We start from the raw sequence: 72,089 nt of genomic DNA, 5'->3' as shown, positions 1-72,089 counted from the left end.
GATCCAGAACAATCATTGGGAATGGAGACACTGGGTTGAATATATTTACAGTACTGGATTGTATTGATGTGAATGATGTAATTCTGGCTGGGGGGGGAGGGTGGAAGGCACTGAAACCTTTGATAGACGTCTGCCACTAGTGGGGTTTAAAACATCCAGATTTTTAGGGCATTACTACCTTTGGGTAGTGTTTTTTTGGGGGGGCGGGATAATTAAATTTTTTTCTATATACATTTTCTTTTAAAAAAAATATTTAGATGAGGGAGAGTGGTTTTCATTTATTAGAAGGGGAGCAATATTTTGTAGTAAGTGATTATATTGTTAGTTTGTAAATATGTCTAATTTTAAATTTGCAAATTTTAATGTTCAGGGGTTAAATAATCTGATTAAGTGAAAGTGAGTTTTGGCTTATATCAAGAAAATAAAATAGATATTGTCATTTTACAACAAAGACATTTGACTGAAAAAGAACATTTGAAATTGAAGAGGGATTGGGTTGGACATGTGTTTTGTCTTCATTTAATTCTAAGGCAAGGGGTGTAGCAATTCTAATTCATAAAAATTTGTCTTTTGAGTTGAAAACTATGGAAGGGAATGCTGGAAGAGTATTAAAGGTGAAATGTAAAATTTTTACTGAATTTTGGACTTTACTTAATATTCATGCACCTAATGTGGATGATGAGTGTTTTATTCCAGATGCTTTTTTAATATTAAACCGCTAATGAAAATATTTTAGTTGGGGGAGATTTTAATAGGGTCTTAGATCCTTTGTTGGACAGATGCCCAAAAAGTATAAAGAAATCAAAGATGGTGATACAAATTGGAGCCTTGATGAAGGATTTAAATTTGGTGGATATTTGGAGAAGGGTTAATCCTACAGAAAAGGATAAATCTTTTTATTCATCTCAACTTGATTCATGATCCAGAATAGATTTTTTTTTAGTATTGGCACATTTACAAGGAAGGGTATCACCGGCAGAATATAAAAGCAGGGTTATATCAGATCACTCTATTATTTTTTTATGTAAGTTCAGCAGTGGTACTTTCATCTTATAGATGGAAATTTAACACAGTGTTCTTGAAATACCAGAGTTTGTTATTTTTGTTAAAACACAGATTACATTTTTTTGTTTGAAAATGCTAATTCAGAAAAAAATCATTTTGGGTTATGGGATGCATTAAAAGCTTATTTAAGAGGGCAGATTATTAGTTATACCACTAAAGTTAAGAAACAGTATATAGCTGAAAGTTTTGAATTTGAAAAGCAAATTGATGACTTGGAGAAGGAATTTCAGAAGGAAGTGACAGCAATTTTTTTTAAGTAGCTTTTCCTAAATTGAAATTGCATTATAATATGTTGCAGACTTATCAATTTGAATGTTTAATTAATTGATCTAAGCAGCATTATTATGAGTTGGGTGAAAGGGCACATAAAGTATTTGCATGGCAGTTAAAGAAGGAGCAGGTTTCACAGATTATTAATGCTGTAAAAAATAATTCAATGGTTACCTATAAACCAGAGGAAATTAATGATCAGTTTTATTCATTTTATTTAAAAAAATACTTCTGGGTGGGGGAGGGGGAAGCAGGATAGTAGTTCTATTGATTCTTATTTATCTAAGTTAATGTTATCACCATTAAAAGTGGAGGATGTTATGGATCTGGAAGCTCCATTTACAAGATTAGAGATTAAGGTGACTATGTTGGAAATGCCCAATGGGAAGTCACCAGGCAATGATGGGATTTCGGTGGAATTTTATAAAGCTTTTTATGAAGATTTATGTTTGGTGTTTGGGGAGGTATTACAGCAAATGACTGAACAGTATGAGTTACCAGAATCTTGCTCTAGTGCTTTAATTACAGTAATCCCAAAAAAAGATAGAGACCCATTGAAAGTGTCTTTGTATAGACCTATTACATTATTGAATATTTATTATAAAATAATAGCAAAAGTGTTGGCAAATCGACTTGCTAAGTATTTACCTAAATTGATGCATGTTGAACAAACAGGTTTTATTAAAAATACAAATGCTTCAGATAATATTCTTCAATTGATTCGTTTGATCAATGCATATTGACAGCAGCCCCACCAAGTGGTTGTGCTTGATGTGGAAAAAGCCTTTGATAGGGTCAAATGGGAATTTTTATTTAAAGTATTGAAGAAGTTTAAATTTGTCCCTTTTTTATTGGTTGGGTAAAAGCTTTATATACGAATCCAACTGCTAGGGTGATGACAATTGGTAAAGTTTCATCATTGTTTAAATTGATGCATTCAACTCAACAAGGTTGCCCATTGTCACCAGCTCTGTTTGCATTGACTATTGAACCATTAGCTCAAACAATAAGGCAGAATGAACAGATAAGAGGGATGAGAATTATGGATGATGAGTATAAGATTAATTTGTTTGCAGATGATGTTTTGATATATTTAACAAACCCAGAAAAATCATTGCCACATTTACGGGAATGTTTATTACAATATGGAACATTATCTGGATATAAAGTTGGCTGGGATAAGAGTGAAATTTTACCAGTCAAAGAAGGAGGTTATTCAGAGTATAAAAATATTATAAAATTGAAATGGTCAGATAAAATTAAATATTTAGGAATAATTGTAAATACTGAGTATCAATCTTTATACGTTAAATTATGTTCCATTATTTAAAAAAAGATTAAAGCAGATTTAATTAAGTTGATCTTCCATTAACTTTAATTGGTTGAGTTAATAGTATTAAGATGAATATTTTCCTCGTATTCAATATTTATTTCAATCAATACAGTGTTCTCTTTCAAAGAGTTTCTTTCAGGATTTAAATAAAGTTATGGGAGAATTTTTATGGAAAGGTAAACTACCATGGATAGCATTAAATAAACCTACTTGGAAGTATGAACTAGGTGGGCTTCAATTACCTCATTTTCAAAATTATTATGAAGCAGCCCAGTTGAAATTTATTAGTAGATTGATGGATTTGGACCAACCCACGAATTGGGCTAAAGTTGTGATGGCCTGTATTTCTGAAGTTGAGGTGTATCGATTTATATTTCGATGGATGTAAATTTGTTGAAGGAATATATGTCGATACTAAAACATTTATTAAAATTATGGATTAAAATAATAAGATTTTAGAATCAAAAGATAAATAGTCAATTTTAACTCCATTATATAATAATCAGCTTATTTATTTTCAATGTTTAATAGTCATTTAAAGATTTGTGATTTTAAGGGTATAAAAACATTATAGGATTGTTTTGTAGAAGGACAGTTTATTTCTTTCAATCAATTGAATGTGCATTTTGATATTGCTGAAAGTTCTTTAATTATTAATTATCAACTTCCATCTTTGGTGAAAAATATGTATAGTAGAGAAATTATTTTACCTGTATTAATGGTATTCGAGTCTTTGATTTCTTCTATACCAAAAATGGTTTATATTTATTTTATGTACCAAGTATTACAAGACAATATGGATAAACCAGAATGGGAGAAGTCTAAGGTTAAATGGGAAAATGATTTAGCTTCTGTTTTGCCTGAAGATTACTGGGCAGATACGTGTCATGATAGTGTTACTAAATTGATGAATGTGTGGTATGGAAAGGTTAATTATAATTTTCTACATCAGTTGTATTTAACACCAGAAGAATTGAAAAAATATGATTTTAGTAATTTGCATTCTTGTTTTAGATGTTGTGTTTGTACTGAAACTTTTTTACATGCTGTTTGGTCTTGTGTGCATGTACAATAATTCTGGGATGAAATTAAGTTAATTTTAGAAAAATTATATAATTTTAAGTTACCATTACATCCATCTATTTTTAATGGGTTTTATGATTCCTTTAAGGGGATTAGGGTTGGATAAATTTCAAATTGCATTTATATATTTAGCATTGTCTGTAGTTCAAAAATGTGTAGCAAATATGTGAAAAATAATATAGTGATTAATATACTGCAAAGCCATAATTAATTGAAAGCTCGTATTGTTATGGAAAAATTTACATGATAATTATTCTTTTTTTTAAATAAGTGGTTACCATATTTAGATATATTTTGATTTATTATTTACTTTTAGTTTCTGTTTATGTATTTTTAGCTCTCCTTAAGAGAGTTGGCTGATGGGTGGGGGGCGGGGGGTGGATTTTTTTTATATACATATATATAACATTTTCTTTATGGAATGTATTTTGTATTGCTATTAATTATTCCTCAAATAAATAAAGTTTTAAAAAAAGGAAATTAAATTGTACACACAATTGCATTAGAAAGCAATAGCCTTTGAAGGATCTGCATTTCCTTTGAATATAATGTGACCATACAGCAAAAGATCATAGTTCAGAATAGAACATACGATCGGTGTCGATTCTGCCTCTTACTCCTATGGTGAACATTATGCTTAAACTGCGTTTATGCAAAGAAATAAATGTATTTTAAATGCTCATCAAAATGTCTGACATTAATAACGATCCGTCGTCTCAATTAGTTTTCATGCGATGGAGTTTTATCCGTTACGGTATGTTTGACGTTGGATTAAAATGTAATATTTGTTTTTAAATAACGTAAGGAAAAAAATTATGCCAAAGATTATTATCGTGGAATCCACTACAGCATGTCCTTGTAGGCGAGAAAGTCGAAAAGAACTGGTAATATTTTAAAAAAATGAAAATATAACCTTGTTGAAGTATTTTTGTTTTGTGTTGGTCAACAAGTGTGGACGACTTCATAGAGCATTTCTGTTTATTTCACGGCTTCAACCATTTGCATAATTCACTAGACCATGTTGCAGGTCAATATCAAAACGCAAATAAAAGATAACGTTGTGTTCTTCCCGGTTTTGTGTAGTTTCTATTTATATTGTTATTCAACATTTCTAAATCTATTTAACTTTATTGAAGCTATTTACCCATCACTCCTCTCCCTTGAAGTTTGGCTCGAGTATAGCATGCACGGTTCTTGGCTGATTGTGAATCTGTGAAATTGACCTGAAATGGGCAACTTGGTAGTTAATCGAAAGAAAAATCAGAAAATCCCGATTTTACACGCCCTAAAGGAGCCGCTTGCATTTTCAGATGTATTTGGTATCCAGTGTTGGTGATTTAAATACCATAGAGAAGGTTGTAATCTGACTGTGCGTACCGACGATGCTCCACGTTCGAACACGTCTGCTTTTGTAAAGTTTTATGACTGTTAGATGTGTTTAGCAAGTTGCTGTCCAGTAGTTCTTGATGGACTTGGGCAGCTTGGGCAGTTTGATCCCGCAAGACATAGCTTTGAGATAAGGAAAATAGCCACTCTTTTCTTTAAAACCTCGCTAACTTGGCTCTCAAGATTTTGGGAAACAGTGAAATGGAAATTTATTGGTGTCACGTTAACTGTACTCTGCCAGCTGGTTACAGAGACGTTGACTTGTTTTAAAAAATGGTTAACATTTCCAAATTTGTTGATACAACAGTTCAGCGACGAGACGTAAAGCAACATTGTGATCCATCCCCGCGGCATTGAAACCGTATGGTGAAGTTAGTGGCTACTTCTTTTAACTATTGAAGGGGACATAGCAACATCAAAATAGTACGGAATAATTATAAGTTTAAAGAGTTTCTGTGCAGTCATTGACTGTGAGATATTTAATAATCTTCTGGTCACAGTTCTAATACATATTTATTGTTGTCATTTGATTTTTAATCGATCTCATGCAGTTAAAAAACTTTTCGAAACATTAGTCATTAATTTACTGTTCCATTTATTCGGTCTCGACAGCAAAATTGAACTGTCGAGTGACTTTGGTAGTTTCATGTTTTTGGGCTTCTATTTGATCGCAGTGACAAGGAACTGCCTGATCACTCCAGTTATAGTCATCGCAAACTTTTCGGTTGTAATTAAAATGTGGTATCTCTAGCATTTGCTACGCGGAAATTATATGTCCATATATATATATATATATATATATATATGTCCTTGGGGCAGAACTGGAACTAATAATGCCTTATGCGGTTTAGTATTATACTAAACCTCTGGGTATATTGTAACATAATTTATGTGTAAGCCCGTGGCAACATTTGAACTCTTCTATTCCTGTACATTTTAATCAGAGCTAAATATATAGGTTTAGAATTGCGTTATAATGACAAAATTAAATTGTTAAATTAAACCTCGCAGAATGATTAAATGGGGAAATTGATCAATAAGACATGGGAGATTGGAAGGGTAAAGACACAGATATACAAATAACTGTGTGTGAAAATTGATCATAATTTAAACAAAAGCAGATTTAAATATATGTTTCCGAAACAAAGCAGATGCATGCGACAATTAATAAGCCGACGATGCCTTGAGTCATGCAGTCAAAACAACTTACTTTTCATTGATACAATTTAACAAAGCATGTACTTAGATGGATATTACTCAATCACCAATAAAAATTGTTCAAATCATACTGAATAAAGAAAGACAGATCGATATTACCCCAGGTGGGTATATACAGTTTTTTTTTAAATGAAAGCAACAATTATTTAAGGAAATAATATTGCCTCAGGCTGGACCATTTCCTTCTGATCATGAAGGTTTAGCATATCCCTCGTCACGTCGCTGTTTGATTAATTAAAATTAATTTTGAAAGTTTGTCAAAATAGTCTACAATTCGTGGATTTTAATGGTCAGTTCGCAATCTGGTGTCTGTAAAAAATAGAATCGGCTACGTTTTAAAACGCTCGCGTGGACACATCCGAATGCGTCACGAGTGATGGGCTATATCGCTTTTACTCATGTGTTGAATGTAATTTATCAGAAACTAGCTTAATTTGTTTTTCTGTTCATCTGCCTGGTTTAAATGCACTCTTAAATATACCGCTCAGGAAAGGACATTAGGAGCTCGTTATTGTTAAAGATGCCGGGTATTTTAAACTTCACATAAACTTATAAGGTTGCACAGTGTGTCAATAGCTACGAGCAGATGACTTGATTTCTTATACATTGAAGTCGGAGATAATTTAATGTTCAATGTTGCAATCTCACCGCCTGCAGCGACCCCGAAAGTCATGACTTCGGTTGGAAATGTGGCTTACAAGACTTTGAAATACAACCTTGTCAATCTGGAAAATACAAAAATGCCGACTAATTTATCCTGATTGACGCATATATATTATGGTTCAGTTCTACGGGCATTTACTCTGTAAATAGAGTCATGATTTTATTTGTCCTTTTTCAGTCAAATCATGATATTATGCGAATTTTGCCGAAGTTAAAATTTTCTTCTGTTCATCTACTAACTTTAGTATTAGCATACATATTTGCTTGACACATAAGATAGAAAAATGCTTTGTCACCAGTTTGTTTAGAGTCGCCATTTTTGTATTATGTAAGCAGTGAAAGACTATTCGATTCGGAGATTTTTTTAAAAGTTTTGTATATTTAATTATAATATTTCCAGAATTTCATAGTTCTGACTGAGCCAGTATTTTAAGAAAGTGGGCTTTTTTTTTTCTTTTAAGGTGATTTTAAACACGTTCACAGCAATAGCCTGGCTGATAGACCGTTTTCATAATAAAAGGCATCTACAAATAGAAAACGTACCTTCCCATGCTCTGAATGACAAGAAAAATATCTAATTTTTCACAGATAAATTAGTTAATATTCTCACATGCTATGCACTTGATCAAGTCCAATTATTTTGGAAAATATACAAAATGCTGGAAAAGCTCAGCAGGTCACGCGGCGCCAATAGGAGGTAAAAAAAATAAACATACAACCAACGCCTATCTTGGAGAAGGGCTCAGCTTGAAACGTTGCTATATATTTTTACGTCTCATGGACGCTGCGACACCGATTTAATTCATCCAGCATATTAATGTACAGTATTTTCTATGATCACAGCGTTGGCAAACTTTTTTCCCAATTATTTTGAAACCCACTCTCGCTACAAGAAGGAATAAACATTCATGAACTGAATTTGAGTAATTATACTTAACTGATAAAGTGTTGACGATAATACAATTTTAACTTTGTTCTCTAGCTTTGATCAAATTGGTTGCAGATAAAACGAGCCACTCATTTCAAAAAATATGTAACATTCATCGAAATAATGTTAATGTGAAATTTTAAGCTAGTTTTATCCTAATTTACAGGCACGCAGGATCTGGTTGCGCAAGATTTTTTTTTTAATAAAACTTTTATTTTCATGTTTAAACAAGACAACATTCACGTTACTTAAATGCCAGGATTTTAATTACATTCTATGAAACAATCATTGGACTTTGCGGTCGCTAAGAGGAAAACATTCTCAAATCATTTTCTATGGTTTTCTATAAAACTTCTGAATGTATCATAGAAGCAAATCTATTTTTTTAAACTGAAGACAAAGGCTCTGGGAAAATGACGCCAGGTTACACTCAAATTGATGCATATTTTCAAATATAAATTCCAGGATGGTGAGATTACATTTTGTATTGATTTGGTCAATTATTTGGGTTTTTATTTCCTCGTGGCGTGTTATAACGTCGGCAAGCTTTTCGTTTAATAAACGTTTTAAGTATATTTAAATTGCTTTTATGCCAAGATTAAATGATGCAAATGAGAGTTTTTACAAATAAAGTTTGATAAAATTGTTTTGCAGTGCATATAAACAATTAGTCACATGACCTTTTCCATTTGGAGTAACATGTCATGCGGTTTGACATTTTACCAGTTGAATCCAACCGCGATTAGTTATTCCATTTCGCTTTCGTCATGGATGTGTAACAAAGTTAAACATTTTTATTTCACAGGAATGAATAACATTATGAAAGTGGCAATGTTATGTTAAATGGCCGAACAATTTCCCGCCAACAGTTCCTACTTGACTTTGAATATCACTCCTTTTTGAGCATTCAGCTGTGAATAGGGACGAACCTGATCTGGCAATTTCCATTCAGAAATTTTCTCCATCCTCAGGATCCAAATAACTTCATTTCTGGAATTCATTCTCCTGGAAAACACAGCCTTCAACATTGATAGAAAAAATTCACGAGGGAGAAGGTAGCTTTTAACAATTAATGCAAAAGCACATCAAAATTATGGAGAAACTTAGCCGGGCTTGCGTCCCTCCAACATTTAGGTGTGTTTTTACTGCAACCACAGCGTCTGCAGACTTTTGTGTTTCACTCTTAACAATTATTGCATATATTTAAACTATGTTACAATAATTCGATCGTTCGCTGGGTGTTCTGTGTGATTTAAGTACAAACTTCCGAACTCCTGGGCTTTAGTCCCTTTGGGGAATTATATGTGGCAACGTCGTTAATGTAATGAACTATAAAATATTAAATTCCAAACTAATTAAGTAATGGAATAACAATAGGCTATTTCCAAATTAATCCATTGATATTCAATGCGAATTTTTACCAAATTAAAATATGATGGGGGAATAAATAGAAAAAATATTGGCTTGTGGCGGGCGGTGCTGAAAACCCTCTCCACTATCTCTCTTGTGTGAAAACATAAATACGAGAGGGCATAAGAATTTCATTACCAACGCCAGGTTGTTAATTCATACTCAAACGTTCCAACCCACTAACGTAGCTAATTTCTTGAACCAATCAAACAACAAAAATTGTTTGGCACAATTATTGGGTTTAATTGTATTTTCAAATGATACCGGTTTAAGATAATAAACATAGAAATCCAACGATCGATTATGAGATCTGGTGTGGGAATTCGTCACACGAGATAAGATTAATTAACAAACAAAATAGTTCCTTTGAAAAATGTGTTTTTAATTTAAATCTTAATTTGCACTGTTACAGATTTTAATCTTTATATGTTTAAATGCAACAGTGTTCCTTTTTTAACGCTCAATTTCATCCCCCAAAGTATATAATCTGAGAGGCGGATTGATTTACGTTTTATTGTCGATTTGTTGGCCTCCTGAAAATTTTAACCAATCGTTTCGCAGATAGCCCACAAGATATTAGCAAACTCTACTTTTTTAGTTGAGAAGTTAAGAGAACAATGTCTAGTCTTATTATAATGAATCGAGGTGTATGATGTTTAACAATGTCGATGTCCAGTGCTCTTAGTAACCATTTTGTTGATTCCCTTATAAGTAATGATAAAGAAGGGTCAGCTCAAACAAAGTTAACTTCAGAAAAATATCTAGTCTCCAGACAGCCGGGGCTTAGCGAATATCCCAACTTTACCTCCTGTAATTTTCAGTCGAAATCTTCCGTGTTCTCCTCCTCCTGGATCCCAGTTTACCCTCAGCCCTCTGCCAATGTGCCCACTTTGTACCATCCATATTCCCAGTCTCATCCTATCCCGTCAGAAAGCAGGTATACGCGGTCGTGGTTGTATTTGAGTTCCAGAACCGTGGCTGAACCCGGAATAGTTTCCAGCGGTCTCGATTCATTGAAAATTGAGCCCCTCGCGGATCGCGACGGCCAATCCTTACCAGTAGCGCTCCAGAAATTGCATGGGGAATCCTTGGAGAGTGAAATCATGAGCTCTGGAAAAGCGCCATGCTATGAAGACAGCATAAATGAAGAGAAAGGAGACAAAGAGGCACCAGAACAAAGTAAGTTGAACTTAATTAATCCCAAAGAGGAAATAGTTCACGAAATTCGTATGGCAGCAATTAAATTCAGCTTGTTTCCAGTATAGTTACAAGCATTTATCTGATTTTTATGGCTCCTTATTTTATGCGCTTCAGTTCTGTTTTATGGGTTCTACAAGTAACACCTGCGAATCTTTATCGACGATCGTACCAGTTTATACTCCACCAGGGCAATAACGGCATAAATGTTTGACCATACATTTCCCCTTTGTTATTTTTCTTTCTTCTCGTATCATTTTTTTGAAGGAGAGAGAGAGAGAGAGAGAGAGAGTGAGAGAGAGAGTGTCAGAAAATTGTATTGCTGCCGCCGTTTTATTTTTACCCCCCAATTTATAAACCTGGTCACAGACAGCACAAATAAATATATTGAAGCCTTTAGTAGATGTTAAGAAATTTGTAATTTTGTAATACAATTTACTAAAGAAAAAAATATAGAGGTCTATGGCCAGAACACACGTACACATTCACCATTCTCAGGCCAATGAATGTTGTGGGAATATGTCCCACATGCATTGCATTGTGAGAAGTGCATTTATGAAAACAGTTCGCATTACAGTTCTTATTTTCGTCTGACTGCTTTTTCCTCCTCCCTTTCTAAATCCTCTTCAGACAATCCTTCAGCAAATTGGTTACACGCTCGCTCCACAAGGAAGAAACGATGTCCTTACAGCAAGTATCAGACCCTGGAGTTGGAGAAAGAATTTCTGTTCAGCATGTACCTCACCAGAGAACGGAGGCACGAAGTGGCGCGTCTTCTGAACCTGACAGAAAGACAAGTCAAAATCTGGTTTCAGAACAGAAGAATGAAGCTGAAAAGAGTCAACAAGAAGCACATCAAGGAATTCGAGTGACAAGCTGTTTCATGGAAACTTTAGCGCATAGCCCATTATTGGTCTCACTGCAATATATCTGCAAACCACTGTAGTTCAGAGAAAACCGCTAATAATAGCCGGAATGTAAACTTTTAACATCCATCAATTCGGCTATTTATTTCGAGCGTTTTAGTGCATTCATTCAGGGAATAGAGTCACGTGTAAACTATTTCATTACAGGATATTAAGAGATACAACTTCCTCTCGTTCTGAAACACTCCATAAGTCAGAGACAACAGCGAGCTTTTATTTTCACTGCCTTCTCTTGTCTAGATGGTTTTTAAAAAAAATGCCAGGGTTTTTTTTAATATAATTTATTGCAATTTCTGTGAACCTTGTGGTGATTGTGGCAGATCGCGCTCCAGAGCAACTTTCTGAGAAAAGGGTCTTTAACCCACCCCCCAAATGATTATTTTCATTGCAATATCTTCTGTTTGCAATGGTTTAACACGACTTACTATCAATTGCTTGCATAGAAGGTAAATGTTTATAATGCATTGTTCAACGCATCACATCGCGGTTGTTTGATTCGTGTTTTTCAGACCCCTCTTATCGCTTAGATTTGAGGGTATGCTTTCTCCTATGGAATTGGGGTTACTACTTAAACCGAATGATGACGGACTTTACGGATTCTATTTCTCTAGATTTTAGTTTGTGTGTCCGCGTGAGCCTGAGACTGTGGTTTAATATTCGTAACTAAGTTCCCAAATTGTAAATGAGCAATGATCACGTTTCGGCCCTCGTGCCCTTTGTTGTGTGTTGGTATATGGGCTAACTATTTCAACGTGTTTTTTTTTTAATAAGAGTTTAGAATTTATTAAGCACGAAAAATATGGTCGAGATAAAAAAATTTAACAATGTATAACACAGGATTTCATTACATGCCAGAAACAGAAATACTGCACGGGAATAATATGACAAAATTACGCGGATTATGATTATCTATCAAGATGCATGAACGAATATTAACGGATGGGTCGGTTTAAAGAAACAAAAAACCTCAGTAAAAATTAACATTCCAGGAGTCAACTTGTAAATATTTATCCGTTTCTTTATATCTCTGCCCGATGTGGAGCTGCAGTTTATACTCTGGTTTTTATAAATATTGTATTTAAAGTAATCGAGCCAAATATTTCATAGAAACATCCCAAATCTGGGTAGTCTTTACTTTTGGAACGGACAGCAGCTCCTCTTTTTCAAATCTTGCCTTGTTGCTGGTTCTAAACATAATTACGTCTCTGAGTCTGAACCAGGCCTTTTCAAATAGCCAGAGGCTAAAAATATTCACAAATATTAAATACATTTAGAAAATAAGTGAAACAGGGAATAACGGTTAATATTTGGAACGAAGAAACTAAAGCCAATTCCTAAAATCTCAACAGAACAAAATATTGATCCGATGACTCAGAGGTAAACAATTAGAGATAGCATCAGTGTCGGACACAAGGGTTTTCAGTAATTTTATTATTCAAGTCTTGATCTTTTCCAATATTTTTTTTTACACTGCAAAGGCGAAGCGGCACTACAATGGAACAGAGCAGAGAATGCATGCAGCTCCAAGTAAGGAGCAAAGAAAACACAAGACGAAGTGTTTCTCTGAATAACGTTAGATCAAAATATCTCAATTGTATGAAGGATCTTTAGTTGGAGTCCATACAGAAAGAAATATGGTTGAAAGTTTTTATCGTTGAAATGAAATGCAGAGTCTGAGTCCCCTTTCCATGTTTTATTCCCAGAGACAATGCAAAAATTCTCAATGAAGTATTTTTTCCAATTAATTAATTCGCTACTGAACAAAGTTCAAACTTACTTTACTTTATATATTTTAGTATCCAATTCAGACTATAGACCACGAAAAGTCATTAATTATTTCACGATGAATATTAAGCATCGAGGCCTTTGGAACAAAATTAAACGCTTGAGTGATTCAAATCTAAAATACCCGTTTTTATATGTAAAGCGTAGCATATGTTATAAGAGAATATACGTAATTTATTGGATTGAAAATATCATTCCGTAATATGGGTGCTGCCAACTGAACGATAATTCCAAACTTATTCCAAGATTATTTACTCTCTTTAAAGAAATTCAATCCACCTTTTTTATATATTTAACAGGTTTAGTGAATTAATATATAAAACCTTATTTCTCAATACATGCATATCCGATGATCTGAATGGCCTCTTATGCATACATTATGAACGCAAATATCATAGTATAGATATAGAATCGGTGGCATTGGAATGATGAAAAGAACAATTTGCTTTTAAAAATTGACCATATTTCTGGTAGCTGTTACATCCATACATTTAATTACATATCACAATATATAGTCGCCAACCAAAGTGTTTCAGAATTGTTACTTAATCGCTCTGTAAAATTTACCACGCGGATGTGCAGGCAAACATTCAATAAGGATATGCTAATAGATGCATTCAACGAAGAAAATAATACGAGCTTCTCAAAGGAAGTTTAAACAATAACATGTAAAAGTCTCCGAGAATGTAATATAGATTTGAATATGATGAAGGAAATGATTAATTCCATTATGTATTCAGGATGGGTGATATTTCTGTTTGATAATACGAGCAAAACCCTGCTGTTGATAACGAAACATCCTGTAATTAAACGGGAGGGAAGACGGTTCGCCTCCTTAAACCTTCAGAATGTTTCATTGGAAAGATCTTGGATGTGTCTAGAGCATATTGAAAATTGAATCTATGATATTCTGTTTTATAATACCTTCATATTAGGGAAAGTGGTTATGCGGCCGCTTGAAAAGGCGAGATAAAAATAATTACAGGAGCAGGCATGTCGTATATTACGACTAATATATCAGTTATTTCAATATTTTTTCTAACACGGGAGACACAGGCACATTAATACACAGAAATGCACGGTGGTGCTGAAAGAGGAGGAGTTGGGAAGTTGTCTGTCATTGTAGGAAACAGAGTGTGTGCTGCAATAAAATAATATGACCGCTGTAAACGTTTATAGGGTATAAATTTCTGAAATTTACGCCTGTAAAACAAACACAGCAAAGGAAACATTTTCAGAACCCATTAAATTAAACTCATAATTGGAGGTGGCAAGTGATAAAAATGTTGACATTATATCTCAAAGTAAAGATATAGGAATTTTATTTTAAAGGAAGATCCGGCTTTTAGACCCTAAAGCTAGCGACGCCCTCTTTTGTTCTACTTCCTAACCTTTTCAGGTTGGCAGGAATTACTGCAATAAAAAGCTACACAGATTCTAGCGAGACGTCTGGCGCAGAATCGTTAGATCTGTTTATAGCCTTCGCCCAAGATTATTCCAAAGTAAAATGCCCAATTCTTCACTCTTATGGATGGAGAGAATTCAGTTCTGAAATCGTTCTTTCTCTCTTCCCCCCCCCCTTTCCCCCCCCCCCCCCCCCTTGCTCTCCTTTACTGGTCTTTAGGAATTTATGTTGAGAGCAATGGGCTCCAATACTTTATACGGATATGGTTCGTTGGCATCGTCCACTTCTGTGCAAGATTATGGAACCGATTATGTTTCTTCGATGCGATTTGAAGCGAATGATTTCTTTACCTCGTGTTGCTTTTATTCCATGGCGCATATTTGCCAATGTTATTTCACAAGTCCAGAATAATTATCTCAGTCCTCAGTAGGTGGCAGCAATGTTCCACCAAACACAAATCATGGCGATTCGCCACGCGTTTGTCCAGTAATAAGGGATTTAGTAGCGTTTATGCACTTAATAAGTGTACATTTCGGAAAATATCACCTTTCTTTTCTGGCTCAGTCCCGTTGCGCAAAAACAAGAATAAAATGTCAGAAATGCACTTTTTAAAATGAGGCTCTAATCAGGTATTTGCCTTAATTGTGCCGACATGTTGCTTATGAAAGTAACATCCGTGGAATGCTTTATGCTTTTTTTTATTTTCAAATGCTTTAGCAAGTCTTGAGAAGTTAAAGAGTGATAAATACGGCTATTTTCGACAGGGAGAGCCAAAAGCGTAAGACAATAAATGAAATGAGATTCATTGTGGTGAAATCGTGAGACTTGAAACATTTGGGAAATTTATGAAACCTGAGGTTTTCGTAATATTGTTTGTACAACTAGACTGTGATCTTTACAGCCGCCTTTTATAAAACGATTCGTGCAAAGGAAAAATAACTTGCTTGAAGGGCACATTTTAAATGATAGTTTTAAATCATAGTTGGATGCTTACCTTCAAAAAGCACTTTCAGCCCTATTACGCGTATTAATTATTATTTGGGTGCCCGTCTTCAATTCAACAAGTCATATCCCTGAAAGATAGCTGCTTGGGAATCTCTTCCAGTTTCTGATTCATTCTTTCCAAGCCTAACAGATTTCTTTTTTATCTTTTACATGAAATAACAGGCTGACAATTTCAGTCTCATTTTGAGCAACCAGATTCATATTTTAGCCAAACTGCAGTCTTGTTTTGTTTATGACAAAAGGCATTGGGATCAATAGTTTGAAGTCGATTTTAGACAAAACAGGACTGACTACATCATCAGCACAGGGACCTTCTCCCAAGAGGAAGGAAAATTTTTACTCCTGCTGTGGCCGTTATTTACCCTTTTCTGACCCCATTTTATTCCTTTACCTGTTTTTGTCTTTGACATTTCCCAGGCTGTGTATATTGGTCACAGGCATCCGGTGGCCAATTTGAGCCAAAAAAAAATCGGAGAATGTTTTACGAAGGAGCCGAGTTGGATTCTTTTCCATTTTTATGGTTTTTTTCCGACAACCACAGGCAACTATTAATTCATATTTCGTATCATATGTTCGTTTTCTGCGTGCTCAAGGTGTGTGGTGTAAGTATCTGTGACCGAAAATTTATCTTTGCGCTTCTTTCTACCAGGTACATTAAGCATGCGATCTTGAATTTCAGATAAGCCCATTTCGAAGATGTTTTCTCTTTCGTATAATGATGAGCACATTCTGTAATTTCAGATTAAACTCCAGTATGATGTTAATCATCCACTAAATTATAAACATTTATCCCATTAGGAGGCACACGCGCACAGATACGCCATAAATTGAGTTTTATTTGGGATATTTCGTATAGTTGCATATCAGTAGAAAATTAAACGAAGCCTCAACACCCACCTACAATAGAAACTACTTGCTAAAAGTTCTGCAACAGAGTGGTGAGTGAATTTCAAACAATTTGTGTGTGGATTTAACTCCTGAATTGATTTGAAAATAATTTTCCTAAGTGTATGATAGGCACTAGAAACATCACGTGTACACGTTTGTGTGTGTGTGTGTGTGTGTGTGTGTGTGTGTGTGCGTGTGTGTGTGTGTGTGTGTGTGTGTGTGTGTGTGTGTGTGTGTGTGTGTGTGTGAGAGAGAGAGAGAGAGAGAGAGAGAGAGTGTATGTGTGTGCGCGGGCGAGAGCGCACTCGCACGCTTTTCTGCATGTGTGTGTCTTTTTATAAGCCAGAGTTTACAGATTCCCTTTTATTTCAAATTAGCGGCATTTCTACGTACGCAGCCAAACATACGTTGTGAAATTGTGATCACGTTCCGATATAGTAGAAGCATAAAACAATGTGCCTTGCTCATAGAGAGATTAACATTAAAACCACAAGAAATTGAGAAGTCCGTAATGGGTATCAGCAAGAGAATCGAGTTTAAAGCCAGGTAACTTTTGCACTAATTTCGCGGCTTTATTGATTACGATGATCGTCTATGATGCTTCAGTATTATATTTTTAACACTCATTTATCATTTCAAATTGAATAATTTGTTCCGTGACATTTACTAACATTTTACATAAGTTGTGACAAAAATGAACAAAATATAATGCACAAAAATAGTAAAAGGCATTAAATATTAAGTGGTCAATATGATGTTATTCAGAAAGTTGTACTGTAATTTTGCGGAGTGGGTGAAGTGCTGCTAAATTATTTTAATTTAAGCTAATGAAGCAGCTTGAATGGAAGCTATTTAATGATTGACGGTGCAATGCAATTTATTCATTTCTACAGTGATATAACTTTCCCTGAAAGTTAATTAAACCAAATTTTAAAGTAAATAATTTTTAAAATTGTGAATATGTCCAGAATCGAATCCCCTTATGAAATATTTCACCTTCTACATTTATTGAATACATTTGAACACCTTAATGGATCAATTGACCATATTCTATAGCTCATGAGATTACGTTAAAAAATATGATATCTAAAAATCCCATAGAGCAGCACACAATAACGTTTGGACGTGTTACTTTTCTGGCACCGGTATATACCGGTCATCGTCATTTGCAGTGCCCCCTATACAGACTAGAACTGAAACACTGGGAGGTTCTTTTAGAAAAATAATGTATTTAAATTTCGTCAAAAAAAGATAATCTGGCTAAAACCATTCGTGGGCAGATAATAGAGTGATCAGTCGAAATACATCAATAGATATAAAAAATATCATGGACATTGGATTGATGCAATGACATTAACAATTAAAAGTTTTATTTGCACCTTAAGTTCAAATAGCATCTAAACTGTGATGAGATCGAAAAGATTGTTGATTTAGGTCTGATTTACGTCTGCACATGGATCATTCGAATGTCAATGCATAATACGATGTTTGTAATGATTTAAATATATGGTTATATTTATTATGTTTTGCCAGTTCCGTGGATGTTTGATGAAACTTAGTGTTAACTTGTCCACAGAACAAAAGAATTGGGTTTGTTGTATTGGGAAACGATTCTGCATTGATCTACTGGCTCTTATGTTAATTAGAGTCTGGCAATAATTCCCAACCAATCATCACGAATACATCATAAAACTTAAAATTAACATAGGGTTCACCATATTTAATTAATAGTGCTTTTAGGGTTCAATATCAAATGATGGCTAAGAATATCCTTGTCATTAAGATTGTTTTCGTTTCCATCTCAGAAGCAAAGATTTCCGACTTTCCCCCTGCAAGTGTAGTCCCAGAAAACAGTTCAGAGAAGCAAGCAGAAATATATGCAAGGACGTGTGGACGAATATACATGGACTGTTATGGATCTATTTTACCTTAAGACCTTGTGTGTGTGTGTGTGTGTGTGTGTGTGTGTGTGTGTGTGTGTGTGTGTGTGTGTGTGTGTGTGTGTGTGTGTGTGTGTGTGTGAATTATCCCATTTTCCCTTGAGTTAACACTCTGTTTAAGAATGTTATATCAACTCGCCATAAATAATTCTGTTTTATACAGACCGACAGACAGAAGGGGACACACACACACACACACACACACACACACACACACACACACACATACATACTCATACACACACAGACACACACACACACACACACACACACACACACATACACACACACTGCGCTTTGTAGATCATTAAATTCTTAAATACTACAAAATTCCTTATTTAACATTAAATATATATATTTTTTTAAATCTCAAACAATCTGCAAATGCATGCTGGTGGACATGTCGCTACTCTGCAATAAATTGTTAGGACATATAGGAATTTGGTCCAAAATTGATGGTAATTAGATTTTTGGTTTGGTACTCTATTTCCATGCCTTGTTGATGTAACTCTGACTTTTAAAAGGGATGCATATTCTCATTAAATGGTTGGGAAATTAATGTTTGACTCTCCATCCTCTACTACACAACAGCAGAGATACTTCCCCTTATCAATCTTTTGGTGGCGTATGTATTTCATTTGTTGTAAAGCGGCTGAAATCCCGGTAATGAACATGTGGAATAAATTAATCCGCATATTTCCCCCCTCTCTACCTTTCTCTCATTCCCTCTCTCTCTCTCTCTCTCTCTCTCTCTCTCTCTCTCTCTCCATTCCCCTTTCACGCGGAGCAGTGTCCGTACGGAGTAAGCAAAGCCAATAGGACGTGGTTGAGCTAATAAATGCAAATTATCATGAAAAGAGACGCAAAATATGAAACAATTCATTTGAGCTGAAGTATATTACAAAAAACTGTTTATGAGTGAACCTCCACGAAGATGTAATACCGGATACTGTGTTTTGTCATCAATAAGATGAAGGCTTAATTTAAACATTGGCTTATTTGTTTGCCTGTTTAACAAACACTACGTTGCTTCCGTTTAGCAGGAAATAGCTAGTCCTTTCCAGATGAGCTCCTACTTTGTGAATTCGCTATTTTCTAAGTATAAAAGTGGGGAAACCCTGCGTCCCAATTACTATGACTATGGGTTCAGCCAGGAAATGAGCACTAGAGCCACGGTGGTGTATGGACCCGGCAGCGGGGGAAGCTTCCAACATCCCAGTCAGATCCAGGATTTTTAACACCACGGCGCAGCCACCCTCTTCACCTCCACTTATCAACAGAATCCACATGCGGTGACGTGTCACGGGGATCCCGGCAGTTTCTGCGGCTCAATGCCTTGCAAAGGCAGCCAATTTTCGCCGCCCAACAAGAGGCCGAGCTGGTCCAATAACTAGACTGCAAGTCGACGGCGAATAGCCTGGGAGAAGAAGCAGAGAATTCAGAACAGAGTTAATCTCCGACGCAGCTTTTCCCGTGGATGAAACCGCAAGGTAAGTCACGAGCAAGCAAGAACAAAGAGGGGGATAAAGGAAGAATAAGGGGTAACGTTTCTGACACACGAAATGTCTCTCTCTCTCTCTCTCTCTCTCTCTCTCTCTCTCTCTCTATGTCCTTCTGTCTCTCTGTCTCTCACTGTCTCATACACACACGCGCGCGCACGCACACACACACACACACACACACACACTAAAACCCATTAAGTTAATTTCCTGAGCTAATAAAGAAAAGGCCGTAGCTTTAGTGTTTTATGATTCTAAACCACCACTTGTAAATTACTTCATACTTTTTTAAGTATAGTATGTGCTGTTTGTATCCTTATTGCCATTTTATGGCTTATTTATTTTCAAGATGTTTCATAACGTTTAATGGTGTTTCAATCTTATTGTAATGACCCTGTATAACACTTACAGAAGCTGATCATCTTCCCTTCTTTCTCCCTCTCTTTTTCTCACTCCAATTCTCTTTTTTAATGTCTACTCCTATCTCTCTCTTCCTCTGTAACTCGGTAGCTGAAGGACGGCGCAGGGGCAGACAAACATACAGTCGCTATCAGACACTAGAACTTGAGAAAGAATTTTTGTTCATTCCTTATCTGACTCGCAAACGTCGGATCGAAGTGTCGCCTGCCCTGGGACTAACCGAGAGGCAGGTCAAAATTTGGTTCCAGAACAGAAGAATGAAATGGAAAAATGAAAATAACAAAGATAAGTTTCCCAGCAGTAAGTCTGAAATAGAGGAAAGTCCGAAGGAAAAGGACAAAGAAGACGAAGAAAACAATGAATTTAGCTAAACAATAATTTGACATAATAAGAAGGGACAACGATAAGATCATGTAGGCACATTTTAAGTAGTGCGGGTGTGAGAAGAAGAACAATTGTTACTGATTATTGTATGATACAAAACATTGTAAGGATATGTATGAAGGTGTGGGCTAAAAGAACCGTTTCAACTTTCTACAGACATATTAATGCCATTGTGTAATTCTAGCTATTTATGGTGAGTTCTTGAAAAGTATTTAATGTGAAGTTCATAGAACAATGTGTTAGTTTGTCTGTTGAAATACCATTGTAGTATATTTAAGTCGTGTGACTTAAATATCCCGACAACATGAAGCTGCCTATTGAAGCTTTAACTATTTAGATTGTGTTATTGTTTACGGCTTTGGTGTATTTATAAAATTGTTATCTTCAAGTTGGCATGTGCATAAGCAATATCTATTTTTTAAGTGAAGTGAATGGAAAATAATCCTTCGATTTTAATTGTGTAAAAATTTGTACAAGCGAATTGCATTTAATGGGGGAGGCGCGGCAGGGAGTTGTAGAACCGGTGATGCATTATTGTTATACACCAAATCGGACTATTGTTTGAAAATGAAAAGCGGCGAAAAGAGGAACAATAAACTTTACCAGCAAAAAAAAACAATTGTTTTGAAATGACTTGACTTTTTAACCTTTTAAAAAATGAATTTCTTTGAATGAGAGGTTTCACGAAATCTTAACTGTTTGAGCGCTGTGTCAGAGTAGACAAATAAACAGATGGGTGGATGGATAGTTGTTGAAAAGTGCACATTAAAATATCAACAATACGCTTGACTCGATTTGTTTTTGTGACTTTTTTATTACTGTCCTATTAATGTTTGTTTTCCTTCATCGTTTGCACCCACGATCCCTCTTTTTCTTCACTCTTCCCTCCCTCTCTCCTAAACCTTCCTTCTGTAGAAGCATAAGTTGCAGTTCACTCCGCAATATTTGTAGCTCATGTAGGGTGGGCACACTTTTTATTTGTTTGTGTATTTCTGATCATTCATAATTTTTCTCTTAGGAAATAGATCCCAGATCTCTCCTCTGACCAGGGATCAATATTGAGATATATATCGATTATAGGAACTTATGGCATGATTTAGAAGAACATCAACGAGCCAAAAATATGCTGTTTTGGCAAATGTTCTTTCCACTGTAATCTGATTCCAATCTGCAGAAAACTAATCGATTTTATTTAATTTCTATCTACATAATCGATTAGCCCAGCCTATAAACTAAACCCGGCTGCTCCCTGCTTTATGATTAAAGTTAGTTGCATTATTATTTGGATGCGGGAATTATTTTTAAATGAACCAAGGAACAATGGGTGACCCGATTCTCATTGGCCCGTCGTGTCACGTGCAACTATCACGTGCATCGAGAGGAAAAAGGGGTTCTTTTGGTGTAAATCTGGACTCAAATTCCGTAATATATCACCGTACCTCGTAAAACCGACACTGAAACGTCCCGGCCTACAAATCACCGGCCAAATTATGAGTTCATTGTATTATGCGAATGCTTTATTTTCGAAATATACAGCCGGAACTTCTGTTTTTCCAACGGGGGTATTTTCCGAACCAACTTCTTGCGCCTTTGCCTCAAACTCCCAGCGGTCGGGCTACGGCTCAGGGTCGGCTTCTTACGCAGCCTCTGTGCCGGCTCTGTACAGCACAGCCAACAGCCTTCACCATCAGAGTCCGACCATGTACACGTCTCCATACGGCCTCAACGTCAACTCCTTTAACATGCACTGCTCTTCATTCGATCGCAATATCTCAACAATGATGTGCGGCGCCGGGGAATCCTGCAAGCAGAGTTGCAGCAAGTCGGAGCAAAGAGAGGCAGATCCACAGTCGGAGAACTTCCGGATCTACCCTTGGATGAAGAGTTCAGGTATGTGAAAAGCACATAAAATGAAACCTCGTAGAAAGAAGAATCGTCAATTACTTTATTGCATGAGAGTGTTGTTTTCATTCATGACGTTAAATAGGGGTATAAAATTCAATGATATCCCCCCCCCCCCAAAAAAAAAGCAATTATGTCGCTGGTTTGATATAGTAAATCCTTGTTGAAAAAAGGTCGGTTATCTTAGATCAGAGTTAGGATGCTTCATATTTGGCCCCTTGTATACAAACGTATTTAAACATTAAACAATTTTGATCTCCTGCTGTTTGAACAATCTTTGTTCTTTCTGAATAAGAAAAAGACAACGAATGATTAATATCTCCCGAGACTCATATCGTTTTTTCTTTATTTTCCCTTAATTTAAATTAATTGCGATTCTGCCACGCTTCAACTTTTTTTTCGAGTTTACGAGTCATGCTGTTGGGTTTACAGTGTGCTGTTGAGTGCTGTGGATTTGGTTGAGGAGATGAGGGAATGTGGGAGTGGATAGGACGAGAAATACATCAGAGAAAGGAAGGGTGACAAGATAACAAAAAATTCCAATAACCAAATATATCCAGGTACAGAAGAAATACGTAATTGCAAAGAACAAGGATGATCGCACCTACCGAAAATACTGCACCAGTGCGTATGTGTGCATGTGCAACCTTTAAAGTGTGTGTGTATGTGTATGTGTCTGAAAAAGTGAGGGGGCGCGTGCACCTGTGTACGGGCGTGCGCTTATCTGTGTGTGTGTGTGTGATGTTTGGAAACGGCGAGAGTGGGACGAAGATAGGTGGGGGCTGTTGTTTCTTTCTTCGGGACCGTCCACACCTTCAATATTCAGGCAATCCCGGGCAGTTTCTGTATCTCATCCGCATTTATTTTCTCCCGCATATCCGTGAATAGCAAAGGGTTAATAATTTAGGTAAGTGCTACTTTCCAACAAAGTGTACCATAACGTAATGCTTTGCAGAAGCTTATCTAGCTACCGTCAGTTTCAGTTTACATAAAATTAATTCACTAAATCCAGAAAGCTCTGAGAATGTAGTACAATGACCATCCACAAATAGATTAAAGCCACCTAACCAAATAAATACTCATTCTTAATAGAAATTGAAAATTAAAGTCGACGCGTTTTATGAATACAGGACTGTCAGTGCAGACCTCTACTCAGTTAAACATTGTAAATGTTAAGAAGCAAGTCAGACATTCATGCATCAACACAATTGATTGAACTCTTAGTTTCCGATTGCAATTTGTTTGTACCGGCCAATTAGAAATTCGGGGTAAAATGTTGAAATTTGCAACAATTGTAGAGCACCGGATGAGTAAAGCTAATTTTTTAAGGGATGTGAATGATTTGTTAGTGATTTTGTTTCTCTCACTCTCTCTCTGTTTCGCTCTCTCTTTTCGATACATCTGCTCGCTGGTGTTCCCAGCGTCAGACAGGAAGCGGGGTCGCCAGACTTACACCCGGTATCAGACACTTGAGTTGGAGAAAGAGTTTCACTTCAACCGCTACCTCACCAGACGAAGACGCATCGAGATTGCACACGCTCTCTGCTTGACGGAAAGACAAATTAAGATCTGGTTTCAAAACAGGAGAATGAAATGGAAGAAAGAAAGTAAAGTCACCAGTCCAACTGATGCAAACGAGGGAAAACAAGAAGAATGAAGAAAAACATAAAATCTTAGGCCATAATCTATGACTTTTCAACAAATGGAGGAATTTGTCCGCATTTTTTAATACTGAAACAGAATACTACCTAAACCTGTAACTGTTTGACTTGTAGTTTGTATTGTACAGATAGAGGGAATAACCCGAGTCTATATTGTACAAGTTATATATATATAGTATGTGCATTAGTCTTTCTGAGGTGGTGAATTGACCGTTACTGTAATTAACATTAATATACATGTGTATTTAAAGGAAAATATATTGTCAGTGACTTTACTGTATCGATGTAATTTCTTTTTGGTATGTTTTCGGAAAGTTGTGTGTAGTCATAACCCGTGTACAGTTTATCAGTGTCTGTTTCGATAAACTCATGTTGTAGTTAAATATATAAAATCGTGTTCTAGTGAAAGTGTTGAGGGTTACCTCTATACATTCTTTTTTAATTTAAGAATGAACCATTTATATTTGTTGAGTTTACACGCTTTCCCATGAAGGATGTAAACTGTTCTGTGAAATAAAATTAGGATAAATTTTCGTTATAATGCTTCAAGGTTTGCATTTTACGTAACATTTGCACTTAGACCTGAAAATGATCAGAAATATTTGTCAGTTAAAATGTGGAAAGACGACATTAGTTTAGTTAAACCTGAATTTTGGGCACTACATTTCTGAAGCCAAATCTCCTTTTTAAACTGAAATAAGCAATTAACCACAACAGAAATACTGGTACATAGCGGAAGTGTTTGTGGAGGATGCAATTTTAAAGAAAGGTACAAAAAAGGGCTCATTGAAAATTGGGTCAGGGTTGGAATCATATATCAAAGTACATTTCTAACATTTCTCAAATAATGCATTTCATAAAATATATACAAATCTAATTTACGCATCTAACATTATCGTGTCCTCGGTAAAGGCGCTGTTACTAAAAACATTGTATTAAAAATACAATTGAATGAAAAAGTTGGCATTATTTTTGGGGCACAGAAACTATGACATTTTCTGAACATTAATTTTCCGCTTTGCTATCAATAAATGACTATTTGTTATTTAGATATGTTCATCTGGTTTCTGGGCACACTGCGTATAGTAAAATGAAAGGGCAAATCCACCCTTTTTGCCAGTTCAGGTCGATTCATCCTCGCTCTTGTCTTTTGTAAATTGGGATGCATAATTCCGCCAAATCGATCAAAGTAAATCTATTTCATTATACGAAAGGAACTGTGATTTGCCCTTAATATTAGTGCCTTTAATAAAAAAAGTAATTTATTTAATGTGAAAACTGGCGTTTAAGATATACCCAAGCAAATCCTATGCGCTAACCAGGTTCTTCAACTAACTTGGTTCGAAAACTCAAATAATAATTGCACAGTGTTTTTCTTTTACGCAAATTCCGCAAATAACGGAAACGCAGAAGGAAGAAGATGAAAACAGTTTGACTTTTCAAAAAATATTTTATGTCTGTAGCGTTCTTTTTTTTTTCCGCGGAGCCACAGCGGTTGAGGTTATACATAAACGATGACAGGATTAAGAGGCAATCCATTTAAACCATAACATTTTGAAATCAAACATTTAAGAAGAAACAATCTTGTTTTTTGTCATTCTGCTTCAGTTCAAAACATGGCGGCGAGGGGGCCGGTTGTTAGTAGTCATGAAGAAATGCAATAAATTCCTTGTTGTTTTATGAAAATTTACAACTTTGTGATAGAACTTTATGAGTGCATCGGTCCTTCGATTGGCCGTTGCCGGTCATGTGGATAGCAACCATGAACATGAACTTTTTATGATTTCCCATGTGAGTATATTGCAGTATTCTTTTGGCCACCGTACCTTGGGTCGGTTCTGTGTTCTCCTCAGGGCTTCTATCGGGTTTTTTTTTTTCAAATTTTGGTAGGTACTTTTGGAGCTGAAAACATACATATATGTATGCATACACGCATACATACACGTATATACACATACAAAGTAAATACGACTTTTTTGTTGCAATCTGCCACTTGCCTGCCGGTTAGAAATTTCAGCAATGGATGAAGTGGCGCAAATCTCACTGAAATGGATGATAACATTTTTCATAGGGGTTCGAATTCCGAATTCCCGTGTACATAACAAATCCATCAATCTCCACCAATCTGCGGGTACAGATTAACCGAAGACTATCAGTTTGGGACAATGCTGTGCGTGAGAGAGAAAAAAATCGCGCAGGTTCCAACGTGAGAAGGGAAAGATCGAAACAAAATCTAAGATGCTGCTGCAAAGGTAAGATAGATATTAGCACCTATTTTTACAATCGATTCCTTTAATAATCAGTGTGCAGAACATCAGCGGGGTTAAAAACATGGAGTAATTAGATATTTGTTGACGTGGGTTTCAGATCGTATTTGTTGCACTTTTTTTCTAATAAGACTATGTTTGGAGATTGTGGTGTGACACTGCTGTAGAAGTTTCTTTAATATAACTTGAAGACGTTTGGCTCGGGGACTGATTTGTTTTCTGCAAGCTTTTCTGTTTTAAATGTCCCGTCATCAATTATCCAATGTAAATTCTGCGCGTAGTCAAATCTCTAATTGTGTTCGGGACGAATTCTGTTACTTGGTAATGTTAAATGAGCTTTCGAGATTGTTGATTTTTTCTCATGGGTCGTTCGATGCGTAAGCAATTTTTATCTTTGGAGCATTGAGAATGGGCAGAATCGCCAAAATGACGCACAGACGTCATTGGTATAGTGATATTTTCTTCTTTTGTGCACGATGGTCGTCAATAATGCGTCGGTTTTGGAATTACAAATTCAGACCTTCACAATATGCGACAGGTTATTTTTGTTAGAGGCATTAAGGTTTCAGCTTACATCAATAGCGGAGGGTTGTAAGATGATATAATATAAGATGTCGTTTAGATCACTGTGGTTTAGATTGTTTAGCAAGCAAGAGCTCAAGCAGTTGTGCAATGATATTATATATCAAGCAGGTTTGTGGGGGGGGCGGGGTGTGTGCCATGGGAGTGGGGCGGAGAGAATGGATTTGTTGCTTTCTGCTGCCACCTTGCGTTCTAATGTTCTGGAAAAAGCAAACCATAAGAAGTAAAGTGAAGAGACTGCATTTTATCTGTACCATATGAAAAAAAAAATTATTTGCACATAGGCACCCCGAAGGTACACACACACCCACACACACACAGACACAGAGGCGCGCGTATACATACAAAAACAAAGATACACACATATGGCATATGACAGTGTACACATACACACACGTCACCTCACAAAAATAAAGGAGAAGCAATTAAAAACAACACAAAAGACAGCTTCAAGCTGTAAATATGTATTTTTATTATCAGTATTTGCTTTCAACGGCAAAAATAATATTTATGTTCCCATCAACGCAACATTTACACTGACAGAAATCGACGACTTATATTTGCAATGTGTCCTGTTACCCATTTTATTCAAACAGATAATCTAACTTCATAAAGGAAAGCTTTATCTTGCAATCTTTTTGCAGTGGTATCTCCAAAAACAAATGCTGAGTGTTGGCGTCTCTCAACCAACGTTCGGCAATATGATGGCATCCAAATCATATTAAATAAACATAATTGAAAATTCGGACGGTACCGAAAATTTTTATATCGAATTTTGACTTCTATCAGTAATTTTTAAACAGATATCTATGAAGCAAATTCCTTATTACAATCTAATAGCAGCAATTTGATAGCTTGTGCCAAATTTGCTGTTTTCTGGGCTGATATTGAATTGTGTTATGTTCAAGGACTGCTATTTAAAAAAGTAACCAGATCTACTGTAAACGAACTTCTGGCTTTAATGTTCCATCAATTGTTATTTTCACAACACTTTTCGGTCCTCGCACCTTGAAAGAAGGTACTAATTTCCTCATGTAGATATATTGAAATTGATAACAAAAAGTTAATTATGATTTTCAGTAGCTGAAAAAAGTTCTCAACTGAAAAGGGCACAAAATATGTGTTACCTTTGCATTAAAAATGGGCCTACATCAAAAGTTACAATTTAAATGATTTTTTTTAGAAGAGATATATTTCAATGAAAATTCAGTATTTGGAAATGTGCATTGAAGTAATTATCTCGTTTGTTCCTTCTCAGTTCTGCTTGTGTTAAGCTTGTTTGTTTAAATATATAAAATGAAATCGATATTATTCAGAGAGCAAGTTTACTACTAGCAATAATCGGCATGGCTTTCAACATGCAGTGTGGCCTAATCTTAACAAAATGAAACGATAAATACATTCAGTCTAAACTAATTTTACAATGAAACTGTCCGCTTTGGATATATTTATTCAGAAGGGAAACAAATATAGTAGCATTAGATAAAGACAACAGCATCAGATAGCATTTTATTTCAATCGGATTCTTTATGTACTAATATAATTTGATTAGCTGCAAAACGTGTGTACACTTCTCATCCCTGGTACTCTATTTTAAAACAATGGGATTGATATAGATTCTGGCTTTGATTTAAATCCAGACATCGTCATTTCAAGAGATGACATCTTGTTCGAAATCCTTTTGACAGAGAACTTTTATGGCGTGGTCTCGAAATTTGTATTCTCGCTCTGCTAAAACAGATTTGTTTCTAGAACAATAAATTGGATGAGGACCAGAGAGAAGCCTTCCTTTAATTTGTGCCACGTGCTCATCAGCCAGTTTATGATTCTTCAAAACAGATATTTGAAACCAGGCAGAGGTACGATACAGAAGAGCTCCTAAAAATCCCTAAACCCCATTAAAAACTCTCTAGTAATATCCAATAATTAAAACAAATAAACAACTATACCTTTAAAAATATTTATGTTTCAATATAAAGACGGAATGGCCAAATGTTATCGTTTTTTAGAGATCACGATCCCATAGATGAATGCATGTGTGTGCACCTTCAAAATAAAAACCGTATGGTGAATTACACTAGTCCAATACAAATGTACGCATGCACAGCTGCAATAACCGCAATTACAAAAATACACAGGACGAAATTCATAATTAAAATGCAAAAAATATTTTATTGGCACAAGAGGCATTTGAAGAGTGCGGTAGAACAGAATATCTAATGTAGAAATTAGAAGAGCTATCTGGCACTTCTCTTTCAATTACTGTATCCGTTTGGGGGCAAAGCACAGATCCAAAATCACCCAGTAGCTTTGAAGTATTGAACCTAAGTGAAAACATTTATCGTACATTCATCGTTAACTGGACGGAACGAGTCTCAAAAGGAGCACACTTCTGCGAAAAAAAAGTTAATATTTAAGAATAATTTTACCGGTAAATACTGTACAGTACATGTCGCCTTTGGGCGCAGAAACGTTGTTTTAGAAAGGCGACCGATGCTCAAACCTTTAGGGCCTCAACAGATCTTAATCTTATTTTTGTTTTGATGAGTAGCTTTGATTTGGAGCAAACGTTTATGAAGAAAGCGAGGTAACGGGTTGGATGTTATTCTGGGAAGTTTAAAGCATAAATGTTCATCTTCTTGAGAGCTAGTGATTGTGTTATGTTCTGCTCTTGATTCCATTTCGGGTATTTGGTTCGTTGGCTTTTCTCTTTGGAAGATTCTTCCGTTCGTTTTGTGGTTTCAATTAAATATTGGACGTTGATGTTTTCATTCTTTTTATCGTGTAGCTCAAAGTTAACCCCATCGCTGAATCACATTCTTACCCAGAGAACAAACTGCAACAAAAGCACAATACACCGCTATCAGGAACTTTTGATTGCAGAACACACATCCACCGATATACTGTACTCTATGCGAACATCGCTTTGCTAAATTACTGTGAATTGGAACTATTAATGGTAATAAAACACGTCGAATTAATCTCTAATAACACAATCAAAATGAACGCGGGGCAGTTTAAAAATCTGATTGTAAAAGAATAAAACAATAAAAACGAGTTAATGTGATTAGTGAATTATTATCTGTTTCTCCCAATACTGGAAGGGTTTTATTCTGCTTGTTTGTTTAGTCTGGGTGGACAGATTGTTTCGTTGTTTACACATGCGTGAAAATTAATGTTAATTGGATGCCGAACTTTGCGCATTCTTCTGCATTTTAATTTTTTTTCTTTACGGAGTAAATCGAAAGACGCTGTATTTCGGTTGATTCCCCCACCCCCTCCACGTCTCTGTTTGGGACTTTTCTCATCACATGTGCCGTTCTCTGCTAGCGTCTCTGATTCATGGATAAGTCCCTCATGGGTGCTATTTTCCTATCAAACAGTATTGCCATTGGTCAGTAGATGATCAGATGGTTATATTTCCTGCTGTCCTTTCTGGCACTTGGCCATCCCGAATCAAACCCATCTTGCTAACTGCTAATAGCACAGGCACTTGGACTAATACACAACAAATCATAACACAGCACAGCCAACAAATGAGTTCGTATTTTGTTAACTCCACTTTCCCGGTGACTCTAGCTAGTGGTCAGGAGTCTTTCCTCGGACAGATTCCGTTATATTCCTCCGGTTACGACCCTTTAAGACACTATCCGGCCACATATGGGGCTACAGACATGCAAGATAAAAGCTACCCATCACCCTCTTACTACCAACAAACCAACGGGCCATATGGGTGCAATCGGACATCCTGCGATTATGGTGTGCCCAGTTTTTATCGTGAAAAAGACCCTCCTTGCGGCGCCTCAGCCACCAGCTCCAAATACCACTCACTGGAAGACCCATCGCATTTCAACCCCGAACGACGCAAATCGGAGTGCACGCAAAACAGAATTTTATACGAAGAAGTGGATGATCAGAAGAATTCGCTCCCCGTATATCCCTGGATGCAAAGAATGAACTCTAGTGGTGGTAAGTCTGCATTTTAATACTTTTCAACGTACACATTGAATAAAGGCAGGAAGAACATGATTAAGAAATTGGTTCAATCACCCTTTTTGTTACAAGAGATATATTTTTTTTAACATGAAATGAGTACAAGACCGATATACATTTTACTGTCTCGGGTTTCACCTTAAATTATGAATTGACACTTCTCTGAATAATTAATTAAAATTCAACATCTGGTTCATAAGATTAATATATTTATGTGCACAAACATATTACTATATGAATATAAACATATGGAACATCAACCTCCAGTAAAGATGCCTCACAATCAGTTCCTTTTCCATCCTCTCTCCTTAAGTATTATAATGTCCATTTGCTAGGCCGATTGGTTAGAGCATCTTACTATAACAGAATGAAGCTGAGCAATTAATAAAAATCATTATTTTGTGATTCAGAACCAATGGTCGTCAACCAGCATGCTACTTTAAAACATAAAACATATAAACAATAATCCTGCAATGTCCATTGCTATCTGTGTTTAATTTGGCCACTTCTGTACAATTTCAATATTAAATGTAATATTAATACTCTTTCTCCCTCTCCCTCCCCCTCCCCTCTCTTTTTTCACATTCTTTCTGAAGCTTCAGCGTTTAATCCGAACGGACGGCGCGGGCGGCAAACCTACACTAGATATCAAACTCTGGAGCTCGAAAAGGAGTTCCACTTTAACCGCTACTTGACCAGGAGACGCCGAATAGAGATTGCACATGCCCTTTGCCTCACTGAACGGCAGATCAAAATCTGGTTCCAAAACCGGCGCATGAAATGGAAAAAGGAGAAAAATTTACTCAGCAACTCGCAACTAAGCGGAGAAGAAACAGAAGAAAAGTCCACAAAATGAAAACAACATTAAAAAATAGTTCGGAAGGGAACGCTATGCAGTTCTTTATTTTACAAAAGGAAAGAATAATAAATATTACGTTTACATTTTGTTTGCCATTGCGCAGTGGAAATGTACATTTCTGTATTTGTTGTAAAATGTATTATGAAGTTATGCATTCCTTTGATCTGTCCAGGCAGCCATTGATGTCAATATTTTAAAAGAAACACTAGGTGTAGCTCACGAATTCTATATCTCATTTGAGGTGTTGCAATATTGTGATTTTTGTTGTTGGTCTCAGATCTCTAGTTCATTTGGATGTATGTTGGTTTGTGCAACATCTTATTTGTGCACTATGAACACTATTGATTTATTTTATATTTGTATGCGTGCGTGTGAGGAATTGTGTGTGAGTGTGTATACAAATTACTCATTGAAGTGTAATATTGTATTTTGAATTGTTTTCGTAACCAAGCAAGGGAAATAAAATCAAATGTTTCAAGAATTCAGTAATTTTCGTAACCAAGCATGTGTAATTTTTTTTAATTGGAAAATGAAGATTTCTTGTCCGTAATTATTATAAAAGTTTTTCTTTAAAAAATCAGTGAGTGATCGTATTGCGCGTAAATGATATGATGGAGGTTAATTTTCAATATGGCTACTTATGGATTGACCGAATCTCGGTATATTTTATTCCCATAATCATCTCACTGCTCCTTAAAAAAAATCCAGACCGGGTCAAATAAACATTGATCAGCGATAGTTAACCAAATCTTCAGGGTTCACAATCACCGTTGATAGTTTATCAGAGAGAAAGAACGAAGGACATTGCTGGTTTTACCAACTAATATAATTGTTTCACCTGTTTTATTATTTATTAGTTGTTGCCTAATCATATGAAAACTCGGTAGCTGTTCTGGTAAATATATGTTCCAATTAAGGTGCTTTGTCTTAAGGCGCATTTTATAGTGTTTTGAGCACGCATGTCCTCAGGTTATAGCTATGCATGCTCGCAAAACTAAAACAAACCGAGTGTAGTGAACGTTTAAATCCTTCCATATGAAGCAAATGCCATATTGTCATAAAATGCCGACTACTGATTTTAGTTACCCCCAGGAAGTGAACGCCCTAGGGGGTCCTTACGTTGGACAGATCCGATTAAAAATCATATAAGGATACCAAGTTAATATGTTTAACAAAAAATAACATGGATCAGTGCCTTAAGAATAACAATGAATCCGACCCATCTTGCGTATAAATCAGATAATTCCATGCTAATTTCAAGGAAGCATATTAACTCCGAATGGAAAAGGAATGCAAAGTAGTTCAGAAGTGTATATTCTTCAGTTAATTACCTCAAATTAGAATACTAGAAATATAGAACTCATAGAACTTAAATGACTACACACATGGCACAAACTATAACTTCCCGATATTTTGCTCTTCCCTTTTCTTCAAAACATCTGGACAGTTCTAAAGTAGGATACATTATGCGCACACATTACTAAGATTCTAAACGAAATTCATCCTCGCAAACATATCGAAACTGTAATATGTGGCAAATAATAAAGCTGACGTCGATAGCATGGACCGCAAGTCAATTACTGCGTACATTTAACTGAGTAGTCAAGGCTAGCAAGTTAATTGTTTTTAAATGTATCTGGTCAAAACGAAATAAATTGCTCACTCCAAGTTCAACCATAAAGCGTGATTTCCAATTCAATCAGAAGATAATTAAATTGCCGTTCCACGCTTTGCATTTTTCATTTATTTTTAGCATTTTTGAGAAAACACATAGTCAAAAAATGATCATAACAGATAGCAAAACGTAACGCATTGCTGGAATTTATGGTTTTCTTCATGGGGAAATTTAATTTTTTTGTCGTTTGGTTATCAATGCATTGCCAATGTTAATAGATAAGCAATGACCTTAAATCGTGCATTTTGACGAAGCCCGGTAGGTGGAGCACTCTGCAAACATGGCCACCATTTGGAGCCTTGCATTATTTGTAACCATAGAGCATGAATTACCCCTTGAGGTCATCAGTGAGAATTTACGACTGGTCAACAAAAGCACGTGATTCCGACTCGCACCACCATATTTGGCCGTATACATGGAAGAGGACGAAGTACAGTCATTTCTATAATTCATTAATATATCAAAAATCGTGCAGGACTGCTTTCTAACGACTAACAAGCACAAATCAACCCCCCCCCCCCCCAAAAACAAAAAAAAAATGAGCTCTTACTTTGTAAATTCATTCTCCGGTCGCTATCAAAATGGCCCGGATTATCAGTTACTTATCTATGGGTCGAGCAGCTCCGAGAAAGGACCATACAGGGATTCAGGCACTATGCATTCAGGCACTTACGGCTACAACTTCAATGGTATGGACCTTAGCATCACACGTTCAGCTTCATCTAACCACTTTGGAGTGGTTAATACAGAAAACTCCAGAAGGTATCCTCCAGCTACAGAAGCCAGGTTCCGACAAGCAGCGAGCTGCACCCTCTCATCTCCAGAACCCCTTTCTTGTTCTGGCAAGGACAGTCACAGAACCAAGGGTTCCCCATCCGACCCGACTGCTTCCTCCAATTCAGCAAGTAATTTTACAGAAATGGACGAGGCCGGAGCATCCTCGGATGTTGAAGAAGGCAATCAAGCCAACAACAACAACCATCCCAGGGCACAGCAAGAACCAGCACAAGCAACAACACCAGAACAGCAGCCACAAATCTTTCCTTGGATGAGAAAGCTACACATTGCCCATGGTATACTTTCATTTTCTGTCTAGTACTCGAAATATTGCTCGGCAGTCAGGTAATTCAAGGCGACCTGTTATACAACCTGGATCACACAAAATTTAAACAACTGGATTTTTTATTATTATTGCTCTTCAGAAACTTAACTAAACTTCATCTGTAAATTGAATTGAAATTTACAATCCACAATTTTATATGTGCATGAAATATTACGCATTAGCCAATCATTAAAATTCAGTAATAATTAAAACACTATTTACTGTGGTTAAACTGTAATATTATGATATATAGAAATTGGTGCACATAAAGCTATGGCTTGTACTGCACGATCAGCAATAATAACAAAGAGAACTGTGTATTACCTTGAAAAATCATCGTTGTTGGAAACCATTTTTCACGAATCTATTTGCAATTTCTGACTTTTTAAAAATGTGTGCGCACGTGTGTTTGTACGTATGTTTTTTCGTGCGTATAAGGGAAAGGATGATAGAGCGAAAGAAAGGCGGGAAGACTGTCAGTCTGTGTCCTCTGTGTGTGTGTGTGTGTGTTGTAAATAGAACCACAGCTGCCAGGACACAGGTTACTCAGACAATGAAAAGGAAAATGATAACGGGAGACCATATATTTTTAATTTTGACATAGCATGTCCAGAGCTCCCGAGGATGGAAATACTGCAACATCCAAGATCTACTGTTTTTCTTTTCTTTTAAATGAATATTTTCGTGGATAGATAATTTGTCATGGATTTTTAAAAATGCGTATTTATTAACAGATGGTATGGGTGGACCCGACGGGAAAAGAGCCAGGACTGCTTATACTCGTTTTCAGACCTTGGAATTGGAAAAAGAGTTCCACTTCAACAGATATCTAACCCGACGCCGGAGGATAGAGATTGCTCAAGCTTTGTGCCTCTCTGAACGACAGATAAAGATTTGGTTCCAGAATCGGCGGATGAAATGGAAAAAGGACAACAAATTGAAAAGTATGACCATGACGGCCGGAGCAAGCGCTTTCCAAACCTAACGTGTAAAACATGAGAGACACTATGCACCAGTACTGTACAACCAGGCACCTCTCCTCCCACCCCACCCCCTCCCCCGTGATTTAAATGTTTTAAAAATGCTTAAAATTTTCTGAAATCCCGCTAACAAATAGGTTTTTTCCCCCCCCGATGTGTTGTTCTTTCACTATTAAGTGCTTGTTACTCTCTTATATATGTCCGTGTCAGTGCTCTGTTGAAAAGTAGAACTTTTTTTATGGATTGTAAATTATAACTTATTTATAATTGATACGTCTTCTTTACTACCCCACGTTTAAAACAAAATCTTTGCTTTTGCACTATTAACTTCAGACACATATACATCTACTTGTAAGTTCCTGCCCTTAATGCTGTCCGTGATTTTAAACAACGTCGGTGTGTGGAAATTCTTTGTAGAAAACTAATCATTGTTAATACACGTTGATAGATTATGAAATCAGTGATGATTGTGCAAGATTAGTGAGTTATAATGATTGTAAATGATGCAAAAAATGTTTATAAAGTTGCCTATACCTAGTCTGAGTGATAAATTGCATATTTTCTGTAGAGGTCAATTGCACCTATTTCTAGTTCCAACAGTATGTTGCCAATATGCTATTTGTATTCGTTTGTAGCTTAATTCAAAATAAAGTTAAACATTCTCATAACTATCCATGATCTCTATAGCGTAAAGTCTTCATAGTATGCAAGCTAACATCTTGTTGCTTAATCTCTAAAACATGGGTTATACCTATATTTGACCGAATATAATGACTTATGATGTGTTCCATTTCAATATTGCCCCAAGTCTTTTGCACTATCTTACCTATGTACATCATTATTTTTCGTCAATTAATATCTATCGTTGACATCACATTTTTATATTTTATGTTAATTTCATGAAATGATACCAGGACTTAACGCTACCTGAATGCATTTAAATCAGGAACTTTACTAACGGCTGTTATTTTGCACGTGCAATTCTTCTTTGCATGCTCTATTTTAAATGTGGCATTTATGAAACTTTTTTGGAGTTTACCTGTTTCTTTCTTAGTATGACAACCCTGTTTAAAGAGTGCAGAAGGACTTTTTTTTAAAATCGTTCTTGTAAAAATAAAGGCTCCGAAACTTGATTTCTAGGCCATCCATCCAGAGACTTAAACAATTACAAGATATACTGTAGTTTGTCAGTGCAAAATACTACACGCTTTTGATAATTTGGGTGCACAGGTAAACCTTAGTTATGTTAAACTCAACTTACCAAAAGAACGTCCAAGATCTTATAGATAGTAGATAAGTCAAACGGCAAATTTTAGGTCTATCTTGCAATGTACATGCTTCCCTTTTGAATATACAAAACTGCATATGCAAGAAGTCGGTATGACTTTAGGATGTCAAATGAATTGGGTATTTATCTCAAAGTTAGATCGTAAAAATCGCCCGTACCGCAGGCAGATACCCCTACTGGCTCTCAAAAGTCACGTGGGGTCGTTAAAGTTAGTTTTATGGTTCTGGGAAGTTGACAAGGTACAATATATTTCACATTCTGTATAATGTTAGTGACGCTGAACTTTATCTGGCTGGGTTTGCAGCCTACACGCGTATAACGTGACGAGTCTTCCAGAGGAATCGAACGGGTCTGCTTTACCAGGCCAACAAGGATTAAAATCTTTTTCTGACTGCAGTGCAGCTTCAAGTAAGTTATGTTGAACACTGTTCGCATTCCTCGGTCAGCATTCAAAAGTAAAAAGCGATTAATTAATAGTAATGCGGATTTGTAAACTTTCAAAGGTATTTTTGTTTTCACTTTTACCAGAGAAAGGGTCCCAAACCGTAAAGAAACTGTAAATATATGGCGGACGCGATGAGTGGGCCTCCTTCCTAGAGACTGCTTACTTTACTCAAGGAGATTTAATAATCCTAATGTTTTACTGATAAGAGGTTGAATTGCAATGGGTATCAGTGTGTGCGCAGAGCGGATGGGGATGTATTGTGTTGAATAAATAAATTCTCTGATGTTTGAAAGGCATCTTGGTGGTGCACTTTCTTATAACCTCTTTTGAAAACTTATTGCATGGTCAAAAACTCGTTTGTTTTGTATATATAAAACAGCTGTGTACTTTGCTTGTTTAAATCTTAGATTTTTTTTAAAAATCTGTCATTCAATTAAGGAATTGAAATGCCTTGTCCTTTAAATATGGATGTGATGCCTTTATCTGCGGGAATTGGCAATTGGGCATAGGTGTGAGGGAATGTATTTGTGGGGGGGGGGGGTTGGGGGGATGGGGGGGGAGACACGTTGATATGCTAATTGTTGGAAATACTTAAACATGTTTGCAGTGATAGTTGCTATTTCAGTTTGGTATATTTTTTCCACAACTTAATAATCCATGAAGCAAATGTGACCCACACCCATTGTAGAGTTTTCGTTTTGGCCTTAATTTAGTTTTTAAAATCATTTAAAGGGAAATTTTAACTGCAGGAATTTTTGTGTTATGAAACATAGTTCAGCTATGTTTCTGCATTTATTCATTCAGTAAATCTATGGCCCTCTGTCCCATTATCCTGTTCCTTACATTCAGTACCAAATCTTTTGAGTTGGACAAGTTTTGGTCATGGTGAAAATGAACTATGAATATACTTAACGGGAGCAATGGGACAGCAGAAATATTGATCTGATCTGAAAATTCGTGGCTTGGTCTCTAAATACTACTGAGACGACTTATAAATAGACGTGTTACATAGTTTGAAATAAATCGTGCGCCATATATTGGTTTTGGTTTAGAATTCAGCATCAAAATTCAATCACTCTTTAATAGTATAACCTTTAACTCTTATCAGTTTTAAATTATAGACATTTGGCCTCTATTAATGTCATAATTTTGAAACGTAACTCTCAAGTACGACTAATTGAAAGTTACATAGATTTTTATACGAATTATTTTCCATTGGGGTTTCGTTTAAGTGAGACAAAGGGGAATAGGCGTTACATCAACTTGTATGACTTAAAAATCTTTTAGCACAAACGGAAGTTCTTTGATCCCACAGTCATTAATTCCCTCAAACAAGTACAACAGTTAACTTTCTATCGTGCTGTTAGATTTTTTTTAATTTATAGACAGCTCTTATTTTATGTAACAGTGCATGAATGCTGTCACCGTGTGTTTTTATCCAGAGTAACATTGGAGTATTCACCTTTACTGCACATTTCCTGTCACGCTAATCTGACCAATGCCCGCATGTTTTGAGGTTCATACTACAGATTATTTGTGCATTCACAACCTAGTCAAAGGAGAAATCTAGAAACACGCGAGAAAAATTATACTTTGACATTTCTCATCAGAAAATGTCGTTTCTCACCCTGATAATTATTGGTGTGCATAGTCCTCGAAGCCGGCTGTCAATGTTTTTTTTAAATTCTCTCCGTTTCCGGTGTGTAGTTTAGAATCTAGTTTGGGAGTCAAACGTTTTCTTTCTTTCAGAATTTGGAAACGTTCCCGTTTTCTTTTTTATTGCTTTTCCGCGCTGATATTTAGTGAAATCCAAAGGGTAAAGAGGAAAAAAAATGTTGACGGAGGAAATACATTGTGGTCTTGCCTTTCTTCTCACATATTATTCTCAGTATTGACCATCAGTGTTCTGCAATAAAATAGAAAAGGATAAAGATTAGTTCGATAATTGCTATGAATGTGTTTTGTGTTTATTTTTAGGCGCAAACGATTTAAGACCTCTAGTTTGGGGTAAACATTTGTATTTTTCATTATTTTCCTCTGAGGTAAAAATATTCTGTCAATCTGGGAGTCTGCCACCAATCAGCTATATCCTGCATGCTTGGTGGTGTCCCATATTTGGTTCTTCACTTATCTTTCCCAGACTGATCTAAAGGTACGATGCTCAGGAAATACATTAGTGTAATAGTTTATGATTAGTGTGTGAAAGAAACTGATAGAGCATAAATAATTACAATCGTACAAGAATCTCTCGACTTTTTAATAAAATATGGTTCATATATGGTTATATGAGTAAAATTCGCAAGAGCTGAATTTGATCGCCATAGCGAAGTGGATGAAATTGACTATCATACCGCACGAATTATGTGTATGTTAGACATCTTCCTTCTGTTGAAAAGCATTGATTTGGGTACCAAAGAAAGGAAATAGCTTTAAAATATAATCAAATATATATATTCAATCTTTTGGCAAGGTATTTTAAATTCTCAGATTTTTGTTCACTGCAAATCGACTCACACACAAACATTGATAACGTAAATTCGTGCTCAAGAGTAACATTGATAATTTGTTTTTTTTTTAGCGAAAATGCTCCCCCTCGCTTACTGAGATATATTTGCTCCTGGAACAATCACAAGCAAATTATCTGTTCCATGGAAACGACAGGATCTATAAGCATCCTTATAATTTTAACTGCAAAGTTTAAACATGATACATTTTCTTTGTTTCGGTTTTTAAATGGTGTGCATCTTGTTCATTTATATGCACTGGATAGAGTTAAGCACTCGGTTAAGGTTGTAATTTAGTGGGGGACAGGAACAAAAAGCATTCGCACCATCGCAGATAGAGTCATAAATGTGTCAAATGATTATATCGCCATATTAAACATCTACTTGCGGACGCACTGATAAAAGCATTCAGATCTCATACGTTTTCATTAACTTTCCCCCATGGTTTCAACCGTCACCAACTGAGATCAATTTGGGCCACAAGCAGCACCCTCTTCCGAAACCTACGAACTAAGCTAGATCAACACACAAATCACAATCTAATTGAACGCAACACCGGCATAAGGTGAGATCTTAAATTACAAAATACTATTACTTTCGCTGAATCTTTTGCGCTTAATAAATTACAAAATTAAACAAAAAATTATATAATTAGTATCAAGCTCCATAATAATATACATTTTCTAGCCATGACATTTCCAAACCATTCAATGTTTTCGGGGCTTTCTTTCTCTCTATTATCGACACGGTTTGAGTTTTTATGGTACTCAAGACCCAAGAGATTTGTTAACCTTTAGTGCTAAAATAAAGTAGACTGTTGTCTAATATTTAAAGAATTGAGCGAGATATTTTATAATAAAAACAACACGGTTACTTTGGCAAAAATTCTGCAAAGAATCAGAACTAATCTCAACACTTCTCTCTCTGTCATTCGCATTGCAATGCGTAGCTTAACCGAATTGGTCTATGTTTTCTATCACATGTAGAATTCACAAATTATCACACAAACCAATGACAAACGTTACGTGAAATCCTAGTTATTATTTCGTCTCTTGAGGAATTTGCTTTCTGATGACCTCGGTTAAAGACATTCTGCTTGTTGCCAGCTTTAACCATATGGAACGCATAATATTTGCAAGTTGACAAAAATATGGAAAAGCATACTCTGGTATTTTATTATCATAAAACTCGGAATAAAAGCAGATTTCGAAATAAATATGAATGGAATCGGGGAGCTGGTTGAGACATGTAACATGTCGCATTCACCACCAGAGCCCGCTTCAGACCAAGTTCATAGTCAAGATGCGTCTCTTTCTTACCAGTTTTTGCATTCCACTTAATCTAGCGAAACAGAGACGGAGGAGTCTGTTTGATATCTCCTCAAAATGCACAATTATCAGAAGTTTCAAAGTGCAGTGGCCATTTATCTCTTCCAAACTCACACCCTTTCAGGCTATATACTTTCCTACCCAATAATTGCAGAAATTCATTAAAACCTTGCGGATAAAGAAAATAAATACATACTTAAAGAATCCAAACCGAACTTTCAAGAAATTCCAGTGACTAATAAAAATCTTTCGATTTCTCAAAATTGTGCATTGAATAAAAGAGCGCTAAGCTTAAATTCTTGCCTTGTGTGGGAAACAAAACTGTATAGCAATACTGTCTAAGGATTGTGATGTTGAAACTGTTTATGGGGGCTTGTTAGTACAGCATTATAGCTGAGGGGTCAAAAAGTGGAGGTCAAAAGTTTACGTCGTGCGTAACTTGATGTTGTCTGTCTAGATAGATTCAGTTCGATATCAATGGTCTTCTCTATCGGCTTAGATGAAAACATGACGCCCAGATTTTAAAAAAATATATAAGTAAAGCTTAGAAATCAACAAAATATATACTGGCGATGTGATATAAGATGCGTGGATAGAGAGACAACGGACAGCGAGGGGCTCGAAATGTTGGTAGAAGTGGTGAAGGGTGGACATGTGTGTGATGCCACGGTGGGTGGTAATGGGGTGAATGATAGTTCACTGCTAACTATCCTCACTGCGACCTGTGCAAAAGGAGAGAGGATTAATTGTTTTCTTTCATGAAACACACTGCATAATAATTAGAAATCACCAGATCCACGGTTGAAGGAATTGCCATAAACGGTTTTTTTAAAAAAAAAACAAAAGGGTGGAGGTAAATAATTCTCGGTAGATGCAATTAACCTTCCTTTTAAAACAATGTGAGAGTCAAGTTCCACGAGGAATAGAAAGTCTTAGTGAAGTTGGTGTCAAGACAAAAAAAAAACAAATAGTCGATGGGTCATGGGATGTAAGTCACGGGTCATGGGATGTAATTTCGTCAAATGCACATTTACAAACGGATGTGAATTTTTTTTTAAATCCAGATTCAAGCGCAGACGGTCATGAAATTGCTAAGTGCCAATGGCTGAAAGAAGAGTCGTAGAATTCGACAACATTTTGCAAACAAACGGATGTGAAAATATTTTTTTTAAAAATCCAGATTCAAGCTCAGACGGTCATGAAATTACTAAGTGCCAATGGCTGAAAGAGGAGTCGTAGAATTCGACAAAATATTACAAACAAACAAACAAACCAAGCATCGAATCAAAGACCACAGCGTTCCTAACAATTATATTGCACGATAACACAAGGCAAATTTTAGTTCTTCAATTTTTCGACATATAGCATTAGGTATTCTTTCTCTATCCTAATGGTTGCTTTAGATCTCCGGGATGAAATTTATCCATCAATGTTCAACCTTGAAAAATCAAGTATTTTCCACAAGTTTTACGAAGCAAAAATGATTACGTTTTCATAGGCTTTCCATCAGATTAAAAATAAACTCGATATTAACTCCATATAATTAGCATTATAACTAGCATTAAGCGATATTTATCCTATATCCTATTTTAATAAAGCACTGCACAGAATTTACAAACTATAGGTCAACCACTTTAAATAAAGCATTTAAATCTGTCTGCAAGGCAGCTTGTTGTCCTGGGTTCTGCGCTTGGAAGAGTTTAAAATCTTTTCGCAGTACTTTTGCTCTGCGATAAATTTGTTCAAAGTAAATATAACAAAAAAGATTTACATTCGAGTGTTTACATTTTGGGTGGGCAACTTAGAGTTCCATTACCAAACCATCCCGTTGATGGAAGATTAAAGAAAAACTTGAGGCAAGCAACCTTTAAATAATCAATTTCTCCATTTTCTTCAGCGCCCACAAAGGCAATTGATTTTTTTTCAATTACCATGGATTAAACAAAATGGTTTCAATGGAATTTGGCAATGATTTGATCATGTGTGTGGCGTGTATTATGCAACAGTTCCGCATTATAGAAATAAAGATTTTGCATTTATACTTCTTGCTTGTGACCTCTGAAAACCCCTCTCAGTGATGCAACAATATTCCTTTTTAAACTAAAAAGATTTTCATCTGTTAATTCCAGTGATAAAACACAATCTACATAATGTTCAATTTTTCACCGTCAATTATATTTATTTTCTTCTGAAAATGATAAATCACGTCGAGTATTTTATATTTTCTGATAAACAAATCATAAGATTATGGATTTAAATTCCACTCCAATTCATGATCTAGACCACAAGGGAGGACGTACTGCATGGTCGAATGTGCATAATTTCGGAGGGGACATTATATTAGAAATTTGTCTCCTCCTAAATGGTTAGAAATCATGCCACATTGGTTTAAGGAAAATTAGATGAGCTCTACCTCTTCATTCTCTATTCAACAACAATATAAATATTTTAATTACCGTGTATGCCTCTCCTTTAGGACAACCTCCTTCCAAGAAAACCTTTAAATCACATTACTATTTGTGGTGAGCTTGCTGCCCGAAACTTGAATGCAATAAAGGCTCTACTTTCCATATCTTAATTAGCACACTCGCCATATTTCTTCAAACAAAATAGAAATGTTCACATTATAATCCAAAAATGGCGAAAATGTTTCATCTGATTTTTATTTTGTACTGATCAACGTCTGCCAACGCCAATTTGCGAATTGATCAGAAGACAGAGCACGCATCAATGAAAAAATAAAATAGCAAATGAATGTCTTTGGATTTGACTTCGTCGAAATATTCGGCGAAATTTATCTGGAGGGTGTAGTGTCGAATAAGATTATTACAACGTTAAAACAATTATTTTCAAGAAACTAAATTAATTCGTTTTAGTGCATACATAAATGAGTTGGGTCTTATAATTTGATTGATGACTTATCTATGGATATTACTCGGGATAATTTAATGAAATATATGGAAAACGTAACTGTAAAAACGAGTATATTATATATTCGTGCAAACTAAACTTGCACGAGAAAGCAGAGCTATTAATTGTTTTTGTTATTCAAATTATAAACTGCGCATGTAGAGGAAGACAATAAATGTGACTTTTATAATAAATATTTGATGCTAATGAAATCACAGACCATGATATGCTTGAGCTCATTTCCAGCGCCTTCACACTGGTTTGGGTAAACTTCTGCCTTGCTATTTTTCTCAAACGTAATGACCTGAGCAAAATTGAATATGACTGAGAGACCTCTCCATACTATAGAACTCGTGGAGGGGGAGAGTCCAAGAGTGGGGTGAAAATCAGGTCAAAGCGTCTAACACATATTAAAATGTACTCGGACGGACCGACGGCACGCCTTAGTGTTTAACAAAGACTGTTAGTGTATGAGGTTAATGCAAAAACTGAGGGAGAGAAAATGTTCGCCAGGCCGGTGCTCGACACTTTTTAAAAAACTGCTAAGCATTTCGAATGTGGAAAAATAGAGTGCTGTTGGAAAGCGTTACTCTAACTAGATGTTATCAGTGCAAGAACAGACAAAGGAGAACGAATATGCTTATGTTGAAGTTGGTATTTCGATCTCTCCGTTCGAATTTTTAGAGCCCCAAACCAGTGAGTCCTGTAATGTATAATTCGTGATTATAGACGGATTTAAGTGTTTAAGTGTGTGTGTGTGTGTGTGTGTGTGTGTGTGTGTGTGTGTGTGTGTGTGTGTGTGTGTGTGTGTGTGTGTGTGGTAGTATGAAGTGTGAATGCAAAAAATACGTGCTCTTAACATTGGTAATTCTAAATTAATTGCAATCATTTAATGGTCACTGTCTCCAATGATATGAACAATATTAATGCTGTTTTTTTTAATGTTTTGCGTGTTGACAATATTTGCATGTTCATTGAAGTCACTATTATTGGCAGTAGTGAGTCCTTCTCTACAGTAGGGTCGAGGATCGAAGCATGCGATTCATTTCCCCAATGACAGGCCAAAAATAGGAGGGAAAAGTCCTCCCCCATTCCGCTGCTGTTTGCATCCTCTGTTAGTATAGCAATCTATAGTAAGATTCCTTTGAAATGCAGAGCAGATGGGGAACAGTAAATATATTCCTCTTCCAAACTTCCGAAATGTGTTCGGTTTTATTGCAGGGAGTTAAACAGAGATCAGAGTATCTTTTCTGAAAATGTTCTTTTGAACAGCTTATGTGCGTACTTTCTAACTGCATAAATTCACAGTTGCACGGGCCATGATTGACTGCCAAAAATAAATAGCACAAAATTCTATTCTTGCGTTTAAGGATGTTTTTAATCTGTCGTTAACATTACCGCGGTTAGACCCGTGTGAGGGAAGTTTTCTTTTATTTTAAAGTCATGAACTCTTTTCATATGCGAAGGAGTGAAGTCTCCTTATGTTTTTATATTTTATTGCTATCATCGGAAATATGTCTATTTACCACACTTTGCATGTCGTAAACAACATTCCTCCTAGCTACAAAAAAGATTGGTATCTAAGAATTAAGTATCCGTCGCAAATAGATTCACATAGTTTCTCATATCTAATCTTGTAGTCAATCTCATTCAATTGTGGGGGGGGGGGGGGGAGGTGGGGGGCTGTCACACACTTTGCTGTCTTGAATAGTATAAGGTTAATTTAGTTGCCCGTTTAGTTCCCACTACTTGGGCCACATGTTAAACAACTATAAATTATAAGGGATATAGAGCCACTGAGTGAAAAAAAATCCATTGCTCTGGTATAATTTTAATATAAATATTTTGAAAAGTAATACACATGACGGTCTCTTTCTCAATTATTTGATACAAACGCAAGAGGTTCGCCAAAATGATTGTTCGAAGTTGTCCCTTAAAAGAATATTTTAGGACTTACAGAAATATTTGTTCAGAATTAACCGGTTTTAATCTTCAAAACCGTGCAACTCGCATTTTGATATTAAAAATAATATGCAAAAACTGCATTACAATCACTGAAAGGTTAGAAACAAATGAACTCTCAGGATGTGTAGATACATATTCATAACACATCTGTACGAGCACTTAGTTCAGTAGTGTATGTTCATTGTCATGGAAGCTCTTTAACATTCCTGGGCTACAAAAATGCCGAAAATATGTTTGTCCTCTATATATACCCTGTAGATCCGAATTTGTGTTGACAAAGTTATGGTCACAAATTCGTATCTAGGGGAGTATGTAGTCGACACAAACGCAACAACATTCACCCTGAAGACAGAAGAATATGTTTCCGTCGAATGATAATGTTTATCTACTTGGTTGTGCAGTTGAGCTTCCTGCCTGTAATGGCGGGTTGTTCTTTTTTTCTTTACCCCCTCTTGCTGCAACAATTCTTAGCACTCGTGTTATTTAGGTTAAGCCATTTAAATATGGAATGTAAGTGTTACCTTTTTCGATAATCCCGCGCATTCCTGCGTTTAGAAATTGTCAGAATTAAATTATTTGTTATGATTTGAAGATTAATAATTTCAGAACCGCCATTCATATAAATTGGTGTGTGAACTACAGTAAATATAAATCTATGAACATCTTCAATTATTTTATTCCAGTTATTTGCATTTTCTTCTTAGTTTAATGGCTATCGTTTTAAATGAAACATCAAAGTTTTCTGTGTCAAATCTCCGAAATTTACAGGCATGGCGATATCACAGATGACAGCATGTTGCTGCTTATGGCAAAATGTTGAACATTTTTAATTTAAGCCAACGAAAGTCGTTCAATGAAATAAAGAGACAAACGTGTTTTAACAGCCCTTCTTCATTTTGCGATTGCTTTTAATCGAACGAGGATGAGTTCGTTAAGTTGTTAGCAATTGGTTACCACCTGTGATATTTTTCTTAGTTATATGGATCGAGTGGAATCGTTTTTTAGGGTTGTTCTCGGTGAAAATCGCCCGTCTAATGAGCTGCTAAATGTAATTTGTGGATTGTGGTTCTGTTAATTAGTTGATGAATTTTCTATTGATCCAAAGCAGTCCGCTTCATCTTTGGCAACCAAGACACCTTCCACACCTCTCCCCCCCACCCCACCCCAAGCTCCGTAAAGGCATTAGCAAGGCGATTACAAAAAGTTTTCCGATGTATGGATAGATTCTGAACACACAAATTTTCACTTTATGTATTATATAAAAATGATTTTTTTTGTAGTGTTGTGAACTAGCAACAAACTTTTAATACACGTAGCTTAGGCACAATTGGCCGATTTTAAGCGTCTTTAACGGGCTTGATACAAGACAGACCTATTGGTAAACTTGTTATGTTTTATGATTTAAAAAAAAGTAAAAAGTAAAAAAAAAATATGCAATCAGAAACTGTTTCGAGGACAAGCTGGAGAACATTCGGCGTTCAATTCTATTTCCTTATCCGGGAATCGAACGGACCTTACGATTGGCTACCTGTGTCACATGAGCGCCTAACTTCGTTCACTTGACAGTAACGTAGGAGGGTTTAGGGAACAGGAAAAACAGTAGGGTTAGAAAAAAAATTGAGTTACTTTGCATTTCGGATATTAAAGGTCATGAATTCGTTTTTGATTAACTCTAACTATGTGAACCCTAAATTTCCACCGTGTGAAGAATATTCACAGAACAATTACCTACCAAGCAATTCTCCGGATTACTATACCCGGGCACGGGAGCCCGGGTTCCAGCATGAGGCGATGTACTCTCGGTCAGCGTACAGCGAGCAGCTCTATTCCTCTTGCAGCAAGCTGCAGCGCTCGGGCGAGCAAATCGTGGCGCCAAGGGGCCACATACAATCGCAGATCGGCCTTCAAACGCATTTAGCCAAGCATGGCCAGCAGTGTATCTCGGTCACAAGTGTGTCTTGCAGCCAGAACTTCAGCAACCAAAACACTCCTTGTTCTAAGGAGCCCTTGGTTTATCCGTGGATGAAGAAATTACATATAAACTCTGGTGAGTCGCTTGCTTGGGCTTTTTACCACTGAAAGCCTAGAATCTATTTCACCCATTGTAAATAGCTATTCTTTAGATTTACGATCGCCTATCTGGAGGTCAGTAATGACTGCCTCCATAAATTTTTATTGCAGTACAATTGCACTTCTGGCCATGCTCCTTTGATGTGTTGTGTCCTAGGCGCTCAGGTCCCTTTGAACGGCGGTTAATGATAGTCGTGAAGTTTTACAATTTTTTTGCTAATGCTTATTTTAAGTGTTCTAGCTCTTTTCCTTGTAAGATTTGTGGTGTTCAGTCAGTTATTTCTGTGTTGTTGCTTTTTGTTCAGTGAACCCTAATTACAAAGGAGGGGAACCAAAACGCTCCCGCACTGCTTACACGAAACAGCAAGTTCTAGAGCTGGAAAAGGAGTTCCATTTTAATCGGTACCTAACCCGGAGACGCAGGGAGGAAATAGCCCATTCTCTTTGCCTGTCAGAACGACAGATAAAAATATGGTTCCAGAACAGGCGAATGAAATGGAAAAAGGACCAAAAGTTGCCAAATACCAAAATCAGGTCTTCTACATGCTCCTCGTCCTCTGAAAGTCATCAATCGCAAGGAAGCTCTCAGAATCAGGAGCCAAATGAACCATCAGCCACATTATAGCTGCCTTTTTGGGATGGAAATTTATAGATGCGCGCAGAAGCATAGGATGTTGTCTGAAGGACTGTTTATTTACAATGGCAAAGTCTAAACTGTAAATACTCTGATTTTACCAAATTCTCTCATCCTTCCCCCACCTCAGCCTGTAATATTGTAGATTGCAGTTTTCAGAAGAGAATGGCAAAGATTCGTCTTAATCACGCCAAAGTCTCCCCATTTGTCATGTTTACTTGGTGGTACAAAAGATGAACTCTATGCCAACGATTACCTCGACAGCAAATGAACACTTTAATAAATGAGGCTCCGTTTCATCAACCTGGGATGACAAACAGTCTTTTATTTGCACAAAAACAAATTCTGCAGCAAGAATGTTGAAACAGTTCGGCAAGATGACCCTTGTGTTTTTACTCTTGGAGTCATTTTCCAACGGGGTTCACAAAAATAAATACTTTGGGTATTTTCTTTGGGTTATTACACTGATATATACTCCATATCCTCAGATGTTTTGATCCCAAATATATTACATTCGGTGCCAATAAAATGTATGTAGTTGGACTTAAATGAAAACATGTAAAATTCCTCTGTAGGTATAAATTATGTCAGCAAAGTTATTTAAAGTGATTATTAAAATGTTGCATGTGACTTGTACAGCCAGGATACAATACTCTCCTCTGGCCTCTGTATTAACACAGTGTGCTTTCGTGGGGGTGGGGGGGGGGGGTGGGTGGGGTGGAATGGAAAGCTAGACAGATAAATTGTTTTAACCTATCATCATATTTATGACATTCCAGTCTATGAACGTTTTAGTAGCTGCATCACTGTGGACCACATGAATTTGTATTTTGTTAGAAGTCTATGTCCTTGCATTGTTCTAGATGTACCAACTCTCATCCATACCAAAATAAGAGCAAATAATAATAACCAAAATAAATTTATTCAAGGCCTATATTTTATTTTGTTCCCTTTTAACTGGTTTGTTGGACAAATTCTTGAATCATAACTCTGGTTTTCTAAAACCTCATATAGCTGTATGAGTTGGCCTATGTGAATACCGAAGACATTGACTTAGCCCAGAGACAAATATTCAAGAAGGTATATATCAAAATGAATACATGCTTATTTTGACACTGTTGGAGGCCTATGCACCTGCATGCTTATATGGTGACATTGCACAATATAACAAAACATCTTTGAAAATTGCTGAGATGGGGAGGATTTCCATCTCATATTTGGCCATCAGTTGTTGTTTTTTTATTGCTTTGCTTCCTTGCCATTTTTTATTTTTATTTAGAAACGTTTGTAAGTTAAGCTCTGTTCTAACATTGATACATTGCCTCTTAGCATTTTTCCATTAGAAAAGGATTGGGCAGTGTAATAGTTCAAGCTTTGACAACCAAATAGATAATCAAGAAGACAAATTACCTCTTTTGTCAAGTGAAGCTCTGTATTCATTTTAATTTTCTTTCTTATAACACATTGCATATGCAATCTGGGGATCAAAAATACAGCACAAACCAAATGAAAAACTTACTAGAATATATATTCAGCTACAATGCAATTATCTGTGTTGGAACAAACTATTTGGATGATACAAAACTCTGCTATACATGTTTTGCTTCAGCTCTGGAATTTAAAAAAATTCTGTTGCAAAATTGCATTTTGCATTCACTGCTGCCTTAACCCATCCTACCCCAAACTCCAAACTATTTTTTTTCAAGTGTAATATACAAAATATCATTGACCTTAGCATTTTTCAAGGTGTCCTTTTCAAATTAATGTTTATGGGCATTGTTTTGCATCATGCAAATCACATATGAAAGAGAATTCGCATATTTAACTGAAGCAAAAGAGACAAGAGAGAAAAAGTTCTATTTTTAAAAAGAACACATTTTTCATTGGGACACAACGGCAGGTTTTACAATCTGTCGTTTATATGAGAAAATCTTCACTATCCAATGAATATATGTTTTGTGTTTCCTCTTCCCCGGGTGTCCCAAGAAACTGAATCATTCTGAAATGTAATCTTTCCAAATATTATATTTTCGGGAGGTGCATAATTTTGGATTACAATGGGAATTAATTATTTTGGTTGATAATATAAGAATTATTCTTGAATCTCAGCAAGGGCTGTTCTGCTTTCTCTATTCATAGACAATAATAACAAACAGGCAAACTAATACTGCATCCTCCGCCTGACTACTGCCAACGACTTTGAATGCAAGCTATACAACCAAAGTTCACAGGCATTACGCAGAAAGGTTATAAAAATGCGAGAATTAACTTGAAATCATTAATCACTGCTTTCTTTAAATACTTCTCCCATTGTTGCTTAACAGCAAATCTGGATGGCTGGACCTGGAGAAAAGAGGTGCTCTTCCAGGAGGATACTTAAAAATATAGCAGAACGTTGAATATTCGCTCTCAGCCATGCTTAAAAATCTAGAAAATATTCAGATCTGGAAAATGGAAAACAGCGAAACGAAAGGTAACTCCAAACAAACTCGATTAATTTCGTCACTTCAAATTGCTTTGTTCTTCCTTTGACAGTTAATTGTGAAAGCTGTTGCCCGTGTGCGTGTTGGATATGTAGTAAATACATCGACCAAAATAGTCTGCAAAATAATCAGTTGGCATTACGATGTTTATCTCTCTGTTATGTTTTAAACATATATGAATCTTATGGAATAAAGTCAGCACGCTGGTTGGTCGGCAGGACTACCCAAAGAGTTCACTGAAAGGACAACTTTTTTTATCCGATTAGTAAATTTTATCCTGGAAGTCTGACCTGTGAAACCCTAGACATCTAAGACATGACTGTTCTATCTGAACATTTTCAATGCTAAGGGATATAAATAAAAACCACTAGGGTTAACTCACATTCTCTTGACATAAGATATTCTCTCGCACATGTGCGTCTCTGAAAAGTGCAGGCTTGTGACCAATTGCTTTCATCTTGCATAATAAAAACTATCATGAACATTTATTATCAAATCCTTCTATTTTAGTATTAATAACGGGTAAGTGTAAGTTACAGAATGATTCCTTTTTTGCAATTACAATTAGCTCCTAGAATCCTCAATAGAAACAATAATGGTCCATTGTTTTGGATATGCTTTTCTTCTATTGAAGATTCAGCAGCATTCAGTATAGAGCAGACCTGCATTTCTATGTTTTGTTTGTGTATTTGCTTTTGAAATATGCTTTCAGTCTGACTTAATTTACCTGACTGGATTTTAAAATGTACTTTACTGAGGGGCATAAAATGGGAGATGGGAAGATATTAAGGAAGGTTCAGACTACGACAGTGTGTGAATGTGTGTGTGTGTGTGTGTGTGTGTGTGTGTGTGTGTGTGTGTGTGTGAGTGTGTGTGTGTGTGTGTGTGTGAGAGAGAGAGAGAGAGAGAGAGAGAGAGAGAGAGAGAGAGAGCTTTATGTGTTGGAGTTTCAATATTAGTTGATCATTTCCAAAGTTGAGGCACATCATTTGGACAGACGCCAGATATTAGAAGGCGATTTCTACGAAGTAGCATATGAAAGCGTTTTACTATTTACGTAATTTACTATTAGGACAGGTTAAACAGAAGCACATTTTCTGCAACTTTAGTCAATATAACAGCGCAATTTGCATTTTCTAGGCAAGAGGGAAACACGTGAATGCAATAATTCGTCATGGAGTTTATAAAATGCATGGATATACGCTTTCAAATGGATAAACAAATAAAACGTCTTTGTTAGATGTTATCCTCTTCTTTACCAATTTATTGTATTTTTTCCTCTGTAATCTCCTGTATATTATTTAAAGAGCTTAAAATTATCTAACCATTATAGGTAGCAATAAATATGATGGATGAGATATATAAGCATTGCGTTAAATTGTATTATTGTTTTATTATGAATTCTGGTGCGAACAAAGGGTGATTTCAAGGTGATGGTATCAAATATATAAAATCGATTCTAATAATCCTGAATGCTCTTATAGAAACTCCTGCCACTGTTTATATTCCAGGCCTTCACTTTAGGAAGCACCCATAGAGAATATTATTAGACAGAAGTGTGTCAAATTAGTTTCTTGGGGCATGGTTCATACCAGAAAGATAGCATTTCTAAAAATTGCTGTTCCCAGCAGGTTTTCCCACTAGGATGGACACCTTCCTGATAATATTCGCATCAGAAGTGTGAATATTTTGGATTAAATTTTCCCCATAAACGTCTTGATTCCGTTAACTGGTCGAGGTTTCGTTTACTTGATTTTAAAATTATTATTTTAGCCACTTGTATTATAACAGAAGCAATGTCCAGAGGAACAAATATATTTATTATTACAAAATATTCTTCCAAATTAATGAAAAGGCAATTACGTTCCCAAGAAGGGTAAAATGGGCAATAAAAGATAACTTACTGGGTCAACAGAAGGAATAATCAAATGTTTTAAAATGAATTTAGCTGAAATCTATCACAATTGCAATGGATACCAAGTTTTAATGTGTAAGGACTAGACCGCAATGTTAATGTAAACGAGTAACACGCAGATTCTGAGCCTGAGGAAGCATCCCCAGATGAAACATCACAAAGCCTGTATGCTTCCCCACACGTAACTGAGCTCAAGGTTTGTAGGTAACGCTCGAACACCACTTCTGCAACGGCAACCATTGACAATAGGTTCATACAAATTTGAGAACAAAATAAAGTAGCGAAGAATATGAAAGAATTTCTTCACTCTCCCAGTGGAAGGTCACACTTCTCCTTGGAGTATGAATTTGAAATCCCCCCTTCCCCCTCGATCACGTGAGTCATTAAATAATTAATGCAGCTGTTACAGAATAGATATGTATTCGCTGGTAAATTGCCGACATGGTTTCCGAGTCTGACGTGAAATTTAATTGTTCTTTTAAAAACAAGCCCATAACTTGAGAGAGAGAGAGAGAGAGAGAGAGAGAGAGAGAGAGAGAGAGAGAGAGAGAGAGAGAGGCTGAAATAAAGCAATTTGAGAAGAGAGCCACACCGTGGTCTGGATTATTGTAAGTACAGCTGCAGCGCCTCGTGTCTCTCAACGTAAATATTATGTGTGTTATTTATGTTTTACAGGACTGTCATTACATTTGACAAATAGTGCCTTTTCTTCTATTTTTCAATTTACCACGGTGGTATGTTTGTTTATTTCCCCATTTTCATTGATTTTTTTTGTGGGAATGTTTTTCTTCTTGGTTTCTTGATTTATTGCGAAATATGTCAACAGCCCTATGGATGCCATTGCATGTGAGCTGTGTGTTGTTTATGTTCGTCTGCGTGATAAATCATACTCCTTGAGAATGATGTGCAAGTGATGATATTCAGGAATGAGGAAGGTTGTAATCCTCTCCCCAGAGTTGATTATTGCGGGCCATTTGTAGCAATAGATCAGGGCATAATATGAAAGCTATAGCTGAGGTCTTAAATTACAGCATCTGTGATTGCCAATTACAGATAGTTTTGTATGAATTTTCTAAAACACAAGCCGTTATTGGAATAGGAACCTAGTGAAGGAGGCGCTTTGGGTGACCAGAAATAAATAGCGAAACCCAGTTGTAAAAATAACCGAAGACTAACACACTTCCACATTGTCTTGCTCCTTTTATTCTGCGGTTGGATTCTAGCCCGTCAAGTTCAAATCATTAATACCAGCGTAACATTTAACACCGATCGTTAGTGCAAACTTTTAAGTAGTAATATTAGAATATCGCAATGGTTGGCATTAAATATTCATGGTTGCAACAGGCAAGGGGCATAGGAGCTGAAACTGAAAATATCCATTATCTGTCAACTGAATGACAATCTTTATCTTATTGAGGGATATTTAATGGTCGTTTTTAATTATGATTATCTTAAGTGTCTTTAAGCGTTTGTTTTGACAGTCACACTGGACTTCGTTGCATGTGCCTATTTATCTACATGCTCAACGAAATTAAAAACAAAACAAAATGCATTTTAACTATTTCATTGTTTAATGTACGGGATCTGAAATCAATGACAATAAGAGGGAACAATTGAAGAGCATTAAATAAATGGAGAGTGTTAATTTAGTGAAATGAAGATACATGCAGAATTTTATTTATGTTTTAATTCCTACTTCATTCCCCACACACATATTCTCCCTCTCTTTATCACTCTCTTACTCAGAAATTCACAGACAAACATAGATACATACACAAAACCATCGCCCAATTTTTCTTTAAGCTCGTGATATAAAATCAGTTCCTTCACTTCTTGAATAACAGTTATAGGGTTTAAAGAAAGGGAGGAAAAAACAATGAAGTGTTGTGCTGCGATGGACAGGCCTTCAGGATGTTGACTTTCCTCATTTGCCAAAAAAGGGCTCCTAAAAAGTAAAGACATTAGCAAATCGATATAGAACACAATTGGATATTGCTTAGCCTCCATAGCAAAGGTATGTTAATTTATTTGTGAGCTTGACCCTGGATTCAATTTTTGGCTTTATTAATTGAAAACTCCAAGCACGGGAATGGAAAAATAATGTGACTTGGTGCTCCCAATGCACATGAATCATGTCCAATAGCACTACATTCGTTCCGAAGAGTTGATATTAATATGTGAATTTTCTTTCTGAAATATTCAAGATCAAAAAAGGCAAACAACACTTTTATATTCTGATAATGTGGCTTTAAAACTCCTCTGTTAATAATATGTATGCTCTCTCCTTTACCTAGGATAGCTATATCAAGGCAATCATGATATTGGGTCGATTATCAAGGAAAAGCCCCTCCTAAAGGCTTTGACTTCCAAAGAAAGCCAAGGGAAATCGTTATGACCAATAATATTTGAAATGTCAAGAATACTGGTAATACAGTATTTACTGAACAAAGATTTGCCGAGCTACTGAACCATATTTTGTATCATTCTGTTTCAGTGCTTGATGAAACGTGTATTGATGTGTCTATGAACTTCTTCTCCAGATCACATTTCTCTGAAAGGGCAACAAAGCTATGCAAACGCAAGGAAAATTCTACGTCCAAAGATATGATTTCTAGACGCTTTCAAATTTAAAATTTTCATGTTCTTTCTCCGTCCATAATTTTATGGAATCTGTGAAATAATTTATTTTTAAACATTATTTTCTTAAACGTTTTGGGTTTTTTTTTTGTATTCACATCGCCAAACAGTGTAATGCTGACGGGGAACAGTCGGGAACATTTTAACGGACAGATATTTAAAAAAAAATTTAAACCTGAATATAATGTATTAAGCCGTGCAAGGTTAGATTATAAGTTGCTCAGTACACGCGCAAAAGATAAAGACACCTCCAATCAGATGATGATTTAATGTATCATCTGCAGAATTAACCAATCAATCTTTAATACTATAATACACGTCAGTAGGCTAGGAAAACCTATTTGAAATTAATGAAAAGTTAGATTTTTTTTATATCGGTAAGAACTATATCACAACATATCCAGGCACCGTGAGAAACACCGGGCAAAGATTACAATAAATGGCTCTTTAAAAACAGTTAAATGGTAAATAAACGCATAAAATTGGAACACCTGCAATCCATGAACAAATCGCTTGTTAAATACATCATGAAATAAAATGTATGTCGTTTGTCCATGATCGCTGTGACAATATTGCAAAAAAAAAGATTAAAGGATGGAGCAAAGGCAAACGATCAGGTCATGGGATCATAAATGCTCCACACAGGTCCAGTTCCGTTTACACTTCCTGGCTAATTAAAATTTGTGGTATCGATTAGCATGAACAAAATCGCGAATAATGTTCAAAGCAAAATCACATGGCTTAACTAAGGTCACCAAACAATGGACACTTTAGACACTTCTGCAGTGTTCCTGACTTTATAGCTCATGGTATTTCAGCGAATCTCATAAACAGATCAAATTAGCTCAAGTAAAGATATGGTAATAAATTATATTGGTGCTATCCCATGCTCCCAGACTAGCTATTGGAAAAGTGAAAATGCAATAATTCTAACCTCTGACCTTTCGCTGATAATACAAAGGAAACCAATTTTTAAATATATTTCACTTGAATGGTGTTATAGAAAATTTTTATTTCCTTTAAAACTAACGTAGTTTTCTCACTTTTTGTTCAATGAGGGCTTCATATCGCTGAGAAGCGTATTTATGTTGCCATATTTTCCATTTCTCCCCCCCCCCCCATCCCTGACGCCCTCCCCTCTGCTCGCCATTTCTTTGTGTTGAAATGTGGTCGGTTTCAGAGGAGCAATGGTCCGAATGTGTTGCAATTGAAAAAAAAACAAAAATAGGAGATGGTGGTGCCTTGTTCGCACTCTACAGAGATTTGAGGTTTATTTGGTTAAAAATAATGATTATAACCATTTTAAAAATCATATTGACATTGGTAAGATGTTGATATTGCACAAAATCTTTGTAGCAAGTTACTAGAAGTCTCTCTGTTCAATTTCCTTCGACTTCCTTGTTTTTCTTTATTTCTCTTTCTCTTCTTTTCTTTCCTTTCTCATCCGGTCGCCCGTATTTTTTTAAATTATCGCTCCTACATATTTCGTAGAATATTTAGAACGGTAGGCACTTACATGAAAGAATTCACCAAAGGCTGCTCTGCCAACCCTGAGCTCATTTGACCATAATTTCCAACGTTCACCGACCAGCTCACTTCCTACTAGATGTTTCCTCCAGCATTTTGTGCCTTGGTCCAATGTTCCAGCAATTGCAGTTACTCTTGTCCATATTTAATGTTAATTTTACAATTTGGTCATGTTCGTTTACCTTAGATGTCAGCTGGCGATTTTGAAATTTTCCTGACATTATAGCAAGATATTATTTTTGATGTTTTTACGACATCACAAAACAAATTACGCGCCTGAAATGTGGAATATCTACATTTAGTTGATAGACCCTTCAGACTTGGGTCTAGTCGTGTGGTCGGCAGTTGCCGGTCTGTCAGTTGAACCTATGTTTCTTTCAGTGACATTCCTGAGATGTTCCAACGTGTATCTTTTAAAAAATCTATCAAGGTCCTTATGAACATATTTCTCAAGCAGAGTTTGGATGTGGAGATGGGGGTGCGGCGAGAAGTTGGGAGTGATGTAACTAAGTTTAATCGCCTCTGATCAAATACCAAAATAAGATCACTTTTTTTTTCCATGCCAAAGATCCAACAGGTAAGCGGGAAAAAAACCCCGCCGCTTCAGTTCCCCCCCCCCCCCCCCAACCCCCACCCCACCCCCTCAACAGCTCTACATAAATTCCAGGATATAATTAATGGTCCATTGCCTGACCCGAGAGAGAGACGCCACGAGTTGGTTTCCGTGAACTATTGGTGACTTTTTTGTGTGCAACGGATTAAGACAGACTCGGCTCTCTCCCACCCCCACTAAGCGCAGATATCTTCAGAAAACTCTTTTCCTTCCAAAACTTCCGAAAGAAACAGTTAAACGTTTGGTTTGGGTTTACCTTTGATGGATATTGACACCTCCGTAGAAGAAGCTTCAAAAGCATTTTAGATAGGGTGCCATCCTCATGATGAATACCCACATGATTTATGACCTGGGCAAAGAGTGTTTACCTATTGGACTCGCTACTTTTTAGGTAACCAAAGCCCTGTCGAATTTTGTTAAACTTAAAGCTCACTGCGTCACTTTTTAATTAAAGAAAAAGGAAAATTCCACGTTCCGCTCTTTATTACATCTGGAAGCAATTTCCCTTTCACTAAAGATAGTTCTGGATACCGTAATTATTTTACAGTGCAATATGATTGCATATTATCTCTGGTACAGCGTGCGCCACCTTAAAACTATATCTCAAATGTTTGGCTATTTTCTAATTCATGAGAGTATAACATTTTGTTAAACAGAAATGTTTTAACATGCTTTCATTTCCTCAGGCGTTTGCAGCCGGATAGACGACTAGCGATAAGGTGAAATTTGACGTTAGCAGAAAATTGCTTTGCATTAAATTCCTTTCTCCTCATTATCACAAATCATGCCTCCAGCAAAATTAAAATGTACCCAGCGTAGATATGCGAAGGAAGATAGTTTGAACAGCAGGGGTTAGAATTGACATGCAACTTTTTTTGACACATACGCAGGACTATCCATTTTACAGCAGGATGGAAATGTTCTGAAATTAGAAAACTCAAGTCTTATTTTGGTTTTTTTTCCCCCTGTATTTTGCATGCCAGTGCAGACCAAATTGGGATTCCTGTGATAATGTCGAAATCGTCTTTACCGTTTTGGCCTACGTGCGTTTGTCAAGATATGCGCTATATTCTTCATTAAACATTAACTTCTTCTTATTACACATTTTCTCAAACAGGTCGTCACTGAAAGTCCTTTAGCTCAGTAGATCAAATGATCTCTGGTTGTACAGTAACCCTATTGATCTGTCTTTAACTCAAGCCAGTCAAACTCAAACCCAATATCATTATTTGTGTCATCTTGTTATGTTAAGGTTCCAGTTATCTTATCAGCGGTTTATAAAGTAAGAGGGAGTAGCTAGAAACGAGGCGAGTACCCGAAGCACAAGTGTAAATGCCATTACACGTCTCTGTGCCACAGGTCAAATGTCACATTAAGCACAAATTATGCATTAATAGGTCAGATGCGAAGGTACATTTGGAAATGTGCCAATGTACATCATAAAACATGCATTGCACGATTGATATTCACGATTGCAGGGAAAATATTTTAAATACAAATAATACCTTTTAATTGAGACATTCGTTGCATGCTTTCACTATGCAGTCTAGCATTAAATACCCAATACGTTCTGATGAGTCCCTATAAAAATACCAACACATTGTAATTAAATGAAAGTTGTAATAACATTGTCATCTTCATAAAATTGTGTGTGTGTGTGTGTGTGTGTGTGTGTGTGTGTGTGTGTGTGTGTGTGTGTGTGTACACACACAAGTACTGGACATAGTATTATATTTAATGCATAAATTACAGGAATTTCATGTTACGGTGTGATTTATTCCAAAATAAATTTCTATCCATGTTCTGTTGCGAACTAATCCTTCGCTTGTTAAGAATAAGTAAGGCATTTAGTTTTTCCAGACCTTATTCTTTGAAAACCTATGCGTGGGTGTAAACCTAACCCATCATATAGAGATTCTACATGGCAGAGTGGAGGGGAGGGGGTGGGGGGGGGGGGGGGGGTGGGGAGGAAGCACGAGTTACCAGTTCTGATTGAAATCAGGTAACATGGCAAAGGTTGACTTCTCAAAAATTAAACTTGCATAGTTTTCGCAGAGAAAATGAGCATGAGAGAGCGAAAAAAAATTGCAGAAAGCTAATTATATGAATTTGCTTTTAAAAAAAAAACCCAAGAAGAACCTACATCAGTATGTAGAGTATCTTGATATCCGCTATAAAGTGGGAAGTTTTGGAAATGCGCGAAGCTGCAAGTTTCGGTGATCCAAGACTTTAAAAAAAATCAATTAACAATTGTTTAAAGTCTGTATAAAATGGGAAAACGTTGACGTACTGACCACGTGAATGCCTAATGCAAACACACTACTCTGGCATTTGGATAGGAGGCCTTCGCCTGTGTCTCTGGGCTGTGATCACCCAGTCAGTATCCAGATTATTTACAGCAGGCCATTAAAAAACATTGGGTCGGGAGAAGACATGCGCGGCATGCAATATCTCTTTTAACAGGATTATATTCGATCGTGGAGAAAACCTGGGATAGTGGGACGAATTTTTATTTTAGAAATATTTCAAATTCTCCAGTAGATTGATCATTAATGTGGTGAGTTATTACTATTCTAGGAAAGATCATTCAAAGAGAGGCTTATAGCTGTCACAATGAGCCAAGACATATTTTATTTCTTTTCATTTTATTTTTATCCACAGTGCAAGAGCAAGTTTAAATATCCTCCAAGACTAAATTATTTCGGCAGGAGGACAATTCTTGATTGCGTTGAACTCAGCTGTATACGCGCGCGTGTGGGTGTGAGTGTGCCTGATTCAGAGGTCCCAAGTCAGCCCTCCATACACGCATTATATAAATACGCGTTTCGGTCTCTTTTTCTTTTTTGGTAAGCCCTCAAATTAAATTGGCAATAATAAAATGAACTTAAAAATAGCAGTTCTTGCCACCCAATGATTCATGAACATTTGTTTCCCAGACAAGGTAAATTATTTATGAGTTTAGTGGTCAGCAACGAAGAACTGGATCTTTTTTGAAAGCATTCCTCCTACCTCTCGTATTCGCTTCAGGAATAAACACCGCGGAAACCCATTAAAATCAGCAGTTGTGCATACCTTAACGTAGATCGTTGTTTCGTGATTAAAACACCGAAGGGTTTCTTTTATTTGTTTTTAAAAAAGCAGGTGTATCCCTGCAGAAACACGCATCCCAGCCTTTTTTGTTGCCTTTGTTCTGCTTCGATTCTGCCGTTTAGTCATTTATGACTGGATAACCTCTATTAGTATCCTATAGCACTTCTCCGTTTCTCCAATTCTCATTTAATCATTTATAAATACCTCCGGATATGCTAGCTAACTGATAGGAAACGAAGATAGAGATTAAATCTGGGTATCTACAGCGGTTTTAAGATTACATAAAACATGTTTATAGTTGGAGGTCGCCAGCTTTGAATGTTTTAGCTTTACAAAATTGCTGCTATTTGAGACAAAAGGTAACGGATATTTGACTCCAGAAACACACCGTTTATAAAAATCCTTATTTATGTTCCTTTTCAGTACATGATGGCAAAGTCCGCTTTTACTTTTTTATATGTGGCAGATTTGGAATCATAAAACAATTGTTTTTAAAATACAAAATTCAATTTTCAGATTATTCAGCATACTCAATCGAATGTTTGAAATCGTTCAAAATACAATAACCAAAAATAAGGCTCTTTGGAATTTTTGACCGTTCTAAACTGATGCGTGCTTTTAATATTTGATGTTTCTTGAAGGCTCATGCGTCTGCTTGAGCCAAAAGCTAATCTTTAAAAAACAACATTTAAACAAATATTAATCGAAACGTTAGATTTATATGTTTTTTTTTAAATTTGGGAGACTATATGTCCTCCAAGTGAAGCGTAGTAAATGAACATTTAATGTACCGACCGGTTTAGGAATGACATCTACAAAAATTAACTAATAACTTTATTTATGGTTAAGCACAAATGAATTGTAGGTTAATTTCAGAAGTATATTCATCTTATTGCGTATGAGCAGGGAAATTTTTTGTTAATGTACTCACATTTAATGTTCATATTTACTATCGTATCTAATACATAATTATTATTCATGCAAAATATATAGGTAATTTTGGAAACTACAATTTGTTACATTTTTTTCTGTCACTTGCTTGAATACTGTCGATTTACTCAGAGGTCGTGTGCAATGAATTCGATTTTGTAAAAAATTCCATGGTCAAAGGTTTGTTTCTCATCTTTTCTCTCATCCCACCCCACTCCCCGCAGTTTTCGCTCTTTTTAAAGAGGCCGTCAACAAAAAAAAAAAACTGGATCGGAAACCAATACTATTATTGCGGTAAGTCGGTTTTGTTTCATATGATACCTGAAATATTTCCCAAAATCAGACATCCTGTTTACATATGTGACAGTTAACTAGCCAACTATAGAAAGAAAAATGGATGAATAAAGAGAGAGGATGAAGTAACAATTATTAAACAAACAATTATTATTCAATTATGTATTGTAGAGGTGTATAATATACATATTGTTTAAGTTCCATTACGCCTTAATGAAGTGGGCATAGTGTTCAGTTATCGACGTTTCTAGTGTTCGATTAAAATCAGATATATCTTTCTACGTGAAGGGAGATCAATTGTTTCACGAGAACAAATCAAAGAGATCTCGTAAAACTATCAAGTGTATACTTGAACTTACCACCAAATAGACATTCATATTAAATCTACATATTTCAAAAAGCAATTAAGATCTATTTTGAAGCAGATATGTAGGAGTACAAAATTGAGATCATCAAAGTGAGACTGCTGAGGTAGTTTACAAATATATAATTGGTGGAGGAAAAAATGATTGATGTGACGTCCAGTTTTAAAAGTTGTGCAGCTAGTTATTGATGTATCCCACGATTGACAAAATAATCTACAATGCCTGGCCCCGTTTCTTATTGGCCGGAACTTGCTTCATAAACAACAAAAAGCGGAAGGTCATTTTATTAAGTTGTACCTTTGGCAGAGAAGCACTATTGCGGAAAATCACTGCACGTTAAAATGAATGCATGACGTTCCTCTCATTTATTCCAACCATCCTCAAGGTCTCACAATTCTGAATCGTTCCTTTTATAACACTAAAAACACGGAGTTTGCAAAACAAAAGTATAAAAGAATAGTGAGCAGGCATTTAAAAAAAGTTGCAGAGTTGTAGATTCTTTTGCAGCTCTTCCTCCCACACCCTGCAAGCTCTTCTTTCATGTACCTAACTAGTAAAGCATCTATCCTTTAACACTGTTTACAGCTATGATGTCATGATGTCATAAATCTTACGCAGTCATAAACGACAGAAGCAGCGGAATGGAGCTTAAGGTCCAAATACATATTTTTTTTACCTCATTGGCTTTTCCTCAAGTGACAATTCTTTCTTTTTCACCACTGGCCAGGGCATTTTTTTAAATTTTCCAAACATCACTTTTAAATTTCAAAGCAAGTGTAGATTAAAAGTTTAGAGAGGGATTCTGGTGCATCTACAGCTTTGCTACATAGAAAATGTAGATGGATAGAAAATAATTACCCCCCACCCATCCCTCCTCTCCCACCCCTTTTACGTTGCGCTCATATTTTTTTTATTTCCACCGCATCCAGTGTGGCTGTAAAGTTTCTTTTTGTCAATGAATAAATTATTAATTAATGGTTCAAACAGAGAGTTAAGTAAGCAATGTTGGAGATGGAAATATATTCCTTCGCCAAGTTTTAGCTGTTCACATTTTTATTGCAATATCTTGTCTTAATAATATTTGGATGGTGAAATGTTTCCCTTTGCCTGAAAACATATTAGCATAAACGGATACATAATTGTCAAACACGTGAAGCAAATAGCGAGCTTGCCACCCGAGTCTAGGCCTTGTCCTCCACGTCGCTAATTAGCATAATTTTTCATTTATGACGCTATGTTTCGAGGGGATTAACACTCGTTGCCTGCCCTGCATAAGAAAGAAATCGTTGTTCCCCTTTAAAAAAAAAACCGTGCTTTTAATATATATCTACATCTTATATTCATAACAAACATACCGAATATATGGGTTTTCTTTCTACTTCACTCTGCCCTGTAGAGCTGAGAAACCATTGTTATCTGTGAGCAGGGCGTACCAGTCTAGGGCTCAATAATATCAGGGCTGTCCATTCAAGCCTTGAGCTTTCTACAGTTCTTTGAAGCGGTACCATCTCGCCTTTCTTTGCCGTTGCCTTTCAACGATTGAATTTCAGCGCCATAACCAGCTGTTTTATCTTTCTTTTTTTTATATGTATAAAAAATAATTTGGGAACTCCTGCTTATCGATTGCGCGGCGAATCTGAAATAATATGTCTTGCTCTGCTTCTATCGTCAGCGGCTAAGGTAAGCTGGACTCAAATAGGGTATCACTCGTGAATGGCGGAGTATATGTCCCAGTGATTTATGACCATATGACTTCAATCTCGGTTCAAGAAGAGTTCACAAGCTATAGCTTCCTTTCATGCAGCGACTGTTTCACATTGCATCTGAATTCAACACGGAACCCGTTCCATGTGCCTGTTTTATGAGGGCTAATTTGGAGTATTTTTCAAGATCAAGCCCTCACATGATGTCAGATTTATTTACATCGGCGTTTTACAGAGCTCTATAATTTAAGGAGTCTGACGACTTCCCCTATTGTTGTCCCATTAACAAGGGTGGTTGTTCTTCGTATATTTTAAACATTTTGATAATTTAAATGCCCCATTCATGTAAGGATTAAGAGCTGCAGGTACTGCATGTCGGGATTATGGAGAGTGAATTCTCAGACATTACACTACAACCACCGAAATATGGTGGCTACCGCGACTGGAACGCGCCTGACTTTTTCGGCTTTGTTCAGTTCTCTCAAAGCACCATTTGAAACAAAAAAGCCACTGTACCTTGTAAAATTGTAGTTTCAGTGGCTCTCTGCCACATTCTAAGTTTTCCCCAAATGCAGTTGTAATCACTGCTAAAGGCGGGTCATTTTATTGGAATTTATTATTATTATTTTGTGTGTCTGTGTGTGAGTGTACACGGATTGGTAAATATAACTTTCAACATTTGTTCTCCGTAGCAAAGAGGATAAGATATTGGTCTGTCTCTAAATGAATGAAAGGTCCAAAATTTCAATGTGTATTTTATCTTCTGGTTGCAGGAACCCCTAAGCCTGTATAAAAGAACAAAGATAATGTCCAATCTCGTGGAATGGAAATGAGCAGAGGTTCATAAAATTCGGTTTTTTTTTAATCGTATTTATCGAAGCAGGTAGTCTGTAAACGGCGGCCCTTTGTTTCCTTTTTCTATTAAACTCGTTCTATTAACATTGTTCAGAATGTGCATTAATTTGAATATTTTGATTTAGTTTTTCAAGAACAATTTTCATCTTTCTTCGGTAGTTTACAATAAGGTCAATGCATTTAATTTTAGCACAAAGTGAAGGGGATATCTGCACAGAAGATAAACTAATTTGCAAACACATTTCATTTCTCTTTTTTTTCATGAAGGCCGGTCTCCACTGCCAACTGACAGTGAATTCTTCAGAAATTAAAAGTGCAAAAAAACGGGTTCTTTAAAAATTTTAAATACTACAACACTGGAGGAAACTATTCCATGCGAACTGGGGACTTATTTGCAATATTTTGATCAATTCCAGATAATTGTTTTTATTTCAAAATACGATAGACCTCGAACTCTTATCGCCAGGATTCCACAATTAATGACTTTGGCAATTCCTTCGGATATTTAAAATTAATGTGTCAAACCGAAACCAAGCTAAGCACAAATTGGAAAACGCCATGTGAAGCTAGAATAGAAATCAAACCGTTCCACATCCCAGGAGCGTCCGGGTTGCGCCGTCGAATCTGTGTCTTTCAGCCGCTCCGGGAACCCATGGTCTATTTTCCACACAAAAAAAAATCTTTATTGGTCGACTGGCCCCTCATAGATCAAATTATAGAGTACCTTACAAGACAGTAGCTATTATCTCTCCTATCCTTTCTTAGTTAAGAGAAAGGTTCAAATGCCGGTCAGAGGACAGAAACCCCGTTTTTTTTCCAGATTTGAAATAACTTGCCGATCCATCATGGATAGTTTTAAAGCTATGGAAGGGAAGAGGAAAAGGCTTCTAAAAAATCGCCGCAGGGCCAGACATGATCAGTCCAAAAACAGTATCCGATTTACACAGGGTCAGCGAAAGAAAGAATGGGAGAGAGAGAGGGGTGGGGGGTGGGGGGGGGGGTGTGGGGAGAAAGAGAGAGAGAGAGAGAGAGTGTGTGTGTGTGTGCGTGCGAGAGAGAGAGAGTATTTGCTTTCACACCTTCTCCTCCAAAGTAAAACACTGTCAAAAGACAGTGCAACTGCATTTTCAGAAAGCAGCGAAGTCATACTTAACATAAATGGCTAAGAAAGTATAATTCAACCATACATTGTGTTCGCCTTGATTGCCTCTCCGAACCACGTTATTTGTGAGATATTTCCCTGAATTTTTTTTCGCCTCCGCATTTTCACTGCTATCTTGTAGAAGGAAAGGGTTTCGAGGGACGCCGGTTTTAGATCGTTGCGTTTAACAAGGAATGATGGTGCCCGTAAAAATGTGTTTCAGATTAAAGTTTAAATACATAGCTACTGAAACATCCATTAGTTCCCTTCTATTTAAACCAGATGTTTTCAGGGTAAATCTCATCCCGCCATGTTCGCCGTACATTTAAAGGTTGGCAGCTTTCGTTTTATAACAATAATCGTAAACCTAATTTTAGGCGGTAGGTCAGATTTTTAATCTATGTTATTGACAGCATAACACTTAATCAAGTAAAGTACAATAAAATCAAATGTAACGAATTATTTTTTTATGGGCTTATGTTAACCGAGCCGTCTGTGAAAGTTTACGAAGCTGGATGTTGATATCTTTTGAGTTTGTCTGAAGTTTTTTATACAAATAATGATCATTTTTGGAACGCAGCCTAAACTAAAGGGATTAAATGTAGGATAATGTTGAATCTGAATGCTATTAATATAGTATTGTATATGGCCAAGTGAAATTTATAACATTCGATCAGAGCTCAAAGTAAGATTTTCCCCCTTCCTCTTAACGCCCCCGCCCCCTCCACCTCACCCGCCCCTCTTCTATCGTCTGGAAAAGCCCGGGAATCAAGATCAGCCATGGCATCTGTGGAGCTTGTTTGATAAAGGCTATTCATGTCATTTGCTTTTGAGTGTTTAAGATGGATTCACACAATTATTCCGTGGTTCTTCTAACCTTAGGTCAACTGCCAGGAGGCTATTGGAAGAAAGCGTCACGTGAATCAGGGTGCCAATGTTATTCGATAAGGGTGTCAGGACCCTGACAGTTTGTGAAATAAATATTGAGAAACGGCGAGATGCAAAAAACTACATTCTACGACAACTGTACTCTATTCGGTGGATACACATACCAAGGAGCAAATGGTTTCAGTTACGAAGTGGCGCAGGAACCGTATCCACCATCTTCTCACGTTGAAAATGATTATCCGAGTTCGGCCTGCTCCCTGCAGCCAGCTGGCATCAGTGGTCCGCATGCCAAATCTAAAGACATCAATGGGAGCTGCATGCGCTCGAACCTCCCTGAACACTGCCAAGCTCCACCTGTCTCACCTCCCCAAAACTCCAGCAGCAACTCGACACAGCCAGGCACCAGCAAGACTCTGCCTAAGTCTTCTCGCACCTCCACACCCAGTCTCGCCAAGCAGATATTCCCATGGATGAAAGAGACACGACAAAACTCCAAGCAAAAAAATAGCAACAGTCCTAGCACAGGTACACTTTTTTTTGTGTCGTTTTCATACCCAATGAATTGGCTGCCCGCTATTTAAATCAAAACATTACAAGCACACTTCCCAAACGTGTACAGCTCATGAAGCGTTCGCTGATACTTTAACACTTTGTTAGCATTGCCATGCTATCCTCCTGTGTTCCAGTTTCTCGATTTGTTATTATTTTGTACTGATACATGCAATTACCTGATATATACATCATGTTACTCTTTCTAAACAACCCAGAATATGTAAATGTCACATTCTGGTTGAATGAAACAGGAAAGTTAATATCATAAAAAAGTGACCACAAACCCATAAAACAATCTTTGGTTTGTTCTACTAGTATAGCTGTTGAGACAAACATTAACATCTTCAATGTAGCATTCTTTGACTTTATACATGATCTTGAATTGGCCAGATGTATTTTACTTATTTATCTTGTAACTACATAAATTGTGGGATATGTTGATCTAAACATAGATTCAATATAATTATGATTCAGTTTTCTGAGTTGTAGTACTTTTAATATTATATGATGTGAAATTTATGGATATTTGAATGTTAAATGGGACACCTATTTTTATCTTTCTTGTGTTATTAAATGTTTTTTGAGAACTTTCTTGTTAGATGAGTGCATTTTAAGCAAGTAATTGTCTTTATCTTATTGCTCACAGCTGAAATTGTCAATGGGGACAGAAGTCCACCAGGATCTGCATCAAAGAGAGCACGTACTGCCTATACCAGTGCACAACTGGTGGAACTGGAAAAAGAATTCCATTTTAACCGTTACCTTTGCAGACCTCGCCGAGTGGAGATGGCAAACCTTCTCAATCTCAGTGAACGACAGATCAAGATCTGGTTCCAAAACCGTCGAATGAAATACAAAAAAGATCAAAAAATAAAAGACATGGTGAGTTCTTCTGGAGGACAGTCACCTACAGGAAGCCCTCCACTTTCTGTCCAAGCCCCCACTGGATTGGTAAATGCCATGCATCCACTTGCTAACAATTCTACCTATGATGACCCTTCACCACCACCTTTCAATAAACCTCATCAGAACACTTATACCATGATCATGAGTTACCAAAACCCAGTGAAAAGTTGGCCAACTCAACAGAAAAGATATCCTGGAACAGCTCCAGAATATGATCCCCATGTACTGCAGGGAAGTGGCAATTATGGGACAACAAACATACAGAGTAGTCCAGTGTATGTTGGTGGGAACTATGTGGATTCTATGTCAGCTTCAGGACCTCTCTTTGGCCTCAATCACCTCTCTCACCCTGCCACCACAAGCATGGACTACAACAGTGCTGCACAGATGACCCCCAGTCAGCACCATGGACCGTATGCCTCACATCCAACCTACACAGACATTTCATCACATCATCCTTCTCAGGGAAGAATTCAGGAAGTTCCCAAACTGACCCATCTGTAGCAGATGCAAGAGGGGTGTTTGACTGAGGAAAAATAAATTATATTAACCTTTCCTTTACTCATTATTCCTCATTCCATCCATTCTCTAAATGTTTTCTTATTCATGTATGCTGCTTGTACGAATATACGTTGCTTATATTGCTCCATCCCACCCTTTTCCCCTCTTCACTACCATCTCTTTCCCTCCTAATCAGTCAATCATTGCAATCTTTATGGTAAAATAATACTTGGTAATGCAAAAAATCCAAGAGGTTGTACATTTAATTCATAGTCTTAATGTGAAACAGGGTAAATGAATAAATCTTCTGTCCTTTGAAAAAAGCAATCGTGAAGACATTCTTGGGTATTTGCTGATGCTTGATTTCCTTTGGACACCTGTATTGCACTTATAGTTTACATTTCAATGGGTGAAACAGCTCATTTGAGGCAAATGTTTCCAACTCGGCCTTGAAGAAATCTTAAGAATGAGTAGCTGGTGTGTCTTTCAATATGTGTGTATTCTGGTAAACATTCAGATATATTTATTGATCAATGCCAGTAAAATATTTCTTTTTTTTTGTATTATTTATCTTCAACAATGCGTATTTATATAAAAAATAAAATTCTGTACTTTTTAGCCTGTCAAATCAGTTGTATTCATGTCTCTGTAAACAAGTTTATTTTAGTTAATGTTAACTAGAACAAAATTGTAGTTTTCTGTTACCATTGTATCTACAAATAATGTAATTAGTTATATTATAGGCATGGAAACAGAATTTGACAGTAATTGTATAGTCTCAATTTAGAAAAATATAGCAAATTCTCCTTTTCTAAGATTCTTGCCTTCTTGTACTTATTTTCCTTGCTAATAGTTTTCTGTCAAACAATTCTGGAATAAATTTCTTGATAACATATTTTCTTGTATGGATCATATATTCATGATAATACATTTATTACTAACAAAAACTCATTAATATTCACTTTATATTTGCACCCATTTTTAGTGGACAGCTGCGATAGCTAAAGTATTCAATTAATCTCTCTCTCTCTCTCTCTCTCTCTCTCTCTCTCTCTCTCAAATATCAAGGCTCTGTATATGCGTGGAAACTAGTGTTTGTGAATGGAAACGTTTTCAATTTTTATTTCTTACAAAACCAAAGAGAGAAGCACTTCTTCAGCTTGTAAATAACTTTATTACCAAACAAGGACTCGAGACTTACACAAACATTCAGGAATTAAGGGGTAAAAAGTTTCTATTCGGTGTAATGAGCCATCACGTGGTGTCTGGATAGAACAGTCATTGGACCTGCAAGAGAAACAAAGATGCCTGCAAAATACACTGACCTTTCCAGCTCATTCCATTCACAATGAAATATATTTTTCTTGGTCTAGCAAAAAACTGCTTTTAAAGTGATGTTATCAGTCCAAAATATGCATGACTTTGAATGAAAAACGATTTTACACTGAATTTTATATAAACTCTAAAATCTGTGAAATAGCTGAGAAAAAAGTGGTGTCTGCCTTGAAAGGCGTGTTATTCAGTTTCTAAAACGAAAATGCAAATGTAAATATGATCGACAAGATAACAATTGTACTGGATCTATATGAATTAGATCGTTAACCACTGTAATTAAAAACACACATTGTAACAAGAGGTTTCAGTTAACCTATCAGCGACTTTGATAAAGAAAAGCCCAAAATGATTCTAGTTATCTGATCGCATCGAGCATTTATTTCTAATTAATGGCATCAAGTCTTTTTTTAAAAAAATTCTGTGCACAAATTCTTTAGGAAGCAAGAATAATTTTCTACAATGTTCATTTACGGACCGTGCACAGTTCGGTGTTGATTATATAAACAAAGTGTTAAATAATTTTCCAATTCATTTATTTCTCTAGGCAAGATTTCATGAATATTTGCATTCCTACTTTATCACGGATTTAGCTATGAAGGCACAAGATTTAGAGAGGATGACAGTTTTAATACTCAAATGTTTATTTATCTAATGTAAAACTTAATATCGTCAATATGCGTGTCGACTTTTTTTTGCAAAAGCGAGTTAATATATTAGTAGAAACTTTCTTATGTTCTATGATGAAGGACCAAGCTACTCAGTTCCTAATTATATGCACTGCGATATAGACCATTAAAAAGCATCAAGTCCGTGTGAAAGTTTTCCTGAGGTCTCCAGGGTTTTGTAAATGCGATTTTACAGCTGATGTCAACCAGAAAAAAAAGATTCGGCGCCATATTGTTCAATTTTCGACCCCTCGACGTCCCTCTCCCGTCCGTCCGTCCCCCCCGCCCCCCATCCCAATCAAACTACCAGCGAAAATAAGTCCTTAAATTTTTCATTTGATAGCAACCCGCACGAATATTTTAATGGTTCATCATTCTTTGGATGTCATGGAAATTAACCAGCCCATTAATATCCAGGTCCCATTTTATGTATTGCGTTGTTGCATTTAGCTTAAATCTGTGCATCTTTCTCTATTCGAAGCATTAAATATTTGTCATTCACTTTCCACATCGGATTCAATTAGAAATTTGCACGGTTTTATAACAAAGCACAGCAAGAGACAGTGTATAAAACTAGCAAATAAACTGCAAAAAAAAATTAAACTTGATTGCTTTTATCCTCGTAAATCTATCGGGCAACTTATTGTTATTTAGTAAAGTCATTTTCAGGATCAGGAACACGCGCACAATGAAGATAAATCCGCAGCTACCAGTTCAAA

The 72,089-nt window shown here is 36.3% G+C and overlaps 5 protein-coding genes, 1 long non-coding RNA gene and 1 pseudogene across 6 annotated transcripts; 6 read left to right on the top strand and 1 right to left on the bottom strand.

Moving 5' to 3' along the window:
- The first annotated feature begins 10,018 nt into the window (after window positions 1-10,018).
- Window positions 10,019-11,425, top strand: LOC138750163 (homeobox protein Hox-B9-like). Its single transcript, XM_069912314.1, has 2 exons — window positions 10,019-10,535; window positions 11,184-11,425. The coding sequence occupies exons 1-2, from the start codon at window positions 10,019-10,021 to the stop codon at window positions 11,423-11,425; spliced, it is 759 nt and encodes a 252-aa protein (XP_069768415.1).
- Window positions 11,426-19,566: 8,141 nt separating this feature from the next.
- LOC138750145 (homeobox protein Hox-B8a-like) lies at window positions 19,567-24,988 on the top strand (annotated as a pseudogene).
- A 4,381-nt stretch (window positions 24,989-29,369) lies between these two features.
- Window positions 29,370-39,459, bottom strand: LOC138750150 (uncharacterized). Its single transcript, XR_011349120.1, has 2 exons — window positions 39,187-39,459; window positions 29,370-30,053 (listed from the first exon to the last, which is right to left on the bottom strand). It is a non-coding gene; the product is annotated as an uncharacterized lncRNA (long non-coding RNA).
- Window positions 30,656-32,554, top strand: LOC138750148 (homeobox protein Hox-B6-like). Its single transcript, XM_069912286.1, has 2 exons — window positions 30,656-31,186; window positions 31,807-32,554. The coding sequence occupies exons 1-2, from the start codon at window positions 30,754-30,756 to the stop codon at window positions 32,064-32,066; spliced, it is 693 nt and encodes a 230-aa protein (XP_069768387.1). The 5' UTR covers window positions 30,656-30,753; the 3' UTR covers window positions 32,067-32,554.
- On the top strand, window positions 34,283-36,438 carry LOC138750146 (homeobox protein Hox-B5-like). The gene is made up of 2 exons (XM_069912284.1): window positions 34,283-34,817; window positions 35,581-36,438. Exons 1-2 carry the CDS (start codon window positions 34,283-34,285, stop codon window positions 35,829-35,831), a joined length of 786 nt encoding a protein of 261 aa, XP_069768385.1. The 3' UTR covers window positions 35,832-36,438.
- An 8,382-nt stretch (window positions 39,460-47,841) lies between the features above and the next one.
- Window positions 47,842-49,626, top strand: LOC138750147 (homeobox protein Hox-A4-like). The gene is made up of 2 exons (XM_069912285.1): window positions 47,842-48,313; window positions 48,642-49,626. The coding sequence occupies exons 1-2, from the start codon at window positions 47,917-47,919 to the stop codon at window positions 48,959-48,961; spliced, it is 717 nt and encodes a 238-aa protein (XP_069768386.1). The 5' UTR covers window positions 47,842-47,916; the 3' UTR covers window positions 48,962-49,626.
- Window positions 49,627-51,364: 1,738 nt separating this feature from the next.
- LOC138750143 (homeobox protein Hox-B3a-like) lies at window positions 51,365-70,189 on the top strand. Its single transcript, XM_069912283.1, has 5 exons — window positions 51,365-51,443; window positions 55,663-55,793; window positions 62,390-62,459; window positions 67,406-67,936; window positions 68,610-70,189. The coding sequence occupies exons 4-5, from the start codon at window positions 67,522-67,524 to the stop codon at window positions 69,371-69,373; spliced, it is 1,179 nt and encodes a 392-aa protein (XP_069768384.1). The 5' UTR covers window positions 51,365-51,443; window positions 55,663-55,793; window positions 62,390-62,459; window positions 67,406-67,521; the 3' UTR covers window positions 69,374-70,189.
- The last annotated feature ends 1,900 nt before the right edge of the window (window positions 70,190-72,089 follow it).

Source organism: Narcine bancroftii (genome assembly GCF_036971445.1).
Source record: "Narcine bancroftii isolate sNarBan1 chromosome 12 unlocalized genomic scaffold, sNarBan1.hap1 SUPER_12_unloc_2, whole genome shotgun sequence".
Classification (NCBI taxonomy): domain Eukaryota; kingdom Metazoa; phylum Chordata; class Chondrichthyes; order Torpediniformes; family Narcinidae; genus Narcine; species Narcine bancroftii.
Note: the sequence above shows the minus strand (reverse complement) of the source record. Positions and strands in the feature narration are given on the sequence as shown.

What these genes read in the sequence shown, in the direction of transcription:
- LOC138750163 (XM_069912314.1), top strand. Translation starts at nt 10,019, where the DNA reads ATGTCGATGTCCAGTGCTCTTAGTAACCATTTTGTTGATTCCCTTATA. An exon ending in CAAAGAGGCACCAGAACAAA is followed by an intron (nt 10,536 to 11,183) that starts GTAAGTTGAACT and finishes AATCCTCTTCAG; the next exon opens with ACAATCCTTCAGCAAATTGG.
- LOC138750148 (XM_069912286.1), top strand. Translation starts at nt 30,754, where the DNA reads ATGAGTTCGTATTTTGTTAACTCCACTTTCCCGGTGACTCTAGCTAGT. An exon ending in AAGAATGAACTCTAGTGGTG is followed by an intron (nt 31,187 to 31,806) that starts GTAAGTCTGCAT and finishes TTCTTTCTGAAG; the next exon opens with CTTCAGCGTTTAATCCGAAC.
- LOC138750146 (XM_069912284.1), top strand. Translation starts at nt 34,283, where the DNA reads ATGAGCTCTTACTTTGTAAATTCATTCTCCGGTCGCTATCAAAATGGC. An exon ending in AAAGCTACACATTGCCCATG is followed by an intron (nt 34,818 to 35,580) that starts GTATACTTTCAT and finishes ATTTATTAACAG; the next exon opens with ATGGTATGGGTGGACCCGAC.
- LOC138750147 (XM_069912285.1), top strand. Translation starts at nt 47,917, where the DNA reads ATGAATTCGTTTTTGATTAACTCTAACTATGTGAACCCTAAATTTCCA. An exon ending in GAAATTACATATAAACTCTG is followed by an intron (nt 48,314 to 48,641) that starts GTGAGTCGCTTG and finishes CTTTTTGTTCAG; the next exon opens with TGAACCCTAATTACAAAGGA.
- LOC138750143 (XM_069912283.1), top strand. Translation starts at nt 67,522, where the DNA reads ATGCAAAAAACTACATTCTACGACAACTGTACTCTATTCGGTGGATAC. An exon ending in TAGCAACAGTCCTAGCACAG is followed by an intron (nt 67,937 to 68,609) that starts GTACACTTTTTT and finishes TATTGCTCACAG; the next exon opens with CTGAAATTGTCAATGGGGAC.